Below are 72,089 nucleotides of genomic sequence, written 5' to 3' on the forward strand. Positions count from 1 at the left end.
AGTTGAAAAATATTATGGGTCTCGTTCGTAAAAATGTGTTGATTTGAAAAATATCGTAATTTCTACATGTAAAGAGAAACTGAGCTTAATAAAATTTAATAATTTGTGAATTATATATTTAAATATTAGACTATTTTTAAATTTTAACTCAACTCAGATAAACTCAATTCAAATTTAAATTGAATTGGTCAGATATTCCAGACGGAGCAATCTCCAAATATATTCTCCATCTATGTTTAATATACGTACAAACGATCGATCGACGAAACGTGCCTCCTTCTCTTCTTTTTTTAAAAAATGGTCAAAGCCAGAATTCATTTTGCTATTGGCCGGTGGGCGAAGATTATATAGATATATATCAGATCAGCTTGCCAGCTCCAATTAATTGACAGAATGCAAAGATAGACAATATAATGAAACAAAAGATCATGAGAATGCTAAGGTTATAAATAATTAAGTTGAACTCTTTCTTTTATTTCAAAAAAAAAAAAAAAAAGTTGAACTCTTTCTTTCCACTTAAATTTTTTAGACAAATAATAATCTTACAGAAAATGATCAGTACTGTATAATTAATATATTTTATTTTATAATTGATCGTACGTATAATACTCCGGAGTTGCATCATGTCACTTATCGACCTTTTATTTTTCGTTGTATTTCTATTTGAAATAGGTAGGAAGAAAATCAATCGTTATCTCTACAGTACTTCAAGAGTCGATTTTCAACTCCCGGCCATCAAATCAAATAATTATTGCACATACAATAAAATGGGGAATCGTACACATCTTAATTTGTGTGTGGAGTAATCTTTCCTTTTTATTTTTATTATTATTATATTTGTTTATATATCAATTATGGGGATATTCAAACATTGTAAATGATCAACCAGTATAGATCAGTTAACATGATGGGAGTTGTCAACGGACATCGTATTCAATATACAAGCATGGTCCATTGCCACAGAAATATAATTCATAATTTCCCTAGCCCTCAAAAAATTTTGAGTTACTGATCACTTATTATTAGCCTAAATAATTTTAAAAAGCAATAATCCTAGCTAGCTAATTAATAATTTGTTGATGCTGGATGCCTGAAAGAATTAATACATGAGGGAAAGGACTTTAAGATATGCAAATTGATTAGGCCTAGTTTGGATTAAGAAGACGTTTCATCATTATAATTTTTGTAAATTTTTATATAAAATATAATAAATAATTTAATTTTTTTAAATTCTAAAATAATAATAATATTAAAAAATTTATAAAATATTTTATTTAATCTCATCTAATATCTGAATTCAAACCAACTAAATATTCAAATTACGTCAACTAACGGATTAATTAATTAAATCATATTAATTAGTGACGTACCGTAATTTTTAAATACATAGAAAAACAGGAATTCGAAATTGGAAACAGTAGTACTGCCAATACAAGGAATTAAGGAAATATTTTCTTAATTAAAATCCAAAATAAATTTCTAATTATTGTTTTGGAAGGTGAACATATGCAACTGGTTTATAAGATTCCACAACATTGATTCGCAGTACTAGGCATAGCTAGCTAGCATGATCATCAAAACGACGTGCTCGTTGAAAGTACGTACTTTGATGACTTGGCTGGGGCCGCGCCTAATATGTGCAACATTCCAATATCTAATTAAGTTACCAATAAAGTATTGCCATATGGGATATAAAATAATAAAAAATAAAAATAAATGTGTAGTACAGGCTGCATAAATAGAATTTTTCCTTACTATCCATCGTCATTCTTATACCAGCTTAATTTCCTTGTCGAGGCAGGCTTTTAGGAAAAACTCTATTTGTAGTCTTTATTTGAAGGTTGTATATACAAATCTTTTATTTAAAAAGAAAAAATATCATTTTAAGATAAATATTTTAATAATTTTAAATATTTTTAAATATAAAATTATTTATGTTTGCATTGCATTTTCTAAATAAAAACTGTATATAACATTGTTCGTCTTTGAATACTCATGCCATCAACGCCGAATCGAACAGCTAGCTCAGAAACATCGATCAAATTTTCCTGTCTCTTGAGATAAGGTCATCATATATATGTTTTTTTGCACATGATGAAGCATGGTGGGATGATGGGATACGACACAAAGATTAATATATATACTTAATGCTTTGCAATATTTGTATATATATATATATATATATAGATATATATATATATATATTTACATATTTATTAAACATAAAGTTAAGATACCAAACGCATTGAGGCGCATCCGGCCAGCTTGAATTCAACCCGATTGTTAATGCCTTTCATGCGAATAATCCTATTTTTTGGTCGAATATTCAGACTTACACCTAACTTGTATATATACCTGCTACATATATATGATCAGTTCAAACCTTAACATATATATGATCAGTTCAAACCTTAAAACTACACGAATAATGAATGACTCGATCAAGCTCATGGATTGGTTTACGAGTTTTATTACGTACAAGTAAAGTCGCGTATTAATTTGTGTATTACTATTGATTTTTTTATATTCAAAATTTAAATTAATATTATTTTCAATAAAATCTACTTTTTAACCAATCACAATAGATTGATGTACATATTAATGTACAATTATACTTATAATTATATTTTTTCTTGAGTTATTATATAAAAAAATCTAATTATAAATACAACTGCATATTAATATATACACAATAATTCATCCCGTCCCGTTAAATTGCTAATTAAACCGACCCATAGAAATTGGAATTACATGATATTCAAATTCGAAATAGTCAAGACATGATTCAAACAGTACACGAGGACGTTTTCTTTTTAATTGGTCTCTTCAAAACTGGAGTAGTTATAAACTAACTTATTCTTCATGATTCAAACAGTACACGAGGACGTTCTCTTTTTAATTGGTCTCTTCAAAACTGGAGTAGTTATAAAGAAACTTATTCTTCATCTACCATATCGCGCGTACTTTCAACGAAACAAAATTCTCAGCGAACAATAAATTGGTACGTACGTAGAAATTTCACCGCCCTTCACCTTTTCTGATCTAGATCGGCAAAATGACACGTCGGACTAAAATAATGCCACAATTGGATGGACCATACTAATCACAAGTATTAATAATAAAGTAGTCAAAATACTACTACCTGCTCCCTCAAACATCCAATTTCTCGATCTGACTTTTATAATCTAGCTAACTACTTTCTTTATGGATTTTTGGGTGGCCGACTTTAGGAGATTAGCTCAATGACGAAGTTTCTACTGATATATCTCGAAAATGATATCTCAATTCAAAAGCCTTACCTTGTCAAAAGCCATGGAACCTTTTGCCCAAATATTCACGCAATCGTGTCATGAGATGATCAGCTTAATTCAGGCCAGCCTTTTGTCTATAAATATTTAGTTCGATTCTGAGATCCTATGATCTTTGGGATATCGCAGAACCCAGTTAATACAATCTCATTCATAGTACTATATTTGCACACGTTCTCAGAACAACCAAAAACACTTCTGCCATATATAGGTCTTTGATCTATTGATCATACATCTATATATAGCAAGCGCTAAACCTTTTTCTCTCTTCATGAACATGGCACGTTTAGCGGTTTTGCTAGCATGCACTTTGGTAGCTCTTCTATCATCCTCAATGGCTTCCGCAGCTATAGTGGAGCATTCATTCAATGTAATTAAGTACTTTTGCTTAATTCCTAATTTACTCTGTTTTATTTATTTATTTGATTTTCTCTAAAGTACTTCGTTAATTTCTGCATTTATCAAAGATTTGGATTAAGTAATTGACGAGTGCAAGCTTTTTTAAGTTCCCATTTTACTTAAGTTAATTCCAATCTCTCTTTTTTCTTTCTTTCTAATTTATTGTATTCAAACATGCATGCATGACAGACTTGTTAATTATTCACTTGGTTTCAGGTTCAAAACCTCACCGTCCGGCGGCTGTGCAATGAGCAAGTTATTACTGCAGTGAATGGAAGCCTCCCTGGCCCGACAATACGGGTTCGAGAGGGGGATATCCTTGTCGTCCACGTATTCAATAAATCACCCTATAATATTACTATTCATTGGTAAGTGATCCTTGATCATGAGAAGCAATACAAAATTGAAAATAATGCACATTAATTTCGTGTCTCTAATTGCTTTGAAAATAATGCACATTAATTAATTTCGTGTCTCTAACATCATGACTTTGAAAATAAAACACGAAAGCATTTTCTTCACAAATCCCAATTCTTCAAAAGTACTTCGCATCATTAGCCGGTAAATTAACCCTTGATGATTACATCATGTTTTCTTGGTGTGTGAAACTTCACTGTACTTGGGTCAATTGCATGTTTAATTCAAACGAAGCTCTAAATCTCAATATTTATCATTAGTTACATATATGGTTTACATTTTATATGCATATATATATATCTTCTGCAACAAGCAATCTACTTCGGAAAGGGATTGTCGAACCACAATTACGATAAAATGAACTTAATCGGTTTGTACTTGCAGGCATGGTGTGTTTCAGTTACTGAGTGGCTGGGCAGACGGGCCAGAATATGTAACTCAGTGCCCAATACGTCCTGGAAATAGTTACACATACAAATTCAAGATCACCGGACAGGAGGGGACCCTTTGGTGGCATGCTCACTCATCTTGGCTCCGTGCAACAGTTCATGGCGCACTCATCATCCACCCCAGATCCGGTCGATCGTACCCTTTCCCTAAACCGCACAAGGAATTTCCCATCTTATTGGGTACCTACTTACATAATTCTCCGTCTTCTAGCTTTATTTGCAAGTACAAAGATGTTTAACAGTGCAGCCAAAATTCTGTTGTTGTAGGAGAGTGGTGGAATGCAAATGTCGTCGACGTTGAGAACGAGGGACTTGCTACCGGCGCTGGTCCGGCCAATTCCGACGCTTACACAATCAATGGAAAGCCCGGCGATCTTTACCAATGTTCCCAAAATTGTAAGTAGAAACTCATCATGTAGACCATGCACCATGCATGACATATGCATGCATGTCAATAATTAATTACATTTTGTTTAATTGAAATTTAGTTAATTCTTCTGTTTTAAACAGCAATATATAAACGTACGGTGGTGCAAGGAAAGACCTACATGCTACGTATAATCAATGCTGCACTCAATAACCAGCTCTTCTTCAAGATAGCAAATCACAATATGACAGTTGTCGCCATAGATGCCTCTTACACGAAACATTACGTCACTGACGTCGTTATCGTTGCCCCGGGACAGACCACCGACGTTCTTGTCCAGGCGAACCAGCCCGTTGGGTCTTACTACATGGCTGCAAGTCCGTACGCAAGCGCTGCAGGCTTGACTTTCGACAACACGACCACCAGGGGAATCATCGTCTATGAGGGCGCACCAACGTCAGCTGCCCCGTTGATGCCGACCCTACCGGCCTTCAACGACACGCCCACGGCACACAAGTTCTTCACCAACCTTACAGGACTCGCCGGCGGGCCCCACTGGGTCCCCGTGCCACGTCAAGTGGACGAGCACATGTTCGTGAGCTTTGGGATCAATCTCGCACCGTGTGAAGGGAACGGCACGTGTGGAGGTCCCCTCGAGCAGCGACTCTCTGCGAGCATGAACAACGTATCGTTTGTGTTCCCCAGCAATAGGTCCGCGTCCATGCTTCAAGCATTCTTCTTCGATGTGAGTGGGATCTACACCAAAGACTTTCCGAGCAACCCTCCGGTGAAGTTTGACTACACAAATCCCAACATCAGCTTAGATCAATCGTTGATATTCGCACCAAAGGCAACAAAAGTTAAGAAATTGAAGTACAATTCAACGGTGGAGATGGTTTTGCAAAACACAGCGTTTGTTGCGGTGGAAAATCATCCTATACACCTTCATGGGTTCAATTTCCATATTTTGGCTCAAGGATTTGGGAATTATGACCCCATTAATGACCCCAAAAAGTTCAACTTCGATGATCCACAAATACGTAACACCATCGGTGTTCCTGTTGGTGGATGGGCGGTCATTAGATTCGAAGCAAATAATCCAGGTTTGTACTAATCTTTCGATAAAAATGATTAGAACTATTTGATTTCATTGTTATTCTCATTTTGTTTTATAATTATCAAATTCGTTGGTAATTAGATCTTGTATATATGCGCAGGTGTATGGCTGGCACATTGCCATCTGGACGTGCACTTGCCGTGGGGACTGGCTATGGGTTTCGAGGTTGAGAATGGACCAACTCCATCGACTACGCTGCCTCCACCACCAGCCGATCTACCGCAATGCTAGCTAGCTTGAGTTAGATCATTAATAAAGCTCTAAGACTACTGTACTGTTGGATCATTAATTAGTATTCATTACTATTAATTGTTTTATTCAATTAATGTATTTCTGTTTTGAAAAAAATAAAACTCACTTTATAAAAAATGTGCACTTTCATGCACACTTATTTTTCTTTTTTATATTATATCAATTGTCTGTAATTTGTCTCGATCCGCTTTGGTCAATTTATTTAATTCAAAGGATTAACAAAGATAGAGCATATGTAAAACAGGGTGGCATGCAGATCGTGATGAGTACGTAGTTGATTCTTTTCACCATTCTTTTATTACTAGTTTCACAAATTAAAAAACAGCTTAAGTAATGCAAATATAATTGTAACATCAACATCTAGCTCAACAACATGCAACGTGAAGATCGTGAGCTGCAAAGTTAATTAATTAAGTAGTTGAGAATCATAATTGAAAAAAATAAAATATATTTTAGCTCCAAAGACTATATTTATTCAAAAGTAAATCTATAAAATGACGTAATTTAATATGATAAATTAAATTATAAATATATTTTTAGATCAAACTTATCATATAAAATCATATTAATTTATAAATTTATTTTTATAAAATAAATTTTATGATTATAAAGTGGTGTTACACCCACCCAACACGAGAGTGGTCACCAATAAGGTTAAATAGTTTTTTTTTTTAATTTTGTCATCATTTTTTTATATATTTTTTATGTTCTTAAACATTAAAAAATAAATAAAAAGTTGAAAAATTCATTTAAAAATATTTTTTTAATAATTAAATAAAAATATAATAAAATAAAATAAAACATCAATCGGTAACAGTGCTGTATCCGGTCAATGCATCATTTTCAAATCCTATATATTGCCAGCTCTAATTGATCAGCCATAAATCTAATCAGAGATGGACATGAACTTTCGGTAAAGAAGTACGTATAGAATATATATTTTCGTTTTTTTCTTTTTAGGTGTGGTTTTTCAGGCACATAAAAACATCTTAGCAATCTAGCGGATTTGTAAAACTTTTTATTGCTATATATTATTGGCACTAAGTGATGTAGGAAGATTTGAGTTAGATGATACTGAATTGTCTGATTATATATTGATGGTACTGAAATACCATGAATTGACATATCAAGGTAAATATAGAGAAACTATAATCTTTTTCTAATTAATAATTGTGACAGTTTTGAGTTCATTTTGATATTTTATCCACAACTTTGACTATGAGTATCAGAACCGTACATATATATGATACAAATTCGAAAAACTCTTTTTGACGCGCATATTGTGGTCACCCAACTATACTTGATATGCATCTTTTTTAAAGTCAAAATCCACTATTTTCCTTTTAGATTTCTATTTTTAGTTATTTTTTTCTTTTTATAATAATATTTCATTTATCATTTAGAAGTAGTTTTCGACATTATTGGATTCAATAATTTTGAATTGAACATCAGAATTATTTTTTCTTTATTTTAGATGATTCTAACGTCTTTATTTCTTATAAATTATCCGTAAAAACTAACCAATTAAGGAAAATATTTGGGATCATGTGGGGATTTTACCTGAACAGAAAGTCACGTACAACATATAATACCATATTTTTGCCGTCCCTTTTTTTTTTCCTCATAAATTCCGACAATGGGATAAAATTAAGTACTCGAAGACAGAAAATTCTCTGAAATTTAAGGCTGGAATATTTGACTGCATGTTGCCCAAATCCAAAACTTGAGGGACTAACTTATCTTCAATTTCCTAAATAAACTAATTGACCTCGATCTAGAATATTGAGGTTGGGTACCTAAGTAACATGAATCAATCGTTACTTCCTGTTGCGGTCAGTGAAAGTAAACTAGTTTCAGAATTTTGAGGTTCTAGGTAATCGCATGCAACATATATGCCAATTAGGCCGGTTCAAAGCCCAGCCCACTACTACTTGCTAGGTTCCCAACAAAGATGATCACTTCCCATCATCTGTATGTGTGTGTATATATATATATATATAGAAATGATGTTTGTAATGGTAATTATGTAAGCAGTGTGTGTATATATATATATATATATATAGAGAAATGATATTTGCAATCGTGATTGTGTAAGCGGCATGTAGTCGTTTTGAAAAAAATAAATTAATATTGGACCCACATGAAAAAAAAATTAACTTTTAATTGTAGACCCCACTCTTTTTCAAAGCGTTTGCGCGGCGTTTGCAATTCCACGATTGTATGTAACATTGCTTATATATATATATATATTAGGACATGGTTCTCGATGCGTTAGTCTCGGAGTGCACCTTGCATAATGATTTAATTAAAATATAATTATTTATTATAATAGAATAACTATTAAATTTGGAGCAAACAAAATATCCGACACGTATAATAATTTGTTTGTGATTAAATTTGGATCCCTAATTATTGTGTTATTAATCCAAGTGTTTATTGAATAATTTTGTACGTTCTAGATGGTTAAAAGTTTAACATCCAACAATTTTAGAACTTTTAAATTAATATTCAAGTACGTCGTTGACAGTTTCATACATAGAGGATCATATTCTAAGGAAATGCATGGGTACACTGAAGAATATTAATCATTATAGATCATATATACACATATGCATGCATGCACGCACTAACATCATGTCCTGCATGTAATTTCCCATTTTACACAAACTAGCTTGGTTAGTAATTAAGGGATCACGAAATACAAGCTAGCTTGGACAAATATTCGGTGATCAGTTAATCTAAGACCTTAATTTGCTTTGTTCTTTGAGTTTGCATTTCAATTTAAGTACAAATAAATTAGAGAGAATCTTAAAACCGGTCCATCTATCTTTCTAGAATTAACAGCCCACCAATATTTAAGTTACACATAGGCATCCCACCATAACTATAATCTAGATGAACAACATTAGATTTTAAATTTACTTTCCTACCCTTTCTCACAAAACACCTGTGAATCTGGTTTTTATCTACCCATTACATCCCACCAGAACCAAGCCCACCTTGTTCCCAATCTCTCTCTTGCCCACCTCTTAGAACCTTTATCGGTGAGAAATCATCTGGACAGTCTCCTACGCTTTTTGGCAAAAACTCTTCGAGCTCCCTCTCAACCTTCGCTAGCCAACCATCAGTTGATTCAAATTCTTTTCCCTTTGATTGATGGTTTGTGGATCATTCTCTTTCAGCGCATGGGATCTTTTACCTTTCTCTTTTCAATTTTTTTTCCCAATTTTGCAAATTTATGGTTCACTTCCTGGTTACTACCCCTCGTTCTCAAGATGTATTGAAGAGATCGATCATTCAATTTATATCTTCGATGAGCTATAATCTGCCATGGGATTTAAATGTCTTCTTTTTCTCACAGACTTTAATGGGTGTATTCCGTTAATGTTATTCTTATTTTCCAAGATTCTAAAATCGAATTTGCCAAATTCTCTCTTTCCTAATTTTACTTCACTCGAATAGTCAAGAGCAATATTCATCATCGTGCTAGTATGTGTAACGTGTTATGTTTCTTGCCATGACATTCAACATTGCTAAAAAACGTATAGTCCTACGAAGTGAAGGGGCAGCTGTGCGAGAGCGATGCAAGAGGGGACGAAGGGGTTGAAACAATGTGAAGGGGACGATGCCGTGCAAGAGGGATGCGAAGGTGCTGAGAGTGCAAGAGGAACTAGTGGTGGAAGAAATCTATGTAGTCGATGGTGGTGTGAAATCCGTGTGGGTGAGATGGTGGGAAACATCAAGGTAAGCAATGGAAGGTTGGCGTCGGACTGAGATGGTGGCAATGAACTGACTTTGAACTTGGGCGGCATTGTAAAGAGATGGAAGAGATGCAAGGGAGGGGTAGCGAGCAGATGAATTTCTAACTGAAGAGATAAAAGGGAGGGGCTCGTGGGTAAAAGGTCTCTTCCAAATGATGCTATTCTATGTGGTCAAGACTGTTGAGATTATTGTGTGATTTCTGACGTGGTAGCAGGTAAAAAGAGGGTTGCTATACATCAAATAACAGCCCGACCTCTTAGAAGCGGGGCTCGATCTATAAATTAAGATGTACACTTTCGAGAGTTGGATTTCCTAGATATTATACACACTACTTATACGTACTTATATACATAGTTGACTTGATGAAACGAAATTTACTTGATTACAAAAACAAAATAAAAAATCAAGATAATTGTAATAATGCAAAAGTGAAAACGATCGATCGGTAACCTAATTTTTTTTTTTTTTTCCCGAAAATGGATACAAACACACACACGTGAGACACACGAAAGCAATCTATTAGTGCGGCCAAAATCCAAAGGGCAAACGCCACACTAAGCTAGCTAGGTTTATACAGCACCTTCACTCGTCACGGCTTCTTCTTGATAGTTTGGGGCTTTACTGCCATATTGAGGAAAATATATCGGCAGTTCCCCGCCACAACCCCCAACCCAAAACCCCCCCAAAGATCCAGGCAATTTGAAGTGAGCTAGCGCTTCCGAAAGTATGGGGACCACTTTTCTTAGCGTGTACACATTATCTATATGTGTGTGTATGTATATGCTTGGAAATCACTCCTGAAAATGGTATGGATGGATTTGTCCACCATTGAGTTGGCAAAACAGCTTCATTTTAACAATTCTTTTCTATCATCTTGTGTTTTGTCAACGTTGAGACGTATAATTGGCAGTACCTTTGTTTTTTTTTTTGTTTTTAAGGATCGGATGATCATGTCAGTTTCCTTGATCGTTGCAAATCCCGAAAAATAAAAGCACATGCTGTCTTCCATAATAAATCTGTAACTTTCAATATAACAGGCTGTCTTTCATCATAAAATCCTATATTATTACTATATTTTTGGTGTTGCCCATGATATATACCACGGTTGACTACTCTTGGAATTAGAATAACAATGTTAATCCAATTCAGAATGTCGTAGGAAAGATCGAAAATCAAATATAATAAATTAATAATCAGTCAATGATTTCTTGTGATCTTCATATATAGTACTTCTAATTCTGATATAATCTGCTCGTTACTTTGAATAATATTCCATCATTATGACATTATAAATTAATACAAGAGATCTAGAATATACGAATCATATATATATAAATCCAAACTAACTTAATTGTTTTCTTTCAAACTGTTATGAACTACTACAACTAGTCTACTAGATGATAAGATTATTGCTTTACATATTTAAAAACCATATATAATTATCAGAGAAATTAAATGCTAGCTAGCTATGCGTTACTAATGAACCCAATTAAACAGGAAACTTTAATTAATTAGACCATATTGAGGATCATCAAGGGCACCCGATCATCGAGCTAGAACTCAAAAGTAGATATAGTATCCTTTTTTTTTTTTGGATAAACACAAAATTATCATTAAATCAAGAAAATAATAATTACAGACACTCATCAAGCCATACGGCTTGCGAAATGCAGTCTAGAATACAATCCCACCAAATAACAGTAGTATCAATCCTAGAAACATTCCGAGCCAGCATGTGCGCTACTTGATTACCCTCCCGATAGACATGAGAAAATTCACAACATTCAAACCCGGAAGCAGGGCTCTTAATTTCTGAATATAATCCCCCAAGCATGGAACGATGCATGCACAATCCGCCTATATATACGACATGCACTCTCATAATATAAGATCAATAGAATATTTTCAATACATGAGATCGATCATATCATGTTTTTACCATTATTATTATTATACGGTTCAAGTTGTAATTCTTGCTTCAAAAAGAAGATTCTGACTTTGTCTATTTTTCACATTATATACATATATAACTTGTACAAGGGGCCCAGGAAATATAAAAGCGGTGTATATTCAGATACAACATAATTAGGAACACGTGTTGAAATCAACCCAAGTGTGCACCGTTCTCAAATTTGGCATTGTTAGGCACCTCCATTTCTTCCGTAAATCCCTCCACCGAAATTGTAAATTGTAGGCTGCTCTCCCCTATAAATAGGAGAGAGCTCAGTTGTAGAAAACTCATCCTCACTGAGGTGAGAGATCAGGCAGAGGGCAGGGAGCGAAAATGGGTTCTGGGGAAACCCAGAACGGAGGCCATTTGAGAGAGATAGAGAGATGGTGTGAGTGTTTGTAAAATTGTACAAACATAGTGAAAAATCGAATTTCCGCTTCAGTGGACATAGGCAGTTGCCGAACCACTTAAATATTGTCTCTATCTATTGTGGGTGTGATTTCTGGGCGGCCGGAAGCGCAACAAATGGTATCAGAGCTTCGGTTCGTGCTATCCAGAAAATTACAGTTGATCAAAATCAACTTTTGATCACACCACAATGTTCCTCTCATCAAGACGAATCCGTAGCCGCAAACGGCGTCTAAAACGGATGTCGGAGGAGCCCGTACGCGCCCCTGGAAGTCGGAGAGTGCGATGCACGCGCCTCAGTCGCACTGGAGGAAGAAGACGAAGTGGGATACACGTGCCACGCGCCCCACGCGCGGCTGGAGGAAGAAGACGCGTGGAACACACGGCCTCACGCGCCCCCACGCGCGGCAGATGAAGAAGACGCGTGAGGGACACGCGTCCACGCGCCCTCACGCGCGGCTGGGGGTTGAAGATGCGTGCAGTGCACGCGCTCACGCGCCCCCACGCGCACTCGGAGTACTCTGGCGCGTGTGGTACACGCGCCAGACGCGCCTCAGACGCCCTACTGCGGCGCGTGTGGTACACGTGCCAGAGAGATTTGGACCGTCCGATTTTCAGATATTTGTTGGGCTAGATCTAAGCCATCCGGAGTCCGATTTCAACGATCAAATAGTGCTTTCCAACTATTTGGATCATTCCGGACTCATCCGTACGGTGGGAATGTCGAGATTCGCCATCGGTACTGTCGATCTGAACTGTCGAGGTGTTGCAGATCAGTTGTGGGCTTGATCGTAGCCAGTTGGAGTTCCATCGCGATGATCAAATAGTGGTGGCAAACTATTTGGATCATTCCGGACTCATCCGTACGGTGGGAATGTGGAGATTCGCCATCGGTACTGTCGATCTGAACCGTCCACGTGTTGCAGATCAGTTGTGGGCTTGATCGTAGCCAGTTGGAGTTCCATCGCGATGATCAAATAGTGGTGGCAAACTACTTGGATCATTCCGGACTCATCGGTACGGTGGGAATGTTGAGATTCGCCATCGGTACATTCGATCTGAACCGTCCACGTGTTGCAGATCAGTTGTGGGTTTGATCGTAGCCAGTTGGAGTTCCATCGCGATGATCAAATAGTGGTGGCAAACTATTTGGATCATTCCGGACTCATCGGTATGGTGGGAATGTTGAGATTCGCCATCGGTACATTCGATCTGAACCGTCCACGTGTTGCAGATCAGTTGTGGGCTTGATCATAGCCAGTTGGAGTCATGATGGACTCATTGGTTTTGGGCTTAATTTAAGCCAGTTGGGATCGTGAAATTTGATGGAGCAAATTTCAGATCATTGGACGATGCTGATTAACTTGTTATATCAGCAGGTTTTGGCAGTCATACAACTCATGGAGCATATTGTTATTAAGAGGAGAACCGCATCGGATCTCGTTGTGGCTTTCTTTGAAAAGCCAGTTGCAAATAACAAAGTGCAGATGAAGCTTTGGTGTGGTAGTGTGGATACGTACAGTCTAAGGAGGTTCTGTCTAGGAGATTGGAAATTTTAAGTGTGTCCATTGTGACCCTCCAATCTTTCCTGGGAACTGACGTAGTGAGGTACTATTCATTTCTACGATAAATTCATTAAAGCAATGTCATGAAGAAATTGTTCAACTTCAGAAAGGGCAGAAGGTACTATTGTTGCCCAATAGCATTTGACGTTGTGGTCAAAAGGTTGGGAGATCATGAGAATGGCTATGAGTAATTCTGCAAAGAGGTCGAAGTTGAAGTTTCTCAATGTAAGAGATCTTATCCTGGATGAGGAAGTGCGCAGAAGAGATTCTGGCAAGATTTCGAGTTGTTGGTCCTGAATGTTGATTGTAAGGACAGAGGCAAGTCAAGATCTGGACAACAGATGACTCGCTAGAAATTGTGGCAAGTCAGGCCACAAGAGACTGCTAAAATCAGGAGAAAATTGAGAATGATGCTGTGAATATGGTGACTGAAGAAATACATGGCGTTGCATTTCTTGCAGTGCACAATGCTGTTAAAGACAGCCTGAAGGCAGCAGTCATTCAGTAGTGTTTTCTCAAAGGCGTTGAAGGGCAAATCAATCCCTGAAGTCAACAGTGATACTAGCGACTGGTGAAACGGCTAGTACAAGGAGCAGTTTCGGCAAGTGGCTCCAAGTCAGTAAATGGAGATACTGGTATTGATGCTAATGTTGTGTCTCTCTTCATGAAAAAGGAGACATGTACATCCTTATGGCATGCTGCTAATTCCCAAAATTGCCATGATAGAGGATGTGTTAATATTAGCAGGTCCACAAGTTTGCACACGGGCATTGGTTTGGCATTAATGCAGGGTGTGTGGTGGAAATTCATGTTGATGGCTGATGAACTTCCAGGAGAGCCAAACGTGGAAGTTACACCATAATTTTCAGCAAGGTTATTTTCGACATGGGCCGAAGTGAAATGCTTGGAATTAGTTTATTCTAAGTGGGTATGCTTTTATGGTGAAGCATGATAGCGGGAGCTATGAAGATCTTCATTGAGGTGGAGCTTGGCTGTGGGACCAGTCAAAGTCACAAGGTGGAGATTGTTGCTATTGTTGCCAATAGCATTTGGTGTTGGAAGGTCACGAATGATTAATTGGTCTTGGCTAGTGGTAATTGTCGTGTGAATCAGATGAGAAAGTAAAAGGAACCCAGTTTTACTTTTCTAAAGAAATCTCCCTAGACCACGACATGAAGTACAGGTGTGAGAGATGGGAACAAAACGTCAGATGTTCCAGGGATATCTACACCTAAAGAACTGCCAAGACAATCAGACCTCCATGGTGGTTACTACCTTAAAATGTATCCTGCTGAATGAAGGTAGTGAACTACGGTATGAAGAAAAATCTTGCAAGAAGGGAGATTATGCAAGTCGGAGACTGCACACAAGATGGGCACATGCGACTGAAGATAGCAGCAGGATGAAGGGTCAGTCACCCAGATCAGAGATGAGACCTCAGCAACAGGTTCTCTGATATGTGTCAAGGTCTGTGCGAGACCATTGATTCCCAGTGCAGTGGGAGATGTGTTGCCCTATGTAGATGTGTTGATTAAGGGCATTGTACGTGATGAACTAAAGTTATGCATCACTTTAGTTAGTCTTCTAAGTTGAAGACATGAGCTGTAAAATTGTATAAGGGATCATGCTGGAGATAGAGCTCGGCATGTTGAGAACCAGTCTCCAAGTTGGAGATTGGTGTGATTGTAGGATTATGGAGCCTGGTTTGAAGGCTGTAAAGGCACCAAGCAGATTGTTCGCTCGGATGTGGCTAGAGCGAAGCAGATTGTTCGCTCGGATGAGCCTAGAGCGAAGCTCAGTTTGCTCAAGGTGTACATGAGTGCGGACTCATGGACTCGAGCAAAAGAAGAATCCTAGAGAGTTGAGATTGTGCAATTGAGCACTGGTAAATCTTCTCTGAAGAAAATCCCTTGCAAGTTCCGTGGATGTAGACGATGCTAATGCATTTGGAGAAGCATTTGGACATCCATTTGAAGACGTACCTGCAGATGCATTGGAGCGTATTCGATACCAGAAGTCTCTCATGTCAAAGAAAGAGGTGTATTCATTTGAAGAATGAATCAATTTGCAAACAGCCGGGTATGGCACACTTGGGTGGAGGGGGTGATTGTTGAAATCAACCCAAGTGTGCACCGTTCTCAAATTTGGCATTGTTAGGCACCTCCATTTCTTCCGTAAATCCCTCCACCGAAATTGTAAATTGTAGGCTGCTCTCCCCTATAAATAGGAGAGAGCTCAGTTGCAGAAAACTCATCCTCACTGAGGTGAGAGATCAGGCAGAGGGCAGGGAGCGAAAATGGGTTCTGGGGAAACCCAGAACGGAGGCCATTTGAGAGAGATAGAGAGATGGTGTGAGTGTTTGTAAAATTGTACAAACATAGTGAAAAATCGAATTTCCGCTTCAGTGGACGTAGGCAGTTGCCGAACCACTTAAATATTGTCTCTATCTATTGTGGGTGTGATTTCTGGGCGGCCGGAAGCGCAACAACACGCCCATTATATATTTAGTATATCCTCACGTTTCGGGGAGCTTTATATATATATATATATATATATATCTCGATCGATGCTCTGATCTGCTATAAATAGAAACCTTCCTTTTTATTTCCCTCTTCATCTCTTACATTAAGCTAGCTAGCTTTAATTGAAAAGTACTTCTTCTCTTTCAAATTAATAGTACGGATCGATCAGAATGGCTCGCTTTCAGTTTTTTTCTGGCATGCGCTTTAGCTCTTCTAGCTTCTTCAATGATATCGACTGCGGTTGTGGAACATACTTTCCATGTAATATTTATTCGCAGCTATATAATTGATCATGATCTCGCTTTTATCTTTCTTGTATATATAGGCCGAGTCTTTAGATTTAGGGGAACTGGCCGTAAGTTGACTCAAGTAATACGTACGTACTTGTGTTAGAATTGTGGCGAGTGCAATCGTGTAGAGAACTCATTAATTAGGAAAAGTGCTTGCATTAATCATGAGCTAGCTCTCTGCATGAACATGAGATCACCAAAGTTAACGGGCAATCTTAAAGATATTACGATCCCTTTATTAGATCCAGTCATGTCATGCATGCACGATATATGCATATGTACACATGAATATAAAGGTTGTGGATCCCTCGTGGCTTGCATGCAAGCGGAGAGGAAAGTTTTCTTTTATATTCCTGTTGGGATGTGCAATATTGTAGCTTAATTATCTCGTATTTTGTCATTGTTTGGACGGTACGTAGCGGGTTTTCCCCTTTTACTATTTGAGTCATTGGCTGATCCATTTCATTAGATTGAGTTAGTTGGATCCAATGACTGTTAGTACTGTCATTGGGTATCACTGTAATGCCTTCAAGATCACGATCGAGTTTTGCTACTTATAAACTTTTTATGTAAAGACATGATCAGTACCTAATTGTGTGAGAAAAAACATATTATAAATATAGAATGAATTCAATACCATTAAGCTACTTTTTTTTAATTGATATGACAAACTTCCACATCATCAGTGACGTTTTTGATGTATCAATAAACTAACTTAGAATTTCTAAAACATTCTAAAAACATACCGATATACATTTGAAGCGGGATAGATTACTTTTTTCTTGTAAAATTTTCATATTCTTATTGTTATGGTCACATACAGGTGCAAAACCTGACTGTCCAGCGGCTATGCCCCCCTATGACATTACTATTCACTGCTACGTACGTACGTTTTGACAATTGAGAGTCGATGCATCAAATTAGATCGAAAATCTCTCAAATTCTTATCCAAACTTTAAGGCCTTAAGTGAGAAATAGAGAGACACATGATCAAGTACTAGGTTGTATAGAATATATTATTGTTCGTGAAGAGTTTGGCTCCGGCCTGTTAAAGGTCTCATATTAAAAATTTATTGAATACATCCGGTCGTAAAGTGAAAAGGCAAGATTGGAAGATTAATGAAAAAGTACTAGCTATGGTCAACTTATTTTTTCACTTAAGAGCAATATTATCCTTTCATTTTTTAAACAGGATGTATTTAATACAATTTTAATAAGATGTAAACCAAATTGACCTGTGTAGATCAATCAATCCTAATTTTTCTGCTTCGTCTTCATCATCGATATCAATGTTGCTAATTCCAAATTATATGGCCGATGGAAATATATTGATCATGCGCAGGCATGGAGTGTTTCAACTACTGAGTGCGTGGGCAGACGGGCCTGCGTATGCAACCCAATGCCCCATACGCCCTGGACAAACTTACGCCTATAAATTCAAAATCACCGGACAGGAGGGGACTCTCTGGTGGCATGCTCACGTGTCGTGGCTTCGTGCAACCGTTTATGGGGCACTCACCATCACTCCGAGACTCGGCCGGCCTAGCTTGTTCCCATTTCGAAACCCATACCAAGACGTTCCCATTCTCTTGGGTTTGTAATTTTTTACTTATTCCTTACATTAATTCCTCAATTAATTGTGCATTAATTTGAAAATTTTTTCTTGGGAGCTGTTCTGACACAGAGATTCTAAATAAAGGAGGGACGAAATTTAACGTGGTTCGGCAATTGCCTACGTCCACAGCTGCTGTAATTTTACTATAAAAATAATTTTTACAGAAATCTCTCTCTCACCCACTTTGATGCACTTCTCTGCTGCACTCAGTCCGCACACTTAAGCTCTCCTATTTATAGGAGAGCAGATCACTACATTGCAGCCATTTGCTGCATGATGCTTGGGGAGGTGCCTAACAATACAAAAGCACCGAAGGTGCCTAATAAGCCAAAAGAGAAACGGTGCATTAAACAAACACATGCCACCCACCACTTTTATCTCCATCTGCAACAATCTCCCACTTGGAGACAAATGAGTCTACATATCTTCATAGCAACTATCACAGCAACTTCAAGTCATGCCTTTAAGTACGAAGTCCAACTGAAGCTTTACACAACTTCAGTTTGTCAGCAGTAACTACTTTTGTGAACATGTCTGCTGGGTTCTCTGTTCCTCGAATCTTCTCAAGTATCAGTTGTCCACTATCGAGAAGAGATCGGATAAAATGATATCGCAACTGTATGTGTTTTGTTCTGGAATGAAAGGCTGGATTCTTTACAAGAAAAATAGCACTCTGACTATCACTGTGCAGAATGTCTTTTTCATTCTTCTTTCCCAATTCCTCCAAGAATGACTGCAACCAAACCATTTCCTTCCCTGCTTCAGTTATAGCAACGTATTTCACTTCTGTAGTTGAGAGAGAAACAATCTTCTGTAACATAGAAGCCCACGATACAGCTGTATCACCCAGCGTATACACAAATCCAGTAGTACTTTTTCTGCTGTCAACGTCACCTGCTAAATCAGCATCTACATATCCCTGTAGTTTTAAACCTGCTTTTGTAAAGCATAGTGACGTATCTGAAGAGCCTTGTAGATATCTTAAAATCCACTTGACTGCTTCCCAATGCTGCTTTCCTGGATTACTCATGTACCTGCTCACAGCTCCTACTGCTTGTGCAATATCTGGCCTTGTACAGACCATGGCGTACATAAGACTACCAATAGCAGATGCATAGGGTATTCTGTCCATGCATTCTTGCTCTTCCTTCGTCTTTGGCGATTGATCCTTAGTTAGTCGAAAGTGACTAGCTAAGGGTGTGCTTACTGGTTTCGCCTTGTCCATGTTAAACCTTCTAAGCACCTTCTTTACATACTCCTCCTGCGAGAGCTTGAGAGTATCATTAGACCTGTCTCTAATAATTCTCATACCAAGGATTTGTTTTGCAGCACCCAAATCCTTCATCTCAAACCGCTTTGACAACTGCTTCTTCAGTTAATTGATTTCCTCGATGCTTGACCCTGCAACGAGCATATCATCCACATACAACAGTAGGATAATATAAGAGTTGTCAAAGTTCTTCATATAGCAACAATGGTCAGCCTGCAGTCTTGTAAATCCATTACTGCACATGAAGTTGTCAAACTTCCGGTACCATTGTCGTGGAGCTTGTTTTAGGCCATACAATCTCTTTTTTAGTTTGCAAACTAGATTCTCTTTTCCCTTCACTGAGAATCCTTGTGGCTGGTGCATATAGATGTCTTCCTCCAAACCACCATGAAGGAATGCAGTCTTTACATCTAACTGCTCAAGATGTAGATTCTCTACAGCCACAATTGCCAACACTAGCTTGATCGTTGTCAATTTTACAACTGGAGAGAAAATGTTTGTGTAGTCGACACTTTCCTTTTGTTGAAACCCCTTCACGACCATTCTGGCTTTGTAGCGCTTGCTACCATTATGCTCTTCCTTAATTCTGTACACCCATTTATTGTGCAAAGCTTTCTTGCCTTTTGGAAGTTTAGTTAGCTCCCATGTCTGATTTGACATCAGTGACTCCATCTCATCTTGCATGGCTTTCTCCCACTTGATCGAATCTTCAATTCGTAGAGCTTCATCATAACTTTTCGGTTCACCACTATCTGTTAGCAAGATGTAGTATAGAGATGGTGAGAACCGCTGTGGTGGCCTAATTGTTCTTGAAGATTTTCGAGTAACAGTGAGTGGTGTACGTTGTTCGATCTGTGTATCATCATTTTCTTGATCCTCGTTCTGATCAGTGTTGACTCGAGTAACATCAAAGTCAACAACCTCAGGTTTCTTTGGCTGTTCCTCAGATTCAGCTTGTGACTTAGCTTTGTACAGAATCTGCTCATTAAATATCACATTTATACATCTGATGATTTTGCGATTTTTATCATCCCAAAATTGATAGCCAAATTCTTCATCACCATAACCGATGAAAAAACATTTTCTAGATTTGGCTTCTAACTTGTTACGATCAGTAGAATCTATGTGAACATATAATAAACAGCCAAAAACTTTCAAATGGGAAAGATTTACCTTCTTTCCGCTCCAGACTTCCTCTGGTAGATCAAACTTTAGGGGAACTGAAGGTCCCCTATTAATCAAATAGGCTGCAGTGTTAATTGCATCAGCCCAAAAACATTCAGGCAATCCTGAATTCAGCCTCATGCTTCTGGCACGTTCGTTGAGAGTTCTGTTCATGTGTTCAGCTACGCCATTCTGTTGCGGTGTCCTGGGAATAGTCTTCTGAAATCTAATCCCATTTACAGCACAGAATTCTTTGAACCCTCCGTCGATGTACTCTCCTCCATTGTCTGACCTCAGACATTTTAACTTCAAGCCTGTTTCATTTTCAACCATGGCTCTCCACTTCTTGAAAGTATCAAATGTGTCAGATTTATTTTTCAAAAAATAAACCCATACTTTCCTGCTTGAGTCATCAATAAAGGAAACATAGTACCGCGATCCTCCAAGAGAAGCGACTGGGGATGGCCCCCACAAATCTGTGTGCACCAACTCCAACTTTGTAGATTTTGGAGTTCTACCATTTTTTAGGAAACTAACCATTTTCTGCTTCCCAAAAATGCAACCTTCACACATGTCAAAATCAGTTGATTCCAACTTTGGTAACTTCCCCTTGGATAATAGTACCTTCATTCCTTTCTCGCTCATGTGACCAAGCCTTTGATGCCATAGGTTGGCATTTGCGTCAGCAATTGCAACAGTATCTCTAATGCTTGAAGTCATGTATAGAGTACCTGTTTTTGTGCCTCGAGCTACTACCATAGCTCCTTTTGTTATCTTCCACGTGTCACCGGTAAATAGTACCGAATGCCCATCAGCATCAAGTTGTCCTATAGAAATCAGGTTCCTCATGAGTTTAGGAACATGTCGCACCTTCTGTAGCAACCATGCACTTCCATTGGGAAAATTGATTGGTACATCTCCCATGCCTTCAATTTCCAAAGCTTCACCATCTGCTAAGTACACCTTCCCGAAATCACCAGTGACATAATTCTGCATGATTTCTCGGTGTGCTGTAGTGTGGAACGAGGCTCCTGAATCTAACACCCAAGATTCAATTTGGTTGTCGACTGAAAGGAGTAAGGCATCTTGGAGATCTTCTGTTGTGGCATTAACAGAGTTATGCTCATTCTTCTTCTTAGCTTCCTTACAATTATTTTTGAAGTGGCCAATCTTGCCACAATTCCAGCACTGTACTTGTTTTTCAGACTTAGATTTACTTCTGCCTCTTCGAGACTTTGATCTGTCCCGATTTGAACTTCTACTAGCTTCTCTACCTCTCGTCTCGAGGTTTAAGGTAGAACTGGAAGTTGATGCTTCTCCTGTATCTCTTCTGCGAACTTCCTCGCTAAGAATATGGTCCCGGATATCTTGATACTTCATCTTTGTTTTGCCATAAGAATTGCTAACAGCTGTTCTCATGGCCTCCCAGCTTTTTGGCAATTGAGCTAGAGCAATCAGTGCACGTACTTCATCATCAAATTCAATCCCCACTGAAGCTAATTGATTGATGATGGTGTTGAACTCATTCAGATGCTGAATAACTGGAGTTCCTTCTGCCATTCTCAAGTAGAATAGCTTGTACATCAAATGCACTTTGTTATTGGCTGATGGCTGCTCGTACATGTCCGATAGAGCTTTCATCAAATCCGCCGTGGTCTTTTCCTTCCCCACATTGTGTGCAACTGATCTTGACAGTGTTAGTCGAATGACTCCCAACACTTGTCTATAAAGGAAACTCCAATCTTCATTGCTCATATCATCTGGCTTTCTTCCTAGGAGTGGAAGATATAGTTTCTTCCCATAGAGATAATCCTCTATCTGCATTCTCCAGTAGGCAAAGTCTATACCGTCAAATTTCTCAATACCAACACCTTTAGCTTCTTCTCCAGCTATAACTTTACAAATGAGTTCAAATTCAAACAAACAAAGATCACCGTTGCGTTTGAAACACTCGAATTAGCTGGAAACGAGTCTGAAATGATCCAAATAGTTTGTCAGCACTATTTGATCGTCGCGATGGAACTCCAACTGGCGTGATCTAGCCCAAAATGATCTGCAACACGTGGATGGTTCAGATCCAATGTACTGATGCCGAATCTCAAAATTTTGACCGTACGGATGAGTCCGGAATGATCCAAATAGTTAGAAAGCACTATTTGATCGTCGAAATCGGACTCCGAATGGCTTAGATCTAGCCAAAAACAAATTTGAAAAATGGACGGTTCTGATCTGTCTGGCGCGTGAGATACACGCGCTGCACAGTGCGCGTGGGCACGTGTAATACACGCGCTACAGTACTGTGTGCGTGTGGGGGAGAGTGAGGCGCGTGTGACACACGCGCCGAACCTCTCACTACAACAAAAATAGGTTTTAGTGACAGATGAAACTATCACAAGAAATGCAAAAAACGTCACGAAATATATTTGGTGACGGTTTCTGACCGTCACCACAACTGTCACGTAATGTGCGTCACGGATTACATTTGGTGACAGTTTATTGTACAAGCGTCACGAAAAATATTTTTAGTGACGGTTGGAGATGTGCCGTTTGAAATAACGTTCGAACGTATTATTTTCTGTGACGATTAGAATCTGTCACAGAATATAACGTTCGAACGTAAAATTATACGTTCGAACGTAAATAAGACGAGCTGACATCCGAACAAGAAAAGGTAACGTTTGTTGATTATAGTTCGAACGTATAATGTAAACGTTCGAACGTTTATACGTGCGAACGTTACGTTCGAATCTCGAATCCAACGAAAATGAAATAATGTCCGAACGTTTGTAACATGACGTTCGGACGTTAATTCGAATGTTAAGAGAGTAGAGTTCGAACGTAAAGTGTACGTTCGGATGTTTGGAACGTTAAACTTTTTTGACATTCGAACGTTTTTTTAAATTGGGTTTAAACGTTCGAACGTTTTGTTACTATTTTGTATGGTTACGTTCGAACGTATTTTTGAACGTTTAATACTATTGAAACGTATTTTTTTTACATTCGAACGTATATATCAGAAATCCTAAACTCATCCGCTTAATAAACAAACCAATTGTTTCACATTACAGTACATATTTCACAACCAATATTGTTTGAAACTGTTTTCAAATTAGATGTTAAAAACGTAATACAGAAATAAAATTCATTTCCTTTTCTTTCCTCGCCCAGCACGATTCTGTTGCAATGACATAACACGCTCCATTTGCATCATCATCTCCCGCTGCACTTGCTCTTGGACCTCACTACGGATTCTTTCCTCATGTTCTCTTTGTTGGTCCTGCAAACGCGTCTCTAAATGAGACTGTCGCTCTAAGAGGGACTCCAACTCTTGCTGTCTAGACCTCATATACTCATTCTCACGTCATGCAGCTTCTAAATCTTTGGTAAGATTATTAATTTGTGATGTCGATGAGGTTGAGGAAGATGAACCGGAATGCTTGAAAGATCGTCCCAAACCTCTTGCCATACTAGAGTTGGGCCCAAGCACTTGTGAAAAAATGTCCAAGTCACTAGGAGAGGAATCCCCAGAAGCTGACTGCATCTCCATCATTTTTCCCTGCAGTTTGAAAGATCAAAACACACAATAAGTAACATATTAAAAGAAATACAAATAAAAAATAATTTAATCACATGTTACATAATTTATTCAACAAAAGGAACACCGCTTACATAATTAATTGCAGCTGTAGGATCCATCCACTCACTATGCTCATTAGTGTGAGCAGCAGCATAGACATGAATGAGGGAAAAGTTTTCAGGATCATCACGTTTCTAAGAAAACGACATTAGCAATTTGAAAAAGACAATATTAGTACTTATATAAAAGAATAATAAGAAAAAATATGAATTATTGCGTTTATTAATTACCATTTTTTCAGCAAGACGATGGAATGATCTTGAACCAGCACGATGGTGAATAGTCAGAGCAGATCTATTATTTGCATTTATAGAACTTAAGTGCTACAAAAATAATTCTCACCGTTAATTGTAATATATGTACATACATATAATATAAACAACAAATATAAATGTAAATAATTATAGAAAATAAATCTAAAATATCTGATATTTTGGAGAGGCAAACAGATCACAACACTTTATCCAGTCGTCTAATTTCATCTGCTGGAAAGGAGACTGTGCAGCCTCTTCAAACTTCTCAAATTTCTTGAAATGATCGTGACATCGTCCCTTGTGACGTCGGAATAGTGTAGCCATTAACTCATTCACAGTTCTCAAATCCTCGCTACGACCAAAGTCGAGGTCAAATTCATCCTAATTATAAATTAATTACGTTAAAAATATAATAAACTAATGTAGGTGAAAAAAATGATATAATAAGTAAACTCACCAGCACACGACTCCGAATGTGTTCCTTAATCTCATTTGGCACATCTCTCCAGGAGCGCACATAAAATGGAGCGTAAGCTCGAATTACTGTGCCAATATAGGAGGAAAGCGCTGCTGCACTATCATTCACTCCTCCAGTGGAATTATCAGGAATTGTGATTTTCAATTTACCATGCCTTTGATTTTTCTCAAGTGAGATGCCGCGTGTATAGCCACGACCGCGACGAGCCAATTGTTCATCAACTAATAGATGATAGTATAATTTTGAAGGTTATATATATTATTTATTGAAACAAACATCTTCAAGTATATATAGTATTAACGTAAACATTCCTTACCGGTAGGTGTCGACTGTGCATCGTTCTCTGTAATGTTAACTTCATCTTCGGGAACAGACTCCTCAGGTGGGGAGTCCTCAATGGGTTCAGGACTTGGACTCGGTGGAGGAGGCACATTTCTCCTTTGTCTTTTTGGCGGCATACTTGGAAATGGTTATATATAACAAAAAAATATTATTAGAATAAATTTATATTTATTATAAAATTCTATAATGGCTGTATATGAATAAACATTTTAGTACTTTTAGTCTTCATCTTCGGATGTATTTTCCATGTTTGTTTCAGAATCTCTCTGTATAACATCTTCTTCATCATCATCATCAAGCTCTTGTTCGTCATCCTTATCCACTTCCCCCCCAGATTCTTGTTCGTCTTCTTCTTCTGACTCTTCTTCTGTACTTTTCTCACTTTCTTCAAATGAGTGATAATTTAATGAAGACGGGTCGAGATGGATGAGTGGGACGTCATCTCTACATAAGGGGAGCAACTCGAGTGCACCGAGGTCAACAAATAAGTTAATATCCCCTCCTCCATCTTCCTGGTAGGCCTCTACATTTAGAGTGTCATCTTCATCTCCACTATTATCATAATCTGCACTCGTTCCTACTTCATATATATTTTGAGGGACAAATTTTTGTACAACTCGCCAAGTTATCTCTCAACTATCTTCATCAGCACTTTTCATTGGATCAATCAAGTAATAGATTTGAGTAGCTTGACAAGCCAATACGAATGGATCATCTTCGTACCATTTAGATGCAGTATTGACACTCGTAAAATGATTATCCCTATATATCGAATCCTGACCACCGCCTAGATCCCACCAATCACATTTGAAGACATATGTTATAGACCCACCCAGATATTTCAATCCGATAATATCACGAATGACACCATAATAATCAATATCATCTGTTCCATGACTCCCCTCGACCAAGACACCACAATTTTGAGTTTTTCTATTACGTTCACGGTCCAGAGTATGGAATCTATAACCTCGAACTGTGCATGCAGTGTATCGAAGTGCTCTGTTTGATGGACCACGGGCCAATGCATACAATTCAAAAGAGACTGATCCGGGATCACGAGCACGTTGTTCCAATATCTAACAATTTAAATAATGTCATTTATTAAATATTAGTTAGAGTTAAAACTTTCATCATGTAACATATAGTATAGAGTTTAGTTCATACACGTTGTTCAAACCATCCAGAAAATTCTGACTCGTGTCTTGCCACTATATCCTCGACGCCTTCCATCTTAAGTTTGTCCATGTGCTCACTGTATAGTATATATTATCATATTATTTTACATAACAATAGTTAAAGTTGTATATAATCTTTAGAATTATTTAAACCTTGTACAACGACATACCTGAGATAGTGATCAATTTCCTGACAATTATTTAGTATGTACCACTGAACTTTACCCAACTCTGTATCAAGTAAATCGTAACCCGTTTGTGCACCCAAAGGTCGTACATTCTGAGAAAACACTGATAGCTCACGAGAAGGCAGAGCAGCAAGATCAGCATTTCGTTCTTAACGAATAAATCGTGTCTCAACACCATGAAGATATAAAGAGCAAAATGTTAACCATTCATCGTGTATAGAGGCCTCTGCTATTGAACCCTCAGCTCTGGCTTTATTCCCAACAGTGCACTTCAGTCGACCTAAATATCTTTCAACTGGATACATCCAACGGAACTGTACTGGTCCACCTAACATGATCTCCCGGGGTAAATGTATTGCTAAATGGACCATGACATCAAAAAATGATGGTGGAAAGATTTGCTCAAATTTACATAGTATAGTAGCAATGTCTTCTTCCAGTTTCTGCAGCATATCTCGCTTCACTACCCGAGCACACAAATCCTTAAAAAACATACACAGTTCAGTTATGGCAACACGTACAGCAGATGTTAGCTTCCCACGAATTCCCACCGGTAATAACTTCTGTAAAAATACGTAACAGTCATGACTTTTCAATCCACCAATTTTCCAGTCATCATGACTTACGCATCTACTGATATTTGAAGCATAACCATCTGGCAACTTCACACCTTGCAACCATTTGCAGAAGTCCATCCTCTCCTCCCTTGTCATTGTAAAACATGCATGCGGCATGACCACCCTCTCACCATCCACTCGTAAATGCAAATTATGTTTAATTCCCATTCTCTCAAGATCTTTCCTTGTCTTAATCGTATCTTTCGTCTTTTTATTGATGCTCATCAATGTACCTAGTATATTATCACAAATATTCTTCTCAATATGCATTACATCCAAACTATGTCGCAACATGCAGGACGACCAATACGGCAACTCAAAAAAAATACTACGCTTTTCCAATTCAATTCTGCTACGCCTCGTTTTCTCTTGTTCTTTCCCCGACCTTTGCCAAAATTGTTCGCTGCCACATGTACCAATTGTTCCAGGATCTCTTCCCCAGACAACTCATTTGGCGCAATTCTATCTTCTACGCATCCATCAAACTTAGCGGATTCTGTTCTCCATGCATGATTAGTTGGTAGATAACATCGATAACCCATGAAACACAACTTTTGAGAATATTTTAACCACTCACTAGTAGTTTCTTTATTACACGTCGGACACGCTAACTTTCCTTTAGTACTCCAGCCAGAAAGATTCCCATATGCTGGAAAGTCATTTATCGTCCACATTACCGCAGCATGCATCTGAAAAGTTGTTGATGTGGATGCATCATAAGTTCTGACGCCTGCTTCCCATAACTCTTTCAACTCTTCAATCAACGGCTGCAAATATACGTCAATGTCATTCCCAGGTGATCTCGGGCCGGGGATAAGCAAAGTTAACAAAAAGTTAGGCGCCTTCATGCACCTCCATGGTGGAAGATTGTACGGAATCAACACTACAGGCCAAGTGCTATAACTTGTACTCATATTTCCAAAAGGGTTGAATCCATCAGTTGTGAGTCCGAGACGCACGTTCCTTGCTTCTATCCCAAACTCTGGATATTGATTATCGAAAGATTGCCACGCAAGTGAATCAGCAGGGTGCCTCATAAATCCATCATTTTGAACTCTTTTCTCTTTGTGCCACTTCATATCATGAGCTATTTTCTTACACATGTATAATCTTTGCAACCGGGGTTTCAATGGGAAATATCGCAATACTTTAACCGGAACGCTTTTCTTATCCTTCCACCTCGACTCTCCGCATACAGGACATGCTTGTTTCTCCTCGTTCTCATTCCAAAATAAAACACAATCATTCTTGCACGCATGTATGGACTTGTACTCAAATCCTAATCCCTTTCTCAACTGTTTCGCTTCATAAAAGTTCTTCGGCAATGCAGATCCTTCGAGAAGCACTTCGTTAAATAAGTCTAATACTATGTTAATTGCTTTGGTTGACATTCCACACAATGATTTTATGTGAAGCAACCGCACAATAAACGACATTTTAGAATGTTTTGTACAACCTAGATAAAGCTCACGCTTTGCATCTTCCCACATTTCTGGAAAATTATCTGAATCATTCCGTTGCCCACTTGAGCCATTGTCGTCAACCTCATCCATAAACATCCCAGTTCCAATGTCACTCAACATCTCCTCCATCTCATCTCACTCATAATCATCATCCACGTTGTGCAAATTTTCCCGCTGACTGAATAAGTCATCCGCTGATTCAGCATACGGCTCACCATGCAGTACCCATCGAGTATAGCCCAAATCCATACCATTCACAAATATATGACTTTCAGCTTCATCCAATCCTATCGCACACAAATTTTTACAACCTCAACATGGACACTTAATGTAACCACGACTATCAGCAGACGCCTTTGCAAAATCAATGAAGGCCCTTACTCCACGCGCATAGGGTATGTAATCTTTTCCAAGTCTATCACGTAAACGCATCCAACTTTTATCCATTTCTAAAAGCATCTATTTTTTTAGTAATTAAGGTAAAGTTAAATACACATGCATGTCATGATACATCATGTTCAAAGTACTCTTTCTCAAGGTAGTTGGTCATATCCCATTCGAGATTATATTCTCCATATTGCACAAGTCCCGTCACTCTACTACTTTGAACGTTTGTAAAAATTTCGGCAGCACTTCCCCATAGTTCTCCAAGTATACATGTTCACATATAGGGATTATGACCCTAAGAACAGTATACCCGAAGAACAAATGAGGAAGACATCGAAACTTCATACTAAACGTTCAAAGTAGGAATAACGTTTATGTGCAATACAGATAATATAATCTCAAACTGTCTACACTGGACAATTCAGGAATTAATGTACACCTAAATGTACACTAATTCCCAAACGGGTCTAAGGTTATTTATGCAATGTTATACAATATCTAACAAAAAAGTCTACAAATAAATTAGCGCACATTGTTTGAATTATCCCGATGTACTAATAATATTTATATTATTAATGATTGATAACACTTAGAAATTATTTGTAGACTTATATAATTCCTAATTTATTATATTATATGTCATTTATTAGCTATATAATATATAACACTACTATAAAATATCTTATAATTACTATTATAAGTTACTGATAACACTTATATTTGATCTGTTATTATATAGCTTAAAATAACAATTTTTACTTATTTATCTCGTATTTAATATAATATATAGTAAATTAGATTATAATTACTAGTTATACTATATATTGATAACACTTAATTGTTATCAGTTATTATATAATTATTACTATTATTGCCAAAATTATTATAATTATTATAATAATTTTTATTATTAAATAAGTAATTATTATTATAATTACTTATCTATTTCTTATTAATCATTTTTTAATACTATACATTACATGATAATTATTATTATGGATTAATACTAATATACTCTATACTATATATTATTAGATAAAATATTTAGGATTATTGAGCTATTAGATAAATAAGTATTATTATTTTATAATACTTATTTATATTATCATTTTAGTAATACGATTTTTTATATATACTATATAGTTATGCCTTATTATTGACACTTAGTAATATATGATAATTTATTATATTAGTTATTTAACTAATTATATATATAATAGTTATAATTGTAATATTATAATTTATAATCTTCATCATCCAATAAATTATATTTTAAAATTTTTATTCTTACACAAATAATCACACTATTTATTTATTAAAAAAATTGTTATATATATTTTTTTATAACAACAAATTACTAAAATAGACACATAAACTAACAAATAATTATTATTCAAAAACATACACTATACTAAAACATTATCACATTAAGAATAAACATATTCAATAACAATAATTTTTCTTTTTAATTCATCCAAACAACACAAACTTAATCACAAATTATATCCACAATAAAATGTAACAATAGAGTTTAGTATATATACCTTGTGCTTTAAATAAATTCTTCTTCAAAAATCACAACTTCTCAACAATTCACAATAAATGATCCTTCAAAAAATACACAATACTAGTTAGTTAAATATATATGAAATAAAACATTGATAATTATCATGTATATTACAAATAAAAAAATGAGAAAAACCATTTACCTTATTGCTTAAAAAAATACCTTTGCAACCTCCCTCTCACTATAACCCTCCACTTCTTCTCTTCCTCTCTCTAAAACTCTCTGTCTCTCCCCACTGCTTTCCACTTCCCAGCTCCGTCTCTCTAAAACTCTCTCTGTCTCTCACTCTAACACGCATGGAGGAAAGCAGAAATGAATCTGCTTTCCCGTGCGTGAAAGTTTTATTTTCTGCTTGTAATGCGATTAACGTTCGGACGTTCATTAATGAACGTTCGAACGTTTCATTTTACGTGCGAACGTTTACGCATTAATGTTCGAACGTAAAATTATCCCGCCCAATAATTATACAGTACGTTCACACGTATTGTTGTCCATCCTACGTATTCGCCAGTAACGTTCGAATGTTTATATAGTACGTTAGAACGTACTGTGCAAATTTGCTTTAAGAGGGAAATTTCCCTCCGAATTTATTATAACGTCCAAACGTTTCTCATTAAGGTTCGAACGTTAATATTATTATTTACATATTATATATTTAGTATATTCCTCATAATATACTTATTAATTAAATTATAAAGTATACAATATTAATTAATATATAATTTGTACCAATTATAATATTATATATAACATAAGTATTATATAACAACGTACTATATATATATATATTATAACTTTATATAAACTAATAATATAAAATATATATTATATTATAACTATAATATATAATAAGTATATTATATATTATAGTTATAACAAGTATATTATAATATATTATATAGGAAAAATTGTATATTATCCTAGTATAGTATACTTTAATATAGTATATCTAATAACTATATTAAAGTAATATAGTTATTAGATAATGTAGTATAAATATTATATAATATATTATCTATATTATAGTCTATAATATAGTATAAGTATTATATAGTATGTTATCTATATATAATAACTATATAATATTGTATAATATATTATATAGTAAATATATTATAGATATAATATAGTACTAGTACTATGTTATATATACTACTTGTATATAATATAATATATAATAACATACGAATATATATTATATCTATATATAGTATATAATACGTATATAATATACGTATATAATATAGTATACTATATTACTATATACTATATAATATAGGTTTCAATAATACATATATAACATTATATACGTATTAAAACTACATACTATATAACACTATATAGTATACACTATATAGTATATAGTGTAATATACTATATACAATATAGTATAACACTATATAGTATATAGTATACACTATATAAACATATAACAGTATATAGTATACGCTATATACACTATTAACACTATATACTATATAATATACGTATAGTATATGTATATAATATTATACATTAGTATATAGTATATAGTATACACTATATACACGTATAACAGTATATAGTATACGCTATATACACTATTAACACTATATACTATATAATATACGTATATTATACGTATATAATATTATACATTATATAATATATAATATTATATATTATATATCATATTATATAGTAATATATAGGTAATATAATATATATTATAATAATATATTATATAATATATATAATATAATATATAGTGTAAAAACGTTCGAATGTTATAACCAAAACGTTCGGACGTTTTGGTTGACGTCCGAACATATACTATAGTACGTTCGCATGTTAACACAACGTCCGAACGTAAAAGTTATACGTTCGCACGTATGCTTTTACGTCCGAACGTAATCTGCATAACGTTTGCAAGTGCAGTTAACGTCCGAACGTTAATTAATTAACGTTCGGACGTTAACTGTATATAAGGCCAGGCACGACGGTTTCCAGGCCATAACTTGTACGAAACCGGTTATAAAACTCAAACTCTCTCATCTTCTCCGCCACGCATGCCGCCGCAACTGTCACCATCCGCCACCACAACCGTCACTAAAAGGTAATGTGCCCTCTCCCTCTTCTATTTCCTTGCTTTTAATCGGTGGGTTTCAAAAATTCGAAACCCACCGTAGCCCGGTTATAAAACTTGCATTTCCGGCCACCATTCGCAGTAAAATGATAGAATAGGACCGTAGAAACATTCCCCATCTTTTGAAATGCATATTTTGGTTGTTTGTGGCTTCGAAACATGCGTTTCGAAGCTTTCGGTAATGGCTGAGTTGACTCAGCGTTTCTGTGTCATAACGTTCGGACGTCACGACACAACGTCCGAACGTGTGACCTTTTGTATTCTTTACGTTAGCACATTATATTGTAACGTGCGAACGTATTAGTTTTACGTGCGAACGTTTTTATCCAACGCTTTAACGTAACGTTGGATAAAACGTTCGAACGAAAACCGTTGGTATTCTTCGGCTAGTAAGAACGTCCGAACGTATGACGGTTCAAATTCATTACGTCCGAACGTTTGGATAATACGTTCGGACGTAATGAACTTATTCGCACGTTTTTATCGAACGTTTGAATGAAACGTTCAATATAAAAACGTCCGAACTTATCATCTTTGTAAATTCGCACCTATTTTAACGTGCGAACGTACATTGTATTAACGTTCGAACGTTTCCTATAAAAAAAATTTTATATTGTTTCTTTTGGGTATTATTATTTTATATATTGAAAAAGTAAAATTATTTAAAAGTTTTACTGGCAAAATTATGTAAATTTATAAGGATGATATTTTAATTTTTAGTATAATCCATATATGTCATAATACGTATGTATTTGTGATTATAATCATTTTTTTAAAATGTTATAACTTATATATTTTTTTTTATTTTCAGGATATGGCTCAGTATATGACGACAAGGAAGCGAGGGAGGGATGGAGGCAATTCGGACATCGCTCGACTGGGGGCACGAACTGTTATGGGGGAACGATAAATCCTCATTAATGAGTTTGATGAGCTCAGCTGGGAGCAAAAGACGCTGAGAGACGTCTTCGTCACCAGAGGCTGGGGCCCTATATGCACATTGAGGGGAAAGATTTACCCCACAATGGTTCGAGAGTTTTACATTGGGATGGCCACCATGCCTAACGATGCATCATCCCATACTCTCAGTGTACGCGGTGTACAGTTTCAGTTCTCGGCGGATGTTCTCGCCGACTTGCTCCAGATTCCGCGTATACTACCTGAGTCGACAGCTGCTTAGGCTGATGACATAGCAGCTGCATTTTCTCCGGGCATATTCGAGGCAGATCCAGCCGCTTCTGCTTCATCTTCGAGCCCTGTTGAGTTTATGCCCAGTCATGAAGAAGATCGACCCGAGGGCGATCCTATTGCTGCTGAGGTTGGTGACGATGAGCGGGACCAGGATTTATACATCCTCACTGGCACGGACCGCACAAAACTCGATAGGCCGAACTCCTTCAGCCAGAATCAGCTGCTGCCTTTCTTTCGCATGTTGCACATTTTTGTTGCAACAAATGTAGACCCGGTGGCACATAAGAGCACATTCAGTCGGGCTCGTGCACAGTTCCTGATTGGCTTGGCACGTGGTGAGCCCATTGACTTGCCCCTTGTTATATTTGAGCGGATCCGTTACGAGGCCAGCATCGTTACCACGGATAATCTCCCATACGGAGTCATCATCAGCCGCTTATTACTAGCCCGGGGAATGCCACTCCAGGCGGAGGAGATGGTTATAAACCAGATGAGCTCTATCGACATAACCACACACCGCCGGAGCATTGGGCAGGGGAGAGGCTCAACTCTGCGTCAGTCTGGTCCTACGCCAGATCTTGTTCCCCCGACTGAGTCTGGGGCCGATGTTGCTCGCCTGTCGGCGAGTACTAGTCAGCAGCCGGGAGTTACATCTGCTGGGGATGTGCGACCTGCTTGGGTTGATACAATGATGACAGATATGAAGGCGCATATAGACTGACAGATCGATAGACAGATTGCACATATAGATCTGGCTGTCGCACATCTTGCACATCATGTAGATGTGTTAAACAATAAGGTTGAGACATTGACTGAGGAGTTTCGATCTTTTGTAAACCAGCAGTTCTGAAAGTGATTTGTAAAAATTTATCATTCGAATGTTTTTTATTTTCGACATATGTAATGGACACAAATATTTAATGTATGTATTGTGTAGCTTAATTTCTACTCTTAATTTTTTTTTTAATATAACGTTACTCAACCTTACTATTAAAAAAATATATATTATGGTTAATTTATGTAATTTAACATATAACGTTCGAACTTTATCATATTAACGTTCGAACATTGGCGCTAATATATTCACGTTCACACGTAATTATGTAAAACGTTCAAACGTTCGCGCTAATTTTTTTTATGTTCGCACGTAAATATACATAACATTCGAACGTTACTTTGACGTGCGAACGTATTATGTTAAACGTCCGAACGTTTTGAAATTCTTGCCCAACATTTAGTGACAGTTCTCACAAACCGTCACAGTAAATACGTTTTAGTCACAGTTTAGAAACCGTCACTATTTATAATCTGTCACTAAAAGTCATATTTGTTGTAGTTTCTGTAGGGCGCGTGGGGGCGCGTGGGCGCGTGTCCTTCACGCGTCTTCAACCTCTGGAGCTTGTGAGGGAGCGTGGGAGCGTGTGGTGCACGCGTCTTCAACCTCTGGAGCGCGTGGGGGAGCGTGGGTTGCAGCAGATGCACGCGCCGATCTTCTAGGGGCGCGTGTGGCCTAGTCTGACCTCCATTTTCGATTCCGTTTGTGGCAACGGATTCGTCTCAACGCGAGGAACACCGTGGAGTTGTCAAAAATTGATTTTGAACAACTTGAATTTTTGGACAGCTCGAACCAGTGCTCTGATACCAGTTCTTGGGAGCTGTTCTGACACAGAGACGATTCTAAATAAAGAAGAGATGAAATTTAACGTGGTTCGGCAATTGCCTACGTCCACAGCTGTTGTAATTTCACTATAAAAATAATTTTTACAGAAATCTCTCTCTCACCCTCTTTGATGCACTTCTCTGCTGCACTCAGTCCGCACACTTAAGCTCTCCTATTTATAGGAGAGCAGATCACTACATTGCAGCAATTTGCTGCATGATGCTTGGGGAGGTGCCTAACAATACAAAAGCACCGAACGGTGCCTAATAAGCCAAAAGAGAAACGGTGCATTAAACAAACACATGCCTCCCACCACTTTTGTCTCCATCTGCAACATTTTTGATTAATTTGCAGGTGAGTGGTGGAATGCTAATGTCATTGACGTGGAGAACCAAGGCCTAGCCCTCGGTGCTGCTCCCAACATTTCTGATGCTTACACAATCAACGGACAGCCCGGTGATCTCTACTCATGCAAAAGCAAGTATGTCATGTTGGGTGGATCAATAATATATATCCAATTTGCAAATAAATTCTTTTAAATATATATTAAAATTTAATAAACGAACAGGACATAATTAATATTGTGAAAAACGATGACAATGAATTGAAAAATAATATCAAATGAGAAAAACAAACACGCAATCACACACGACACAAGATGTAGGTGGTTCGGCAAATTGCCTACGTCCACGGGAGCTGCAGAGGATTTTATTATTGAGGAATATCACACTACAATATGGATCTCAACACTATACGGCCACAGTATTCACTTGTACGGCCATATGATGTAAAACATCATATATATAGTTACACGGTGGAAAACCCTAAAAATGCATGTTCGCTCGAGTGGCGTGTTGATCGCGCGTCGAGCAAACTTCCCTTTCGCATCCTGCTCGAGCTCATTGTCGAGCTGACAATGAGCGTTCAACTCTGCCTGACTTCGCTCGAGCAGCCAATGCTTCCGCTCGAGCGAAAGCTTCCTGCTCGAGCTCACTGTCGAGCTAACATCGAGCGTTCGACTCTGCCTAAATTCGCTCGAGTGGTGTAGACCAGACTCCACAGTATTCAACCATTAACAAATTAATATATATTAAGGTTGTTGCATGTGCATCTTATTAGATACATATAAGCTGACGGTAGTCAAAGGGAAGACTTACATGTTACAGATCATCAATGCTGCACTCAATAACCAAATGTTCTTCAAGATAGCCAATCATACGATGGAAGTTGTCACCATCGACGCCTCCTACACCAGGTCCTATGTCACCGACGTTGTCGTGCTTGCACCTAGTCAAACCACCGACGTCCTCCTCGTCACTAACCAAACCGTGGGGTCTCATTACATAGCTGCAAGTCCTTACATTGGCGTTCAAGGTGTAACAATATCGTTTGTTGAAACCGCCACGACAAGCATTCTCGTCTACGAGGGCGCCACTTCAGCTACTCCCCTGATGCCTGACCTTCCGGCGTTCGACGACACACCCACTGCCCACAAGTTCTACACCAATCTTACTGGCCTTGTAAGTTGGCCCACATGGGTCTCTGTGCCAAAAGAGGTGGAGGTGGAGATGTTCATGACATTTGGATTGAGTCTTGCACCGTGTGGCAGCAGCGGTGACGACACTTGTGGCTGCCCATTTGGGCAGCAATTTGCTGCGAGTTTGAACAACGAATCGTTTGAACTTCCTAGCAGATTGTCTATGTTGGAAGCTTTCTTTAATAAGGTTGGTGGGATCTACACCACTGATTTTCCCAGCAAGCCTCCGGTGGAGTTTAACTACACCGATCCCAGTATCAGCTCTGATGAATCACTGCTATTTGCTCCAAAATCAACAAAAGTCAAGAATTTGAAGTACAACTCAGTAGTGCAGATTGTTCTGAAGAACACGGCTCTTATAGCAAGGAGAATCATCCTATACACCTTCATGGTTTTAACTTTCATGTGTTGGCACAAGGTTTTGGAAATTATGACCCGGTAAATGATCTCAAAAAGTTCAATCTCTTCGATCCCCAAATACGTAATACTATCGCGGTGCCCACGGGAGGTTGGGCTATTATTAGATTCAAAGCAAATAATCCAGGTAATTATTACATGCATTAATATTTCTAAAGCTATCATTATTATTTTTTAAATATGGCTATTTATATATATATATATATTTAATGTGCTTCTTTAAAAGATATATTTATCATGAAAGATTTAACAATTAATGCATGCATGCATGCATGCAGGTATCTGGATGGCACATTGCCATCTGGACGTGCATTTGCCATGGGGCTTGGGCATGGCATTCGAGGTTGAGAATGGGGCCTACACTGCTTTCGAGGCTGCCTCCACCACCAGTCGATCTACCCCAATGTTAAGAAATTGTTTCCTGTGCCACTCCAATTAATTTGTTGTCATCTTCTTATAAATAATCATGTACTGCTCTCATATATTTAATTATGTTCTGATTAATTTGTAAATTAATGGGTCTCAGATTTCATTCTTTGATATATATATAGCCTTCTCTTCAAGAAAAATATGTTAGAATTTTCAACTTGGGAAGAAGGAAGGTGGGAAAAGGAATGAGAGAAGACAGACTACTCATGAGGTGAAGAAAATTCTACACTTTTTATTGATCAATTATTGCTTTACATTCTTTCTATATATAGAGAGAACAAAAGGAAAAGTATAAGACAAATAGGTGTCTATTTTCAGTACACAATCAGAATGTACATCAGTAGCACAAACACTAGCACGATCACTTTGTAATAAGGTAGTCTGCAGTTCACTCACGCCTCAATGTGGTGGCTGCTGACAGTGCTTTTGCAGTGTAGTGGCTGCACCATTGGCTGCACCTTGCTCTGCTGTTGCAGTGTTGACAGAGTGGTCCTTTATAGCAGCAGAGTCATGTTCTTCCTTGATGGGCTTTGTTGTAGTTGATCTTGTGGCAATGGGCTTTAGGACTTTTGAACTTTGTGACTCCCCCTCAAGATGGGCATAGATGTTCAAGATGCCCATCTTGGATAATAGAAACTGAAAACTTGTAGTGCTTAGTGCTTTAGTAAAAATGTCTGCAAGTTGGAATCTTGAGGCAATATGTAGAGGAGTGATAACCTTGGCCAACACCTTTTCTCTCACAAAATGGCAATCCAATTCGATGTGCTTGGTTCTTTCATGGAAAACTGGGTTCTTGGTTATGTGTAAGGCAGACTGGTTATCACAGTAGAGGGTGGCAGGCTCAGTGTGCATAACATTAAAACACTTTAGCAAAGAAATCAACCAAACTAATTCACAGCTTCTGTAAGCTAGAGCTCGATATTCTGCCTCTGCAAATGAGCGTGAGATGGTTGCTTGTTTCTTTGACTTCCAACTGACCAAGGAATTACCAATGAAAACACAGAAACCTGTTATGGACCTCCTTGTCTCTGGGCAGGCTGCCCAATCTGAATCACTAAAGGCCTTGATGTGTAGATCTGAGTGGCAGGAAAAGAATAAACCTTGTCCTATTGACCCTTTAACATATCTCAAAACTCGATGGGCAGCTTGCATGTGCACCTCACTTGGTCTGTCCATGAACTGACTAAGTATACTTACTGCATAAGTGATGTCGGGTCTGGTTATGTTGAGGTAGATCAATCTTCCTACAAGTCTTCTGTAGCTTGTGGGATCACTCAATGAATCTGAATGTGAGTGTGAGAGTTTATGATTTGTCTCAATGGGTGTATTTGCTGGTTTGCACCCAAGGAGTCCTGCATCTTCCAAGATTTCTAAGCTGTATTTTCTTTGGCACAAGTGAATCCCATCATTTGACCTTGCAATTTCTAAGCCCAAGAAATATTTAAGGATGCCAAGATCTTTAATTTTGAATTGAGAGTGTAAGTGGGCCTTTACCTTGTCAATTGCCTTGATGTTGGAACTACCTATAACTATGTCATCAACATAGACAAGTAAGGCTATGAAGCCATCCTCATTGTTTCTAGTGAAGAGAGAGTAATCTGATTTTGAGGGTTGGAATCCAATGGAAACAAGTGAGTCAGAAAATCTTGAATGCCATTGTCTAGAGGCTTGCTTGAGTCCATAGAGTGACTTGTGGAGTTTGCAAACCAATTTTCCTTGTTTGATGGACTCCCCCTTACTGTGATAACCAGGAGGCATTTCCATATAAATTTCCTCATCTAATTGCCCATGGAGGAAGGCATTATGCACATCTAATTGATAAAGGTGCCAATTAAGGGTGGCTGCTAAGGCAAGAAACACTCATACAGTTGTGAGTTTTGCAACTGGGCTGAAAGTTTCTTGGTAGTCAAATCCTTCTCTTTGAGTGTAGCCTTTTGCCACTAGTCTAGCTTTAGGTCTTTCTATGGTGCCATCAGAATTGAGCTTGATTTTATAGACATACTTGCATCCAACTGCCCTTTTTCCTTCAGGTAAGATAGTAACAGTCCAAGTCCCATTATCTTCTAAGGCTTTTAGTTCAGCTTTCATGGCATCTTGCCAATACTTAGACTTAACAGCTTCTTGGTATGTTTGAGGTTCTCGAAGTAGAGAGAGGGAGAGAGCAAAGGATTGATGATGAGGGGACAGGTTTTTGTAAGAGAGGTATTGATGGAGAGGGTGTGCAGTGGTGTTGTAAAGTTGGTGTGAGGATGGATTGGTGTGAGCTATCTGGCATTGGTAATCATGGAGGTAAGCAGGTGGGTGTCGAGCTCTATCAGATCTCCTAAGAGGGATAGGGGTTATGTTTGGTATTGGAGAGGGAGGTGACTGTGTGTGAGGTGGAGAGAGGGCAGGCAGGTCAATTTCAGAATCATGTGAGTCAAGGTTATTTGTATTGTTTTCAGTAGGGGTTGAGGGAGTGAAATGTTGAGATGGGAAAGGAGAAGAGATGGGTTCTGGTAGAGGCGTTGGAAGGACCAGGTTGTGATGTGGGGGGATGACATGTGGAGTTTGTTGCTGAAAAGGGAAGAGTGACTCATAAAAGACTACATCCCTTGAAACAAAACAAGAATGATCTTCAAGATCATAGACTTTATATCCTTTCACTCCAGAAGGGTAACCTATGAAAATGCATCTTCTTGCTCGAGGATCTAGCTTATTTCTATGGCTCTTGATAGTAGATGCAAAGCATAGACATCCAAAGACCTTTAAGTGAGAATATGAGGGAATGGATGAGAAGAGGGTTTGATATGGAGATTTATTGTCGAGGACAGGTGTGGGGATTCTATTGATGAGATGAGCTGCAGTCAATATAGCATCTCCCCAAAATTTGAGTGGAAGGGAGGCTTGAAAAAGGAGGGCTCTAGCAGTAGAGAGGATGTGTTGATGTTTCCTCTCTACTACTCCATTTTGTTGAGGGGTGTATATGCAAGTTTTTTGGTGTAAAATGCCTTGTGAGTGGTAGAAATCTGTCATCTGAAATTCTAATCCATTATCAGACCTTATTTGTTTAATTTTGGCATCAAATTGATTCTGAACCATGTGGACAAAATTCTGTAGGATATTTCTTGTTTCAGATTTGAACTTCATCAAGTAAATCCAAGTGACCCGAGTCTTATCATCCACAATGGTTAGGAAATATTGATGTCCTTGAATGGAAGGACAGGAGTAGGGCCCCCAAATGTCACAGTGAATTAATTCAAATGGAGTAGATGTAGAAATGGAGCTTAAATGGAAAGGTTTTCTCTTTTGTTTAGCCAAATGACAGATTGTGCATTGCATATCACTATTACATTTTACACTAGGGACATGAGTTTGAATAACATTCATCCTTTGGTGAGGTATATGTCCTAATCTAAAATGCCATAGATCAAAGTTTTGTTGCTGGTTAGAGCTCGAGTCTTCATTGTTGGTGTGTTGACTGGAAGATTCTGTGATTGATGGAGGACCTTGGACAGCATGGCAGGAAGGGGATTGAGGTCTGAGGAAATACAGTCCATTGGAAACTTTAGTAAGACCAATCGTCATCCATGAAGATAGGCCCTGTATGAGGCAAGATTTTTCAAGAAAAATGAGGCAAAGAGAAGAATCTTGGGTGAGCTTACTGGCAGATATAAGATTAAAGGTGAAACTGGGCACACATAGGACATTTTGTAGAGTGAGTCTATCTGAAATTTTGACAGTGCCTACATGTGTCACTTTAGCCTGAGTTTTGTTTGGGAGATGCACCTGAGTTTGCTTCTCAGAAGTGATGGTGGTGAGCAGTGAGGTGGAGCAGACCATGTGGTCTGTGGCTCCAGTGTCAAGGATCCATTGTGAGCATGCTTTTTTATTGTGTTTTGCAGAAAAATGAAGGTATGCTTGTTGGACAGATTCTGTGTGAGGGATTATACCTGCCATGTTGGAGGAGTGATGGCTGGGAGACTTGGTATCTGTTGCTGTTTGGAGGTTGGTGCCAGAATGGGAGGTTAGGTTCCTCTCCTTCAAGTTGAGCTGAGATGTCTGAGCATTGAGAAGAGTAGCTAGGGAAGTTGTGGGACACTCAAGGTGTTGTTTTCTTGGCCTTGAGCAGTAACCTGGTTTAATGAGTGAGTGTTTGGTCCAGCATTTGAGTAGCTAGGTTTGGACTTGGTGAATTTGAAGTTGGATGGGAACCCAACCAATCGATAGCATTTTTCCCTTGTATGGCCTATCTTTCCACAATGATAGCAGGTAATGTCTTTCTTTTTGGCTTGACTATGGTAAGCTGCTAGTACTGATGATTCATTTTGAGGCATCACAAGGGATCTAGCTTGCCTTTGTCTTTCCTCTTGCAAGACTAGGGAAAACACTCTATCTAATGAGGGTATGGGGCTCATGAGGATGATCTGTCCTCTGATGGCATCATAAGTATCATTTAGTCCCATTAAGAATTTGAAGATCGAATCTATTTGTTGGACTTCTCCTACAGATTCTAAGATCTTAGAAGTACATAGGCCACATGAACAATGGGGTAATGGTCTATAGTTGTGCAACTCTTCCCACACTGCATTAAGTTGGGTAAAATAATCACTCACAGATTGTGATCCTTGAGTGATAGATCCCAGTTGTTGTTGCAGTTGGAAGATGCGCACATTGTCAGGTTGTGCAAACCTAGCTTTAAGCTTTACCCAAACTTCTTTAGCTGAGCTCACATATAGAACATTTGATGCAATTTCTTTTGAGATTGAGTTGAGAATCCAAGATAGGATTAAGTTGTTGCAGCGGAGCCAAGGAACATAGAGGGTGCTGGTAAGTGCAGGGGTCTCAATGGTTCCATCCAAAAAACCAAGTTTGTTCTTGATTGAAATGGCTAAGGTGAATGAGAGATGCCAAGAGAGGTAGTTAGGCCCTATTAGGTGAGGTGTGACCACCACAGTGTTGGCACTATCACTGTGGTGCAAATAAAAGGGGCTGTTGGGATCCTCAGATGGAGAAGGAGGCTGCTGTTGTGGGCTTGCTTCAGCCATGGAAGTAGTGAGTTACAGACAGAGTGGTAAGGGAAGTATAAAGGAATGATGATTGATGATAGAAATGAAAAAAAAAATCCAGGTCAGACCCGCTCTGATACCATGTTAGAATTTTCAACTTGGGAAGAAGGAAGGTGGGAAAAGGAATGAGAGAAGACAGACTACTCGTGAGGTGAAGAAAATTCTACACTTTTTATTGATCAATTATTGCTTTACATTCTTTCTATATATAGAGAGAACAAAAGGAAAAGTATAAGACAAATAGGTGTCTATTTTCAGTACACAATCAGAATGTAGATCAGTAGCACAAACACTAGCACGATCACTTTGTAATAAGGTAGTCTGCAATTCACTCACGCCTCAATGTGGTGGCTGCTGACAGTGCTTTTGCAGTGTAGTGGCTGCACCTTGCTCTGCTGCTGCAGTGTTGACAGAGCGGTCCTTTATAGCAGCAGAGTCATGTTCTTCTTTGATGGGCTTTGTTGTAGTTGATCTTGTGGCAATGGGCTTTAGGACTTTTGAACTTTGTGAAAATATATAACTCCATGAAAAACGCTAACCAAGTTGTAATTATATAATTTAATGGAGAATCAAACAAATTAAAGCGTGAGGTGTCTCCTTTTTAGAAGTGGATGTGGCTAGACATGAGGCTCATGATGTGTAGCTAGCGTAGGAGGGCCGCGCGGGAGCCTTCAAATGCACCAGTACTTTGTCAATGCTAATAATATATATTTCAGCAGTAGTACAGCTGAAATATATATTATTAGCATTGACAAAGCTGGCTAATCAATTTGGACAAGCTCATCATCATGTTTACCATTTAACAAATTAATTAAAAACTATCCTCGGACCTCGGACATGATTGTTCATGAAATTGACGGGAAATACTAAAGCATATGGATGTTGCTGAGGAGATGGCCGTGAAATTCAGTACTGTAGGCCTAGCGTGATGGGCATTTTTATTCATCCAATTCTATATACAGGTACCATCGATAACTTGCATTACATAGGCCGGCCCATTATATATAGTGAGAAAATCTAATGTTCTTTTTGTAGCCCTTTATTTTATTGCAAACCTTGCTAGCTAGCTAATTACCTTAGAGACCATCGCTTAGCTTTTATTTTATTATATAGTATTATTGGACCCACAATTAATAAATCTAAATATATATTAATGAGTTAGAAAAATCCATTATTAAGTATGGCACTGGCTATTTATTGTCTATATAATATAGATCCACATTTACCTTTAAAGATGGGTTTATCTCTCTTCGAATTAGACGGCCTCATGGATTTGGAGAGGATCTAATTGCTTTGAAATTTGAATGTTGACGGCCAAGCAAAAGCAAAAGCAAAACCACAAGCACCATTTCTTTTGAAACCAATAGATCATGATCATAATTGTATAATTTACATATATAATGTATAAGGCCGAATATCAATCCCTTTTTTACTATATATATTATATGTAGGTTTTTGTTATGAACATGTTTCACAGCTTCACACACACAATCACTTGCAATAAAAAAGAAATGAGACTTGGAGGTTCAAAAGAATACCTCCAGGCTCCAATGCCTAAATCAATAAAAATAATAAAGATTTCTCTAATAATTGAATTAAATGAATCTCGTTGTCATATTTAGATTGTATAACCCGTGATTCTTTCTATTCTTATTTGATAATTGTTTCACCCATTATTTGAAATTCATGTTACAAGATATTGGAGCTTAACTTATTCCAAATAAGCTGATAGCGTTTCTCCCAGAGTTCTTGGGCAGTTGTTCTTTTAATGTTATCCTCTTATGTGTTTGAAATGGAACAAGCTCTGGATTGATTGGATTATCGGGCTACGTTATAGTTTAGGCCCATGGTATGACCCGACAGGCCCCCGGAAGAAGAGGATTAACCCTCCTCCAGTTTCAATTAATAAATCTCGGGGGAAAAACTAATTCCAAAACATATATAAAACCAGCTTAGTTTATAAAATTGATTGCGAAATATACACTCTTCCACAAAGTTACATAGATAGAAATATTCCTGATCAAACACACTCGATTCACAAAAGAATGAACACCTCATTCCCTCAACTTTCTATTCAATCTGAATTAATAATAATTATTCCTCATTCATTAATTATACTAATCTCAAAGGAATATCAATATGGTCTTGATCAAGAAACCACATTATCATGAAGATGATTACAGGGGAGCTGGAGCTGGAGCAGAGGAGGGCGCCTGCGTTGATTCCGCTGAATAATGATGATCAGTAACAACGGGACCAGGGGCTACACCAGAGCTCAAAAGCTCGCTCATGGCACGGTGAGGGTTAGTGCGTTGCCCCTCACAAAGATCTGGCAAAGATACTCCTGCATGTATCAAAACAAGCAATCGATAAATTAAGATGGTTAATATAATAACAACGTGTTACCTATGTTATAAATTTAGATCGTAATTAGTCACGATCTTTCAAATTATGATTATTTATAAATGAAAAATTATACTTTAACCCCCCCCCCCCTAAAATTTATATTTCAATTTATTCTTTTGTTACAATCTAACCATTAAATAAACGAAAAATAGATAAAGTGACACGATTTCATGAATATTGTTTGGATCTTAATTAATTAAAAGCTGAGAGAAGAGTAATTAATTAGTTACAAATAAATTAAGTAACGGTAATATTATACATATATATTTTTAATAGAGATTATAAAATGACAACTATTATATATATATATATATATATATATATGTTGTTGGCTATATCGGAAAAAGAGTTGTAATTGTAGGATTCTAAAGTATAACATTCTCTCATATAGTTGATTAAATTAAAAGGAAACCTCAATAATATTTTATTTATATATAGAAAGAAGAATGCTTTGATTGAAGGGAAAGCTTCAAAAAAGAAAAAACATTAACGTACTGATGAGGTATCATGCATAGAAGAGCTAGCTTTCGTGAGTAGAACGGGATTGCGAAAGAATAACAACACATGATGATGAGGATCTCATGTTAGGGACATTCGATCATCACATTCATGAATTATCTCCAGAATTAATATATTTTTCGTCTAAAATTCTATATATATTATGTCTCGCGAAAGATATTAATAAAATAAATAAAGGCAGGAGAGTTTGGAAATAAATAAATAAATTAAGAATTCTTACCCTCCCCAGCAGCCAAGTTGGAATAAAGATCGATAATGTTGGGACACTTCTGGTAACAATCCGGGGAGCAAAGCTTGGCAGTGACTTGGGGTTCAAGAAGGGCATCCGATGAAATTCCGACAGCTTTCCTATCAACACCACAAGCCTTAACACATTGGTCGGTCTCTATGTATTCAGACTTGCCCTCAACCACCACTTCTGATGTCCTGCACTGGTACTCCACGATTCCTTTCCCACCCACAGCCGTCTCCAGCAAACACCTTTTCCCCGACGAAGCTATTGCAAACGCGCAAACATTCGATGGCAAATTCTCACAGACCAGCTCGGCTGCATTACCCACAAACACGTAAGCACAAGCAAATTAAAAATAAATAAATAAAGACTCATTAATACTCAGAATCAGAACGTTCAAATTAAGTAGACGTACATATTGCTGCATGGAGGAAGAGAGAAGATAGGAAGAGAGCCAAAGGCAATTTAGATGAGAAAAAAGCCATGTTTGCAAATGAATTGTACTACGTGTTATGCTTTGGGTTCCGACCGAAGGAAAAATATGGAAAGAAGAGAAAGTATATAATGTTGTTTTGAGAGTGAATGGAGAAGGGCATGTATATATAGGTGAAAAGATTCGGACAATACAACCAAAACGGTATCTATGGACCGACTTTGGGAGAAGTCACCGCCTTTGAAAGCTCCCCAGCTTGCTTGTTTAAGAATTCAACCCAAATTAACGCGTGTCTATTTATGGAGACGCGTTTGGTAGGTTCAAGGTTATACTAGTTTGTTATATACCTAACCTAATATTGCAACTACATTCCATGCATCGAACGATCTGTATGTAAAATGTTTGACGTTTCTATTTTTATTTATTTAAAAGCTTTTATAATTATGAGTTATTTATGAGTGTGTGTGTGTGTGTAATTAGAAATAAAGATTATAGAGCACGATATATTTTTCAATATTTATGTTTTTTGTTTCTATTTTTAATTAATATGTTTTCTAGAACGTCCTCCTAGTACTACGTCGAACTTTCTTGATGATTTGACTTTTATTAGACGTAAGAATGTTTCTGGCCTGCTTGGTAAGACGTGTTCGAATTGATATAATTGGATGCCAGCCTGCCTAAGCTGCGCCGGCTTCTTCATGTTGAAATAATTCTCGATGATTAATTGTTATTTGTCCATATATTCCCTCGTTTGGTTCTTGACCTTTCATGCATGCCGCGCGCATGGGCCCAAACATTAATATATAATAAATAATTATATATAGAAATTAAATTACTTCAAATTCTAATAATTAATCCTTAATCTATATATAAGAGAATATCTAGTTTTACACGTAAATTCTTCATTAATGTTTCCTAGCTATATATATTTGTTTGATTCTGAAAACAGAAAATTTCAATATATATGAGCGGTGTCACCAGATTAGAATATTAGTATATTTTAAAGTTTTTTTATTTTTTCATATTTTTTAATATATTTATAAAATAAAAAATATGTATTAATACATTAAAAATTATTATTTTTAATTATTAAATAAAAAACTTAATAAATAATCAAATGAAACAGTCACGTTAGGCGGCACGATAGCTTTATTCATGTATTGAATTAATCCGGCCCCGCCGTCGACTTGACCCGGATTTTGCAGGTCATGGGTCAGACTTCGTGACCAACTTGCCAGCACACCCCCACACATGTCACGAAGAAATTTATAATAAGCAGGCCAAGGCCAAACTCATGCAGACTTTGGACATTGATGGGTCAACTAAAATTATTAATACAGAAAATTCCTTCTCGGATTCCCCGAACTGTAACGTTGGGTTCCTTGTTCACATCGAAGGCCGACGACAGTAATTTTAAAACTTTCGATATAAGAATTGTTAAATCTTATTTTATTATTATAATTTTTTAAAATTTTTATATAAAATATAATAATTTATTTAATTTTTTTAAAATTTTAAAATAATAATAATATTAAAAAATTAATATTTTGATAATATTTTATTTAATTTTTATCTCATCTTAACTTACTATCAAAATTACCTTAATTCTCAAAATTGATATTATTTTATTCACAATCAAATTTAAATATAGAAAAATTATATTCATCGTCTTTATATCTTATATTATATTTAATTTTTTAATTTTTTATTCTTTCTTTTTACTAAATATGTAATGTATATATGACGTGTAAAAAAATTTAATTAATTTAAAAAAAATAAATTTTAAAAAATAAATATAATGTATAGTATTTTAAAATGATGAAAAGTAAAACTCTTTTATTAAATATACTCTGCACTTTCAATAAAATTTTTCCAGCATGATGGAGAGGCGGGCTTGGTTCATGGAACTTAAGGAAAAGCAAGAAATTTCCAGACAGTTTGTATAATTATAAAGACATGGATGGAGTTTCCACCACGCATGAAAAAATACAGCATTAATTTTTTATGACCATTCCCGTCCCCATAATTGACGTATGATCAAACGTGCCCACCACGCTGGACGACGACGATTGACTTGTAAGCAAGTGATCAATCGTACGTATGCAGCATGCATTATTTTTATTGCAACTTATTGATATTTCAAACAATTAAACCATTTAATTATAAGTTTCCAATATGGGAAAAAAAAAAAAAAAAAAAAAAAAAAAAAACAAGGCAATTGAGTGTACGTAATGTGAAAGGATCCTTTTATTTTTATTTTTATTTATTAGTGTTTTACTATTTAGTTTTTTTTCCTTTTATTTTTTGAATCTAGATTAAAAAATTTCAAACATAACCTTCTTGTAAAACTTAGAAAAAAAATAAATTTAACCAACATAATGAAGGTGCATCTTTCTTTCTGATACTGTTTTTGAAACTCAGAGTAAAATAAGGTTAATTTTTATAAAATTGAATTTATTTTTAATTAAATTACATAATTACGTTAGTTGATTAAATTTATTTTCTTATAAATTATTCAAGAAGGTTATATTTGATATTTTTCTTAATTCAGATTCAAATAACAAAAAAAAAACTAATAGTGAAATAATAGTAGAAAAAGTGTAAAGTATCCTTAACCGTTCAAAAATCCCTTTCATGACAAGAATATGGATTAATGCATTGGTCTATTTCCCGTTGTTTAGGAAAAACAGCTCTAAGTATCAATATCATGTGGTCTACTCCTAGATTCTAATTATCATTAGGAAAAACTTTCCAGTTTCCATGAAATGCTAATATAACTTAATTCCACAACAACTTACACCACACACATGTTGAATAGAAAAAATAAATAAAAGAATTGTTCTACTCAGCATGAAGTGTGTGATATAGGGCAATTGAATAGAATAACTCATATTATTTGACATTTTTTAAGGTAATGATACATTTACACTTTCTTTACTACTACTTTACTATCAAGGTATTTTTTTTTTGGTTCCTTTTGTTCTTTGAGCCTGGATTATTAGAAAATTTCAAAACATGACATTCTTGCATAATTTAGAAGAAAATAAATTCAATCAATCAACAAAATCATATAATTTAATAAAAAAATAAATTCAATTTTATAAAAATTAACCTTCTTTTGCTCTTTGAGTTTCAAAAACACTGTCAGAAAGAATAAGGCTCCTTTATTACGTTGGTTGAGTTTATTTTCTTTTAGATTATGTAAGAATGCCATGTTTTGAAATTTTTAATCTAAATTCAAAAACTAAAAGGGAAAAAAAATTACTAGAGAGTAAAGAAGTAATAAAAGTAGTATATTTACTCATTTTAAATTAGTCTAAATGAGAATAAAGGGTAAGATTAATTTAGCTAAGATGACTATAAAAATAGTGAATGTAAATGGGAGGGGGCTCCTCCGTCTTCCCAATGCACTAAGTTATTAACAGAAAAATATAATAAATAATTCAACTTTTTCAAATTTTAAAATAATAATAATAATAAATAATATTCTAATAATATTTTATTCAACTCTTATCTCAACTCAACTTACTATTCAAATCGCACCTTAATTTTCAAAATTGATATTATTGATCTAATCATCATCATTATATTCCATACTATTTATAATTTTTTTTTTCTCTTACTAAATATGTGATATATGAATAATGAATATAACTCAATTAGTTTAAAAAAAGATAATTAAAAATTTTTAAAAAAATAAAAATAAAAATAATATATGATATATTAAGACAATGAATAACAAAACTCTTTTATACTATATTCTACACACACAATAAAATTTTTCCTGCGGAAAAAGTCAAGACAACATGGTGGAGAGGTGGGCTTTCATGATCATAGAAATTAAGGAAAAGTAAGAAATTTCCAGATAGTTTATATAAAGAACATGGATGGAGTTTCCGACTTTCCTCCACGTATGAAAAAGACCGCATTAACTTTATGACCATTCTCATCCCCATTAATGACGTATGATCAAACGTGCCCACCTTGCCGGACGACTTAGATGATTGACTTGTACGTAAGAGCATTTACATTAATCTATACATTTGTATATACAAAGTTATATTTGCATAATATGAAGTTAAATTTATCTATATTAAATTATATATTTTTAAATATTTACATAATAATAAAAAGTATTTTTATATATTTAAAGATTTATTATTCACTCTTCAAAATATATTTTATTCATTTTTTCTCTCTCACCCCACTTTCTTTTTACATATTTTTTTATATATTTTACATATTTTATTTATTCACTTCCAAAAAATATTTTACTCCAATATTTTACATATTTGAAGATCAAATCCATGCACCTCTCGCATAGGTTCTGAATACATACATTGGATGCTAATGAAATTTCTTTAGGTGTTAATTGCATGTATTAAATCAGTACATATATTAACCCTATACATAGAAATTGCAAACTCTATAAAAAAATCAAAAAAATAAGACAAAAAAATAATAAAATGATAATATTTTATTATTATTTTATTTCAAATTTGCATAAACTAATGTGAAAATTTTACTTAAATGATAAAATAGATCTCTAAAAAAGATGATCTTACGTATGCATAAGTATAAACCAATGTGGATGCTCATGATCCAACATTCGTATGCTAAATGCATCATTTTTATTGCAGAATAATTTCAGTACCCATTAATTAGGATTTAAAATGCAGAATAATTTCTGTAATTATATATATATATATATATATGAGCAGTGTTACTCTGGCATCTAAGTAGCACTGTTCTATTAGAACATTCACTATAAAAAAAAAAAGAAATTAATTACTAATAATCTTTTTGTTACTATAAATTAATCGCAATTGTTCATTTATTTTGATTGTTAATAATTTTTTTATTATTATAAATTAGTCACAATTATCTATTTTTATTTTTTTGAGTGATTAATGTATTTTAAAGTTTTTTATTTTTAATTCTTTTTCTTTTCATATTTTTTAATATATTTAAATATTTATAAAATAAAAAATATGTTTTAATACATAAAAAAATGTTTTTTTAATTATTAAATAAATTTTTTTTTTAAATTAATCAAATGAAACAGTCACGTTAGGCGGCACGATAGCTTTATTCATGTATTGAATTAATCCGGCCCTGCCGTCGACTTGACCTAGATTTTGCAGGTCATGGGTCAGACTTCGTGACCAACTTGCCAGCACATCCCACACACGTCACGAAGAAATTTATTATAAGCAGGCCAAGGCCAAACTCATGCAGACTTTGGACATTGAGGGGTCAACTAAAATTATTAATACAGAAAATTCCTTCTCGGATTCCCTGAACTGTAACGTTCGGTTCCTTGTTCGCATCGAAGGCCGACGACAGTAATTTTATAACTTCGGATATAATAATTGTTAAATCTTATTTTATTATTATAATTTTTTAAAATTTTTATATAAAATATAATAAATAATTTAATTTTTTAAAAATTTTAAAATAATAATATTATTAAAAAATTAATATTCTAATAATATTTTATTCAATTTTTATCTCATCTCAAATCACTATCAAAACTGAACCTTAATTCTCAAAATTGATATTATTTTATTCACAATCAAATTTAAATATAGAAAAATTATATTCATTATTTTTATATCTTATATTATATTTAATTTTTTAATTTTTTAATTTTTCTTTTTATTAAATGTGTAATGTATAGATTCGTGTAAAAAAATTTAATTAATTTTAAAAAAATAAATATAATATATGGTGTGTTAAAACGATAAAAAGCAAAACTCTTTTATTAAATATACTCTGCACTTTCAATAGTATTTTTCCAGCATGATGGAGAGGCGGGCTTGGTTCATGGAACTTAAGGAAAAGCAAGAAATTTCCAGACAGTTTGTATAAAGACATGGATGGAGTTTCCACCACGCATGAAAAATACAGCATTAATTTTATGACCATTCGCGTCCCCATAATTGACGTATGATCAAACGTGCCCACCACGCTGGACGGCGACGATTGACTTGTAAGCAAGTGATCAATCGTACGTATGCAGCATGCATTATTTTTATTGCAACTAATTGATATTTCAAACAATTAAACCATTTAATTATAAGTTTCGAATATGGGAAAAAAAAAAAAAGCAATTGAGTGTACGTAATGTGAAAGGATCTTTTATTTTTATTTTTTTATTACTGTTTTACTATTTAGTTTTTTTTTTCCTTTTATTTTTTGAATCTAGATTAAAAAATTTCGAATATGATCTTCTTGTAAAATTTAGAAGAAAATAAATTTAACCAACATAATGAAAGTGCATCTTTCTTTCTTATACTGTTTTTGAAGCTCAGAGTAAAATAAGATTAATTTTTATAAAATTAAATTTATTTTTAATTAAATTACACGATTACGTCAGTTAATTAAATTTATTTTCTTATAAATTATTCAAGAAGGTTATATTCTGAGATTTTTCTTAATTCAGATTCAAATAACAAAAAAAAAAAAAAACTAACAGTAAAATAATTGTAGAAAAAGTGTAAAGTATCATTAACCGTTCAAAAATCCCTTTCATGACAAGAATATGGATTAATGCATTGGTCTATTTCCCGTTGTTTAGGAAAAACAGCTCTAATTATCAATATCATGTGGTCTACTTCTAGATTCTAATTATCAATAGGAAAAACTTTCCAGTTTCCATGAAATGCTAATATAACTTAATTCCACAACAACTTACACCACACACATGTTGAATAGAAAAAATAAATAAAAGAATTGTTTTACTCAGCATGAAGTGTGTGATATAGGGCAATTGAATAGAATAACTCATATTATTTGACATTTTTTAAGGTAATGATACATTTACACTTTCTTTACTACTACTTTACTATCAAGGTATTATTTTTTTTTTTTTTGTTCCTTTTGTTCTTTGAGCCTGGATTATTAGAAAATTTCAAAACATGACATTCTTGCATAATTTAGAAGAAAATAAATTCAATCAATCAACAAAATCATGTAATTTAATAAAAAAATAAATTCAATTTTACAAAAATTAACCTTCTTTTGCTCTTTGAGTTTCAAAAACACTGTCAGAAAGAATAAGGCTCCTTTATTACGTTGGTTGAGTTTATTTTCTTTTAGATTATGTAAGAATTTCATGTTTTAAAATTTTTAATCTAAATTCAAAAACTAAAAGGGAAAAAAAATTACTAGAGAGTAAAGAAGTAATAAAAGTAGTATATTAACTCATTTTAAATTAGTCTAAATGAGAATAAAGGGTAAGATTGATTTAGCTAAGATGACTATAAAAATAGTGAATGTAAATGGGAGGGGCTCCTCCGTCTTCCCAATGCACTAAGTTATTAATAGTAAAATATAATAAATAATTCAACTTTTTCAAATATCAAAATAATAATAATAATAAATAATATTCTAATAATATTTTATTCAACTTTTATTTCAACTCAACTTACTATCCAAACCGCACCTTAATTTTCAAAATTGATATTATTGATCTATTCATTATCATTATATTCCATACTATTTATAATATATTTTTTTTCTTACTAAATATGTGATATATGAATTATGAGTATAACTCAATTAATTTAAAAAAATAAAATTAAAAAATTTTAAAAAAATAAAAATAAATATAATATATGATATATTAAGACAATGAATAACAAAACTCTTTTATACTATATTCTACACATACAATAAAATTTTTCCTGCGGAAAAAGTCAAGACAACATGGTAGAGAGGTGGGCTTTCATGATCATAGAAATTAAGGAAAAGCAAGAAATTTCCAGATAGTTTATATAAAGAACATGGGTGGAGTTTTCGACTTTCCTCCACGTATGAAAAAGACCGCATTAACTTTATGACCATTCGCATCCCCATTAATGACGTATGATCAAACGTGCCCACCTTGCCGGACGACTTAGATGATTGACTTGTACGTAAGAGCATTTACATTAATCTATACATTTGTATATACAAAGTTATATTTGAATGAAGTTAAATTTATCTATATTAAATTATATATTTTTAAATATTTACATAATTATAAAAAGTATTTTTATATATTTAAAGATTTACTATTCACTCTTCAAAATATATTTTATTTATTTTTTCTCTCTCATCCCACTTTCTTTTTACATATTTTTCTATATATTTTACATATTTTATTTATTCACTTCCAAAAAATATTTTACTCAAATATTTTACATATTTGAAGATCAAATCCATACACCTCTCGCATAGGTTCTGAATACATACATTGGATGCTAATAGAATTTCTTTAGGTGTTAATTGCATGTATTAAATCAGTACATATATTAACCCTATACATAGAAATTGCAAACTTTATAAAAAAATTAAAAAAATAAGACAAAAAAATAATAAAAATGATAATATTTTATTATTATTATGTTTCAAATTTGCATAAGTCAATGTGAAAATTTTACTTAAATGATAAAATAGATCTCTAAAAAAAATGATTTTACGTATGCATAAGCATAAACCAATGTAGATGCTCATGATCCAACGTTCGTATGCTAAATGCATCATTTTTATTGCAACTAATTGATATTGTAAACAATTAAACCATTTAATTATAAGTTTCGCATATAGGAAAAAATAAACAAGGCAATTGAGTGTAATGTCAAAGGATAATGATACTCTTATATTTTTTTTAATTATTGTTTTATTACACATCTATTTTTTCCTTTTATTTTTTGAATCTAGATTAAAAATCTCGTAATATGAAATTCTTATATAATTTAAAAAAAAAATTCAACCCACGTAATAAAGGTGGATCTTTCTTTTTAACACTGTTTTTGAAACTCAAAGAAAAAAATTAAGAAGGTTAATTTTTATAAAATTGAATTTATTTTTAATTAAATTACATAATTACATTGGTTGATTAAATTTATTTTTTTAAAATTATTCAAAAAGGTTGTGTTATAGAACTTTTTTAATCTAGATTTAAATAACAAAAAGAAAAAAATAATTGATAATAAAATAATAGTAAAAGAAGCGTAAGGTATCACAATCACTTTCATGACAATAATATGGATTAATATAGTCAATTTATTGGTCTATTTTCCGTTGTTTAGGAAAAACAGTTCTAACTATCAATATGTGGTCAACTTATAGACTCTAATTATCAATAGTAAAAACTTTTCAGTTTCAGTGAAAATGCTAATAATAACTTAATTCATCAACAAATAATTCAACTTTCATCTCAAGTTGAACAAAAATTTTGGTTGCTCAACTCATCTTATTTAATTATTATAATTTTTTAAATTTTAATATAAAATATAATAAAAAATTTAATTTTTTTAAATTTTAAAATAATAATAATATTAAAAAATAATATTTTAATAATATTTTATTCAACTTTTATCTAATCAATTCAACTAAACTCAATATCTAAATGTAGTCTTAATAATTCAGCTTTGGTTTCGGTACGTACAGAAGGTGTTGAGCATCCGGTCAACAGAAATTATTGACGAGATATATATATAAATGTATAAGAGAAATATTTTAATCAAAAAAATTATATCAAAATAAATTAATAAAATAAAATAATTTGATTTAGTGTATTAAATTATAAATTTATTTTTATTATAATATATATATATATATATATATATATAAAACCGATTACATGTCACACCAATGTTACTGCCGCCTCATTTCATTAAAAGCCACAATCCCGAGCAAGTAATAAGCGACTTCGTAGCTGTTACAGCCATGGAATCAATCCGAAATGGAACTGAACTTTTTAACTAAAAATTTGGAAAGAGTATTAGTATCCGTTAGCCACAATTCACCCTACACATTTCGTTTGCACGTCACGTCGTTACGAGGTCTAACTACTTCATTGATTATTTTTTGAAATTTTTATAGAAAATTATTTATTTTTATTTTTTGAAAATATTAGTAGCGTATTAATTGATGCAATCTTTTGATAAACATGCTAAACCCCAATGACTACATACATTGCATTCGTCAAATTAATCAAACTTTTAAGCTAACCGATTATATACATATGGTATTGAAAAATTTTACTCAACAGCATTACACCACACATATGCATATGCTGAATAGAAAAAAAATAAAAAATAAAAGAATTGTTTTATGCAAGAAGATCATGTTTTGAAATTTTTAATCTAGATTTAATGAGTAAAAGGAGAAAAAAATAACTAGATAGTAAAAAAGTAGTAAAAGAAGTGTAAAAATATATTTACCCTTTTTGAATTAGTCTATATGAGAATAAAGGGTAAGATTAATTTGGCTAAGATGACTGTTAAAATAGTGAAGGGAAATGGGGCTCCTCAGTCCTCCTTCTTCCCAATGCACTATGTTACTACCAATAAATATAATAAAAAAAATTTAATTTTTTTAAATTTTAAAATAATAATAATAATAATAATAATAATAATAATTACTATTCTAATAATATTTTATTTTATTTTCATCTTTACTTATCTCCTCTTAACTTATTATCTAAATTGTACTTTAATTCTCAAAATTGATATTATTCTATTCACAATCTAATTTAAATATAGACAAATTCTATTAATCATTTTTATACCTTATACTATATGTTATTTTTATTTTTTTCTTATTAAATTTGTAATATATGGACGATAAATAAAACTTAATTAATTTAAAAAAATAAAATTTAAAAAATAAAAATAAATTTTAAAAAATAAAAATAAATAATACATAATGTATCAAAATGATGAATAACAAAATCCTTTTAAAATATACTCTGCACATACAATAAAAATTTTCCCGCAGAAAAAGTCAAGACAACATGGTGAAGAGGCGGCTTTGATGTTCATAGAAATTAAGGAAAAGCAAGAAATTTCCAGATAGTTTATATAAAGACGTGGATGGAGTTTCCGACTTTCCACCACGCATGAAAAAGACCGCATTAATTTTATGACGATTCGCATCCCCCATTATTGACGTATGATCAAACGTGCCCACCATGCTGGACGACTTATACCTCGTTTATTTATTTCTAAACGTAAACTATTTTATTTAATTATTAAAATTTTTTAAAATTTATACATAAAATATAATAAATAATTTATTTTTATAAATATTAAAATAAGAATAATATTATAAAAATATTTTATTTAATTTATTACATCTCTTTTCATTTAAATTATATAATCAAACGAAACCTAAATGATTAACTTGGACGTAAGTGATCCATCGTACGTATGCATAATGCATCATCTAATTGATATTATAAACAATTAAACCATTTAATTAGAAGTTTCGCATACAGGGGAAAAAAGAAAGAGTCGTTCTATACAACCGCCTACTGTTTTGCAACCTCCGCACACCCAGCCTACGTGGCATTTAATTTTTTTTTTTTTTTAAACATGAAACGTACGTTTTGACCAAGGAATGAAGGTAGGTCACGGATTCTCATCTTCCTGAGTTCTCCGTTCTCCGTCCTCTGTTAGAACTTCCGTTCTCCTTCCTCTGTTTGAACTTCAAACAGACTCTTCACATGGCAAATCTAGTTCTAGGGTTTTAAGACACAGACTCTTAAACTCTCAATCTCTCTCTCTCTCTCTCTGTTGAAAACTTTTGCTTCATCGCCGTCCTCCTCCACGCCACAAGAACCAGATCCCATTCTCCACCCCCTCTCCTCCGATCTACTAAAAAACCCTGAGTCGGAACCGTTTCCAATCTCCCAAATACTCCACCTAAGCTTCTCGCACATCAATCCAATACCTTACTTGGTCCTCTTCACAATCAATCTCTGCCCCGATGCTAGCCGTACGATCCTGGGGTTTAATCACTAGCTCATCTCCAACCCTAGTTTCACTCACATAGATTTAACCATGTCCTACTTCGTCGATTAAGTCGGCCGACGCAAAGATTTCAAGGAGATCCATGAATTCCTCATGAATGGAGGTACTCGTTGGGTCTAAAACCCTAGAATCTGCCATTGACAGGCTCATTTGTGCCGGGAGGTCGACTGATGTGGTGTAATTTTTTTAGAGGATGGAGATTGATTACGGGCTCAAGCGAGACAAAGAATTGCTTTTAATGGTGGTGGAGAAGCTTTGCGGCAATGGGAATGCGAGTTACACCGAGCGAATGGTGAAAAACTTGGCAAAAGAGACGTGAAGAAGGGGCTGGGTGAGAGGTGAGGAAAAAGTCTTTTAGGGTATTTCATGGGTGAGAAACGTTAAGGGGCTGGTTTGAAGGGCATTGATTTGTTGCTGGGGTGCTGGCTGGGATGAGCATTAGCGTCGGCGTCGAGAGATCTAGGAGAAGAGACTGTATGCGCGTTGTCTTGGTTATGAGAAGAGGGAGAACTGGAGAAGTAGGGAGCCGAGTGAGAGAAGGGAGAAACGAGAGATTGAACCGTGACGTGTGTGAAGAATCGGGTTCGCCACGTCAGGAGTGTGGTGTGAGGTGAGGGAACCGGGGGTTGGGTAGATTTATTCAAAAAGAAACAAGGCATTTGAATTTAAGGTCAAAGAATAAGGACACTCTTACATTTATTTTATTATTGTTTTGCTACCTATTTATTTTTTTCTTTTACTCGTTAAATCTAGATTAAAAATCTTAGAATATAATCTTCTTACATAATTTATAAGAAAATAAATTCAACCTACATAATAAATGTGCATCTTTCTTTCTAACAATGTTTTTGAAACTGCTAAATTAAGAAGGTTAATTTTTATAAAATTGAATTTATTATTAATTAAATTATATAATTACGTTAATTGATTGAATTTCTTTTCTTTTAAATTATTCAAGAAGGTCGTGTTTTGAAACTTTTTTAATCCAAATTCATATAATAAAATAAATAAATAAATACCTAATAGTAAAATAGTAGTAAAAGAAGTGTAAAGTATAGAAATATTAATTTCTCCCCTTAAAATGCCTAATACGATGAGTATGATAACTCCTTATAAAGTCCAGAATGAGTTTATTCCTAAGTCATGTGAGACTTTTCAATACGTCCACTCACGTGTAGGCCGATATTTCTAATACCATCATTGTGGGTAGGTCGTAGGAGTCCATCATTGGTCATAGGTTAGCCTGCCTTTATATCATATAAAAACACATATTTCTCTTCTTAAAAAGCCTAATAGGAGAAATAAAGTAACTCATTATAAAATCCAGAATGAATTTATTCATAAGTCATATGCGACTTCTCAACATAAAGTATCATTACCCGTTCAAAAATCAATTTCATGACAAGAATATGGATTAATATAGTCAATTTATTGTTCTATTTCCCGTTGTTTAGGAAAAACAGTTCTAATTATCAACAGTACTAACTTTCCAGTATCCGTGAAAATGCTAATAATAACTTAATTCAACAACAAACTTTGTGATTCAGCTTTGGTTTCGGTACGTACAGAAGGTGTTCATCCAGTCAATAGGAATTATCGATGAGATAGATATAAATGTGTAAGAAATATTTCAAATACAAAAAAATTATATAAAAATAAATTAATAAAATAATGTGATTTGATGTAGTGTGTTAAATTATAAAATTATTTTTACAATAATTCTACAAACAGTCGGTAAATGTAAATAGGATGCAGTAGACTGATGTGGCCGCTATTTAAAAAAAAAAAAAAAAACGAATGAAAAAGCGGAAGAAAGTTTTATTGAAACCATTTTTCTTTCCCGCTTCTGATGTGCGAGGAGATTGAACTCTCTGATCCTTCCCGGGCTTCTGTAGTTCTTCCTGGTGGGTGTAGTTCTTCAGTTCTTTCTCGTGGGTGTAGATCTCTTTGTTGGGTTGCGCATCTGGTTTGGGTGGGTTGATTTCAGGCCGGTCTACCTTGTGTGGATCAAGCCCAAGCATCGTTTGGGTCAGCTTCGTGGGTTGAATTTGGGTCAGCTTCGTGGGCCATAACCTCGGGTCAACTTGGTGGGCCAACAGTTCAGGTCAACAACGTGGGTGAGTTTCGTGGGTCGGTCAGCGTTTCGTAGGTCATCTTCTCACTTTACCGTCGGCACCACCACGAGCGGGTTCTGGTTTCTGATATGGATTTATCTCATTATGCTTCAATAAACCTAGGATTTGCATGATATATAATTTTTTTGATATATGAAAAACTCTGGTTCTGATGTGGCTCTGTTTCTTGGGATTTGCATAAACCAGGCTGCAATGGATTGGTGTAAACTATGGTTGTGTTCATATGAGGATCAATATCTTTGTTGGTTGTTTATAGTTCTGGTTTGTTTCATGTAGCATTAGCATGAATTTGGCATATTTTGCATTTGATTGGATGAAATCCTTGTACCTATACCAGTCAGAATTTAGATTCAATCCCATGCATGTTGATAAAATAAGTGGAGGGAACTTAAATGCTAATCATGGCAACCCCTTATTGAAGGGAATGTGGATTCCCTTCTAAAAAGGTAGGAATTCACATAATTTGCACCTCACTAGCTTGGAATATTTTAAATAAAAAAAAAAAAAAAAAAGCTTATTACTTTCTTAATTACATACATAATTTTGTTTATATAATTTTACAACTAGCCGATAATATTGGTTTGATTATTATTATTTTTTTTACGTTGCTTGACAACTACAAATGCAACTATGTGATTGAAGTGCTCGCAAATACAAATGCAAGTTCATGAAATCTTTGTGGCAAACTTATCTGGTTAATGAATTTTTTATTTTTTATTTTTTCATGAAATCATTTGGATATTTTTTATTGGATACTGTTGGATATTATTTGGTTTAATGAAGTTGTTATGCAACTATTTGCTTAAAGAACATTATGTTACTTTTTTTATTTGTTGAAAACCAAAATAGAAGAAACATTTGTAAAAGCATTCTATAATGTGAAAATCTGAAAATGCTGGTTGGAAAGAAATGTGAAATATCAAGTAATCTGCCATGGGTGGTTAAAGATTTTGTATGGAAAGCATCCCCTTGAGTATGGACTATGCGATTGAGTATAAAAATGTGACAAAGGAGTTTCAATATTGTTTTGTAAGGAGATGTTTAAGCCTCTTATAATTTAAAGGGGCTTCAATATTGTAACATTGTTAGTTTCTTTAAGGTAGATTCATATGTAATTTGTTTCTTCTTTGGATAATTACGAATGAATAAATTGAAATTTTAATACAGAAATCTTCATAATAAGTTCTTCGTTAAAATATAAATTAAATAATAAAATTTATATATTCTTATTAGCTTGAACTTTTAAAGATAATTGGTAATTTCATAAAATATCAAAGCAAATGCAACTATGTGAAATTATTGAGAGAGAGAATGAGTGATTGCACACTATTTAAAAATCAAGCAGATGTTTAACAACCTAGAGAATTATTTCTATCGTGCTACAGCGAGTTGCACGTATGTATCTCTAGCAGTATAAACTATAAAGCCAAAAAGAGGAGGTAGCTAGGCTAAGTCCAAAGAATTAAACGTTTCAAAACAACCCAATAGTTTTTTATAACTTTGTTATCCAGTTATCTAGTCAGGCCTAATGACAGTTTTTATTTTTATTTTTATTTTTTTATAACTTTATACTTTAGGCATAGTTCCACTGCCTAAATTATAAACTATTGGCTTCAATATTTAGATTATAAAGATTTCATTACCTCCAACATAATACATCAATTTATTTAATGAGTTTCTTAATGTTACCAACTGTCTTTACAACATGTGGACATAAAAGTGAACAACTTGTACAGCCATGAAAAATGAAGAAGAACACGCATCTCCCTTAACACTATCTAGTTCAAATCCCAAAACTAAGTATGATATTTCATAATTAAAACAACTTATTGCCACTCAATCTTTAGTATCATATTTATTATTATTATATTAAGACATCCCTTAAACTGGTCTACTAAACTTTTCAAATTACATACATGGTTACTTTGGATCAAATCCAGCATGGTCACCAGCTTTCCTGCCATATCTAGATGACAACAAAAATCTAAGCAACATTCTAGTGTGTTTTCAACTTCGTAATTTGTCTTTTGGTCATAAGTTAATTATTTTTTAACTTATATGTTTTCATTTTTTTGTGTTAAGAAAAACATTGGTTACCCATTCCAATATGGGATGGGACCTCCAAGGCCATTTATCACTACAAGCTCCACAACGAGCGCAAGAGTTGGTGAAGATTGTAGACCCGATTGTCTAGAAACCGAAGCGCAATGTACTTCTACAAGACTTGATGAAGAAGATTTGTTGGATAGACTAGATGAACGGGAAACTGACGATGACACTCCATGTGCACCACATGTTGTGCTATCGTCGGAGGGTGATGATATCATTGAGGAGCCAAAGTCGGGGATAAAGTTTAATTCGTTTGAAGATTTGCTGAGCTATTATAAGTAGTATGTAAAAAATTACGGGTTTAGGGTGATGACACAAAGGAGTGAGAGGTCAGAGGATTAAAGTGTCAGATATGTCACCCTTGGTTGTGCACTGAGAGGGAAGGCCCAGATTAAAAGTTCCAATGTCGCCAACTCATGTTCGACGGGAAAGACGGACTATAAGGCAATGATTAATACCTTAAGAGTTGAGGAAAAGATGCGGTTGACAACAGTGAATAACTCACATAATCATGTAATTAGCCCACAGAAATTCCGCTCTTTCGATGTAATAGAGAAGTGAGTGAGATCGTTAAAAGAATCCTAGACACAAACAACTTAGCTAGTATCTGACCGAACAAGAGTTACGGATCTCTTGTAGTTGACGCAGGTGGCTTCGAGAACCATCTATTTTTTAAAAATGATTGTCGCAATTACATTGACAAAACTCGTCTTCTACGACTTGGTGCACGTGGTGCTGGAGCACTTCGTGATTATTTTATGAAGATGCAATACAAGAATAATGGTTTTTTTTTTTTTTTTTTGCATTGATAGATTTAGACAATGATGGGAGGTTAAAAAATATTTTTTGGGCAAATCCACGAAGTCGGGCAGTGTATAAGTATTTTGGTGATGTCGTTTCATTCGAGACCACATACTTGAGTAATATGTATGGGATGCCGTTTGCACCGTTTGTTGCTTTAAATCACCACAAGCAGTCGATTCTTTTAGGAGCTAGGTTGATTTCCAGTGAGGACAAAGAGACTTTTACATGGCTATTCTAAACCTGGTTGCAATGTATGGACGGAATAGCTCCAAAGACTATTATTTCTGATCAAGATAGAGCAATGAAAAATGTAATTGCGATTATCTTTCTAGAAACTCGATATCGATTTGCCTATGTCATATACTAAAGAAAGTCTTTGAGAAGTTGGGTTTATATGCTGCCTACAAAAGTGGGCTGAAAACTAAACTGATGAAATGTGTGTACAACACACAAACTATTGACGAGTTTGAAAAATATTGGTCCGGGTTTATTAACACATACCACTTAGATGAGAATGCGTGGTTGAAAAGTTTATACTCCGAGTGCGAGCATTGGGTACCAGTTTTCTTAAAAGAGCACTTTTTAGCAGGAATGAATATAACCCAGCGGAGCGAGAGTATAAATGTTTTTTTTTTTTTTTTTTTACGGTTATGTCCATTCAAAGACAAATTTAAAGGAGTTTGTTGACCAGTTTGACAATACGCTAAAGAAGAAAATTGAGAATAAAAATTAGGTAGAATTCCAGTCATTTAGAGGAACCATTCCCTGCGTATCTAGATCTCCAATTGAAAAGAAATTTCAAGAGTTATACACCAACGCTAAATTTAAATAAGTTCAACAACAAATAAGTGGTGTGCTTGATTTGGATCCATCTCTACAGATATCGAATGGTGTAATGAAGAGTTATTTGGTAGAAGATGAAGTTTGTATTTAGGAGTTCACAAAAAAGGTTACATATTCAATGGATTTTAATGTGGATGGCTGCAATGCAAAGTGTTCATGTGGGTTATTTCTGATGAGGGAGATATTATGTAGGCATATTTTGGCTTTATTCAAATCTAATGGTATAAAATCATTTCCAGATCAGTTCATTTTAAATCGATGGAGAAATGACATCAAGAGGAGATACACGTACATCTGAAGTAGCTACGATGCAAGGGATTGGAGGGCAAATGGTAATAGACATTCAATTCTTTTGAATATGATAGAATCTAATGAGCAATTTGAAGATGCAAAGAAGAGGATACATGAGATGACTGAGTTATATTGTCAAAATCAACGCCCCTTATCTATGACCCAAACAGGTTCGAAGGTTAAAGCCAATTTTTATTGTGTATTTACTTAAATATTTATGTCCTATTTTTACAATTTCCATAATTATATCGTGTCCTATTTAACATCTCTTTGCAAGTAATAGGTTTGGCACCTGTTACGATACTGGATACAACTGCAGTTGATAGTTCACAACAAGTCAAGAGTTCACTCATTGTCAGAGGGAAAGGAAGATCCCCATCTCTTAGAAGAGCATCTAGGATGGAGACAAACATGTGAAAGGTTAAAATCAAACAGAAGAAAGTACAAGCGGGAGGAAAACACAAATAGGTGCATGTTTTAACATTGGGATGTCGTGAAATTTATTTTTATGTTCATGTGTGTTAGATAAATTTTCACTTATTTGTAGTGAGTATTTAAACTTTTGACTTTATTTTTAGCGAGACGAAGGAGATACTGCTCCCATGGGCCCGTGCAGGAATTTATTTGGGCCATCAGAAGTAGATATCACCAATCCGGGACAAGTGCATGTATCAGAAATAGATCAAACTTTGTAATAGTTTAATAGTTGGTCAATATTTTAATTCAAATTTGTTATTTATAAACAGGTTATGGACATTCGTGGAGCCACGCAATCTCATCCCATGATTGGTACTCAAGAAAGTGTAAAATTTCTAAACTTTGCACAGATTAATTGTAATATTTACATAAGGCTAATATTTATATATCTATCGTATCAGATTTTTTTTGATTGGTTGGTGCATAACCAGAGCTCACTGGGTGGAGATGGATCACAAGCGTGGCAATAATGTGGTTAATGATTGAGAAACGTTATGTTTTTTGATATTCAATGATATAGGAAAATTGTAATATGTGATTAGAATGAAGGTCGAATAAATTTTTGGTTGCATCTTAGAGCAAATATTTGTGTCCATCATGTAATTATGTATGTGGATAGGAGTAGGTTCTTTTTTGATTTTTTTCTATATTTGGTGATATTTTGTGTATTTCATGTAATTATGTATGTGGATAGAAGGAGGAGGTTATTCAGTTAAGACTTTTTTTTTTAATTATCGTAATATTTATGGAAATTAAACAGGTTATGGAAAATTGTAATATTTATGAAAATTAAACAGGTTATGAAGAAATTGTTGGAGGAGGTTAAATTATTTTTGTTTCTTATTTATTTAAATTATCGTAATACTTATGGTAATATTTATAGAAATTAAACAGGTTATGGAAAATTATAATATTTAGTCATATTTAACAGGTTATGAAGAATTTGATGGAGGAAGAGGTTATAGCCTTTTTGTTTATTATTTATTTAAATTGTCGTAATACTTGATGGAAATTAAACAAGTTAAGCAAGAGTTGATGGAGGATGAAAACTAGCCCATAATTTTCTAGACAGGTATCGAGTTTCAAAAGGTGAACTCATTTAGTCTTATAACTAGGGGAGAGTATCGGACGGTCCGGACCGGCAAAACCGACCGGACCGGCAGTTTCGGTCCGGACCGAACCGAACCGGTAGAATGTCCGGTCGGTTTCGGTCCTATTTTCTCTGGACCGACAGGTTTCGGTTCGGTCCCGGTTCAGGGGGGTTTTGCCCCGGACCGGACCGAACCGAACCGAATGAATATTAATATATTTTATTATTTATATAATAATTATAATTATATATAATTATTTATAATTTTTATAATTGTATATAATTATTTATAATTGTATATAATCTATAATTATTTATAATTTTTATCTTACCTAATAGGCTAATATTTATCATACTAATTATTAATATATATAATTTTATACTAATACAATAATACTAATATAATAATATTTATACTAACTTACTAAGACTAAGACTAAATCACTAACCGTCTATATTAATAAATGACTACTAGTTATTAGTATTACATGATATTTACATCTAGTTATTAGTTATAATTTATAAACTTATAATAAATAAGTTAATAAATATTACTAATTTACTATATATTAATAGACTAATAGTATTACTATATTAGTATAATAGTCTATTAGTAATTTAGTATATAGTAAATTACTAATATATATAATAGTAATTATAGTATACTATTAGTTATATATTAAATTAATATATTTAAGTTATTATCTATTAGTACTAGTGTAACTACTAACTAGTGTTATTACATATTAATATTATTAGTTACTAGTTATTACATCTAGACTATCTAGTTATTAGACTATAGTAAATAAGTTAATAAATATTACTAATTTACTATATACTAAATTACTAATAGACTAATAGTATTAGTATAATAGTAAATTACTATTACTAAGTTAGTAAATTTCAAAAACAAAAAAAAACTCTCTAAGTTAGTAATAACTAATAATTAACTAAATTAACAATTAACTAGTGATTTTTTTAATGATTTAATTAAATAATACACATTAAATAGTTTACCTAATTTTATTTTTACTAACTTAAATATATTTTTACCAACTTATTAATTTTTTTTTATTGTTTAGAATTAGATTTTAGAAGAAGTTATATGGGTTGGGTGAAACGGCGCCGTTTCACGCAACCCATATATTTTTTTCTGAAATTATGTGCTGAAACGGCGCCGTTTCAGCACATAATTTCCCTTTCCCCCCCCCTCCCCCCCGATTCCCTCCACTCCTCCTTCAGTCTTCACTCTTCACTTTCTCTCTCAACTCTCAGTCGACGCTCACTTGATTCTACAGATCCTAGCCCCGTGCCGTGCGCATCCCCTCCAAGCCGTAACCCATTGCCGACGCTGTGCCGTTGCCCACTTGCCCCTCCGTCGCATCTCAAACGAGGTGCCTCTCTCTCTCTCTCTCTCTCTCTCTCTCTCTCTCTCTCTCTCTCTCTCTCTCTCTCTATTATTTTTATATCTTACCTATTAGTTATTATTTTTGTTAATTTGCTTGATAGTTGTGGATATTAGGCTTGTTTGTGTGCTGGATAGTTGTGGATTTTAGAGCATTGGCGACTTGTGCCCATTTCTGGAAAACAGATGGGTTCGCTCGAGCCTCGCGTACTTGCCGCTCGAGCGAACCCAGGCAGAGTGGAGCGCTCGACGCTCGCTCGACTTTCAGCTCGAGCGAACTCAGGCAGAGTTGAGCGCTCGACTCTCGCTCGACATTCTGCTCGAGCGAAATCAGGCAGAGTTGAGCGCTCGACTCTCGCTCGACATTCCGCTCGAGCGAAATCAGGCAGAGTTGAGCGCTCGACTCTCGCTCGACATTCCGCTCGAGCGAACTCAGGCAGAGTTGAGCGCTCGACTCTCGCTCGACATTCCGCTCGAGCGAACTGAAAAATCTTATTTTTTTTATAAAATTATTATTATAAAAATAAATTTATATTATCATTTTGATGAATCAAATGGCTAATCCAATGTGGGATTATGGATAGAAAGGTCTTATATTTATGGAAAACTTGTACTTTTCATCAATTTTTGAAGATGGCTTTGATGAAGCCAATGTGGATGCCTGGATGGATATTAGGGTTGTTTGTGTGTTGGATAGTGGTGGATATTAGGGTTGTTTCCAGGCTACGAACAGCCAATTGTTCTAGAAAAACTTATTACACTAATTGTTGGTTGTTTATTTTTCTAGATGGATTCGTCAACTTCAACCAATGAGGTGCAAGAGTCAATACAAAGCCCTGGTATGCCTCCGCCCCCACCCCCACCCCCACCCAATGTAAGTGATAAATCTAACATTGGTGGGTCACAAAGTGGTAGAGTTAGGTCAATGGTTTGGGATCACTTTACAAGAATATCAAAAGGGGATCCCACTAAACCTAGGGCTGCATGTAATTACTGTGGTGCTTCGTATGCGTGTGATACAAAGATCAATGGTACAAAGTCTATGAAGCATCACATTGAGAAGCAATGTAAGAAAGGTCCATTTAAGAATACGGATAAGTCCCAGACGACTCTAGGTTGGAAAATGGAGGGAGGTAGTGGTGGTGGGGGACTTGTGCCCATTTCATTTAGTGTTGAGGCTTGCCGACAAGCCTTGACAGAGATGATTATTGTAATTTGTTGATGAGTTGCCATTTAGGTTTGTTGAAGGGGAGGGTTTTAGAAAGTTTATGCTTGTGGTTTGCCCTAAGTGGGTAGGGATTCCATCCCGTTGGACGATTGCGAAGGATTGTTTTAATTTGTTTATCAGTGAAAAAATAAAATTAAAAAGTGCTCTTCGAGGGCAACGAATTTCCCTCACCACGGATACATGGACATCCGTGCAAAATCTTAATTATATGTGTCTGACAGCACATTTTATTGATGATGACTGGAAGCTACATAAGAGGATTCTTTCCTTTTCTTTGGTTGAAAATCACAAGGGTGATACACTTGGTAAGGGCATAGAGTTGTGTTTGCATGATTGGGGGCGACCGAAAATACTTGCTATCACTCTTGATAATGCAAGTTCCAATAATGGGGCCATTTCTTATTTGAAAAAAAAAACCAAGTATAGGAGGGATACGGTCTTGGAACATGAATTCTTGCATGTTCGATGTTGTGCACACATTCTAAATTTAATTGTGCGTGAGGGATTGAAAGAGTATGAGGAGTCTATTGCGAAGGTGAGGGGTGTTGTGAAGTATGTTAAATCCTCCCCTCAAAGGTGGGATACATTTAAGAAGTGTGTGGCATTGGAAGAGATTAAATGCAAAAGTCATGTTTGCCTAGATGTACCAACTAGGTGGAACTCCACCTATCTTATGTTGGAGAGGGCTGGGAAATTTAGAAAAGCTTTTGATCGGTTGGAGGAAGAAGATATGTGCTTTTTAAGTAGTATTGGAGATGATGATGATGACGATGATGAAGGTGATGTGGTAACTAGAAGAAAGTCAAAGAAGTTAGGGCCTCCCAATGCATCCGATTGGGATAAGGTACGGTTGTTTGAGAAGTTTCTTGCATTATTTCATGATGCAACTTTACGCTTCTCGGGGGGTGAGTATGTAACTTGCAATACATTTTTTTCGGAGTTGGTGAATATTAAAAATGCTATTAACATAGAGTGTGAAGAAGGAAGTCCCGTGGTGGGATTAATGGCCTCAAATATGAAGAGAAAGTTTGAAAAGTATTGGGAGAATATGGATAATCAGAATATGCTGTTGTACGTTGGGATTGTTCTTGATCCTCGTTACAAGATGCGATATCTTGACTTTGGGTTGAGAAAAATGTATGCATATGATCAATCAAAAATCATTGATATGAGTTGGAAGGTGAAAAATGCATTTATCCGCATGTATGAGGCATACATCCAAAATGAAGAAGGGAGTTCTCCTCAACGCACAAGTTCCCCACGTGAAGATGCGAGTCCTTCCACAACTCAGTCTACGAATAGACATGCTGCATTGATGGCCCAATTTAAGCAAGAGTTACAGTCAGAAGACTCTTTGGAAAGCAGGTCAGAGGTTGATAGATATCTAGCTGAAAAATGTGAGGATGAAGGTGATAATTTTGACCTACTAAATTGGTGGAAGGTGAATTCAGTTAGATATCGCATACTTTCAAAGGTTGCACGTGATGTACTTGCAATACCGGTATCTACTGTGGCCTCTGAATCTACATTCAGCACTGCAGGTCGTGTACTTGACCCTTTCCGAAGTAGTTTAAATCCGATGATGGTTGAGGCTCTCATATGTGCACAAAATTGGCTCCGTTCTTCCTCTACTCCAATAAGCCTTAGGACTTTAATGGATGAAGTGGAGGAATTTGAGAAGCAGATAGATATGGGTATGTAATCAATTAACTTTGATTTATTTTGTGGTATATTTTGTTTTATCTTCTATATTATTTTAACTTTATTTCATTTGTTTTGTATTAAATTTTTATGGATTGAAGGAGAACTTGTTGGGGAATTGGCTTATTCTGCAGAAGGATCAAATGAAATGGCTACCGAGTCTTAACCCAATGTTGATGTAATCATGTAAGACATGAATTCTGTTTAAAATCTATATTTATTTTTCCCAATTTTATTTCTTTCTAGATGTGATTTGTTTGTAAAATCTGCTTCTCTATTATATTTGGACTTTAATACTTGAAAAATTCACAAGTTAAACTCAATAAACATCTTGTTTTATAGTGATTCTGTACATATCAAGGCCTTGTGTCATTAATCCTCTCCTAAAACCATCTTATCTAGGCCTTGTGTCATTAATTGCTGCACTTTGAAGAAGTGCATGGTAAAAAGACTCAGTTACAGCTTGTGTAAAAGGCTAACTAAAGGTTGATTTATTTTATGTTCACCAATATCATCTTGTTTTGTACCAACTCAAATGCTGCACCAACTGAGTTGATTTATTTTATAACAGACTAACCTAATGTTTAAAGGTTGATTTTTATTATGTTCACCAATAGGTTAACGCCTTGGTTTTTTACTTTTTTATCTGCAGATCTGTGAATCGTGATCTCAACCTTGATGGAGAAATTGATCGTGAGGAATTTGCTAATAGTCAGGGACTGATTAAACAATTACCTAATTGTATAATTTGTATTTTGTTTTGATGTAATTATGTTAACTTTTAGATGCTACTGTTGGTCTTTTTTTTATTTTTTACGTAATTTATGCTAGTGTTAGTCTGTTATAGTGCACTGTGCATCAGTGCTTTTGATGTAAATTATTAAATATAACTTCTAATCTTTGATAGTTCTTTTTTTTAAGACTTTTTAATTTTTAGTTTTTAAATATGCTTGCAGGTTTGAATTTTTTAAATATGCTTGCAGATTGCTTGGGAATGGATTTTTATTTTTCTGGCCTTTTAGAATGCAGATTGTAATAATTTGATGTACCATGTATCATGTATGTAAAGTAAGATACATGAAAATCGATTTTTGCTATATTTTTCTCTTGTTAGAAGAGCTTTCTTTCCTTTTTTAGATATATGATAAATATTAAATAGTATATACTATAATTGATTGATCTTTAAATTGTTTAGAACGTATATAGAAATTTTTCTTCATTTGGTAGTAAAATATTTT

General features: G+C 35.0%; 2 protein-coding genes and 1 pseudogene across 2 annotated transcripts; 2 read left to right on the forward strand and 1 right to left on the reverse strand.

The window, feature by feature from the left end:
- The first annotated feature begins 3,298 nt into the window (after positions 1–3,298).
- On the forward strand, positions 3,299–6,466 carry LOC122275213 (laccase-7). Its single transcript, XM_043084196.1, has 6 exons — positions 3,299–3,678; positions 3,924–4,075; positions 4,509–4,753; positions 4,841–4,969; positions 5,084–6,043; positions 6,158–6,466. Exons 1-6 carry the CDS (start codon positions 3,580–3,582, stop codon positions 6,286–6,288), a joined length of 1,716 nt encoding a protein of 571 aa, XP_042940130.1. The 5' UTR covers positions 3,299–3,579; the 3' UTR covers positions 6,289–6,466.
- Positions 6,467–9,934: 3,468 nt separating this feature from the next.
- On the forward strand, positions 9,935–38,307 carry LOC122277106 (annotated as a pseudogene).
- A 7,005-nt stretch (positions 38,308–45,312) lies between these two features.
- LOC122275225 lies at positions 45,313–47,126 on the reverse strand. Its single transcript, XM_043084206.1, has 3 exons — positions 46,947–47,126; positions 46,520–46,846; positions 45,313–45,718 (listed from the first exon to the last, which is right to left on the reverse strand). The coding sequence occupies exons 1-3, from the start codon at positions 47,014–47,016 to the stop codon at positions 45,552–45,554; spliced, it is 564 nt and encodes a 187-aa protein (XP_042940140.1). The 5' UTR covers positions 47,017–47,126; the 3' UTR covers positions 45,313–45,551.
- Between the last annotated feature and the right edge of the window lie 24,963 nt (positions 47,127–72,089).

Source organism: Carya illinoinensis, chromosome 9 (assembly GCF_018687715.1).
Source record: "Carya illinoinensis cultivar Pawnee chromosome 9, C.illinoinensisPawnee_v1, whole genome shotgun sequence".
In the NCBI taxonomy this organism is placed as follows: Eukaryota; Viridiplantae; Streptophyta; class Magnoliopsida; order Fagales; family Juglandaceae; genus Carya; species Carya illinoinensis.

Bases quoted from the DNA above. Each gene is read 5' to 3' on its own strand.
- LOC122275213 (XM_043084196.1), top strand. From the start codon at position 3,580: ATGAACATGGCACGTTTAGCGGTTTTGCTAGCATGCACTTTGGTAGCT. The intron at 4,970-5,083 runs GTAAGTAGAAAC...TGTTTTAAACAG, and splicing joins TTACCAATGTTCCCAAAATT to CAATATATAAACGTACGGTG. The intron at 6,044-6,157 runs GTTTGTACTAAT...ATATATGCGCAG, and splicing joins ATTCGAAGCAAATAATCCAG to GTGTATGGCTGGCACATTGC.
- LOC122275225 (XM_043084206.1), bottom strand. From the start codon at position 47,016: ATGGCTTTTTTCTCATCTAAATTGCCTTTGGCTCTCTTCCTATCTTCT. The intron at 46,847-46,946 runs GTACGTCTACTT...TGGGTAATGCAG, and splicing joins CTTCCTCCATGCAGCAATAT to CCGAGCTGGTCTGTGAGAAT. The intron at 45,719-46,519 runs GTAAGAATTCTT...TGATACATGCAG, and splicing joins CAACTTGGCTGCTGGGGAGG to GAGTATCTTTGCCAGATCTT.